We start from the raw sequence: 60,948 nt of genomic DNA, 5'->3' as shown, positions 1-60,948 counted from the left end.
TTCAGTGGGTCTGCTTTCAGGAGGACCAACTTTAGATACATGTCTGTCTTTCTTTCTGGGTTATACCCAATGCTAGTCTAGTTTAAGCCCCATTCATCTCAGTGGATTTACTCTCACTTGGACTAGCAATGGATGCCTGCCTGCCTGCCTGCCTGCCTGCCTGCCTGCCTGCCTGCCTGCCTTTCTTTCTACATCCAATACCAATCCAATTTAAGTTCCATTCATTTCAGTGGGTCTACGCTCAATAGACCTAACACTGGATGCATTTCTTTCTCCCACCGACCTCCGCAAGGGTTTGGGCAGGAGGGGGGCGGAACTGCCGAGGGAGGCGGTTATTCGAGAGCAAAACCCGCTCCCGCAGCAGCGCGGGTGGGGAAGGGGCGGAGTTTGGGGTGGGAACGAGGCCCGAGACGGCACTGCGCGGCCAGGGTCGCCGGGGGCGGGGCCGTTTTCGCGGAGCGCCTCCCGCGAGGAGGGCGTGGGCCGCTGGAGGACCGGAAGTGTCGGCGCTAACAGCCCACGATGGCGAACGCCTCAGCGGCGGCGGGGATACGGCCGTTGCGAGAGCAGGATAACGTGAGTCGCGACGGCGGAGCTCTCGCGCGCGCAGCGCCGTGGCCAGCCCGGCGCCGCAGCCCTTGGGCGCGGGCGGCTCTGCAGCGCCGTGCAGTGGGTGGCCCAGGCGGGAAACGCGCGTGGCTTATTTTGCTCCCGGGGCCCGCGGTGCTCCTCTTCGGAGCGCCGTTTGCGGCGAGGACGCGCAGCAGCGATGGGGCGGGTGGAAAGCGTGCCCTGATCATGTGATGCGGGGAATCGTAGACTGTCTCCTCTGGAAATGGAGAGGCACGTGATTTTTTTTAGGTTTAGATCACAGGGCGGCCTTGCCCAATATGAGGCTGTCCAGCTGTGTTGGGCTGCAACTCCTGCCATTCCCAGCCAGCGTGACTGAGAGGCATGTAATATTTTTTTAAGATCATAGCACAGCCTTGCCCACTCTGAGGCCCTCCAGATGTGCTGGACTACAACTCCCATCATCTGGCTGGGGATGATGGGAGTTGCGGACAGCACATCTGGAGGGCGCCAAGTTGGGCGGGGCTGTCATAAGGTGAGCTTTGAAGTCTGCCAGTTCTTCTCATTGTACGCATTGGCCTGAATCATGTGGCACTGGTTAAATTCCCCAAGGGGGTTCAGGTTTTCCTGCAGACGCGCCTCGCTTCCTGCTAATAGTTGCATGGGGACTAGTTATGGTTGTTCCAGTGATGAGGAAAAAGGACTTGCTTGATCACACTTGTCTAATATTGCTTGAACCTGGTGTAGGGGGTAGCAACATGAGCCTCTATTATTGGCAGCAGCAGCATCTAGTTAAAATTAATTGTGGTTGAGTACTGTTGGGAAACAGTGGGACTAGTCACGACTAACTCTTGCTTTTTGTTTTGACTGAGGTATAGGCACAACTGACTTAAGCAGGGTGGCATGGGGGGTGCATATATTTCATGGCTGACCTGTGGCACTGAAAATAAGCTCTGGGATGAAAAAGAGGTTCCCCTTTCTGTAGTCTTGAGGAGGAGGGTGTGTCTGGCAGTAGTGCTTTTCTGTGTGTTGCTAGCCTGTGTGCCTCTCACATTGGCCTTGCAACAGGCTTTATTTTTGCACTGAATAGCTACATCTGAAAAAAGTGTTCTATCTGATTCAAAAGTTTGATTTCAACAGTTTAAGGACTAGTTGGTCCAGCCACAGGTATAGATTTGCTCTGTTTTTTCTCATGTTCTGGGTGCTGAAACACTGGTTAGAACAAGAGGCATTAAGCTGCAGTACCTATGAATAAATTCCATTGAATGCAATAGGACTTACCGCTGAGTAGACATGTATAGGATTGCACTCCTAAAACTGACTTCTTGCTGTCTCCTGTCAATTTGGAAAAGCAGTGTTGGTACATCCTTTTATGGAGTCTATGAAATGCTTAAGCAACTTCTAGGCATGGTTCTCCCAAAGGATAACTAGCCCAGTTCTGGAATCCTTGCTATTGCTGCTCTGGAAAGATTTGATTTGGCAACTGTAATGGCAACGCAGAATACTATAGTTTTTGCTTAAACTTGTCAGCTCTATGAAAGCCTTGTCAGGTAAAGGCTATGGAAAAGGTAGATGTGGCTGCTATGGGAAACATAATAAAGTTGTGTCACTTACATGTTGACCCTAAGCACATAAGATGAAGGTAGTTCCATTGAAAACTATTGGACTTATGATCAGGTGAATATGTGTAGAATTTGGTTTTAAACTGAGAAATACTATAATTCCGATAGTCCTGTATTTCATGTTCTAATGCCCAATAGTTTGATATTCTCTAGTGCAGCCTTTCCCAAACTGATGCCCTCCAGATACTTTAGGCTACAACTCCCAGCATTCCTGACCATTTGGCCACGCTGGCTGATGTGATGGGAACTGAAGTCTAAAACATGCAGGTTGTGGCTTGCCTCCCATGTCCGATGCATATCAGACTAAATCCCATTGAACACAGTGGGTCTTGCTTCCAGGTAAACATACATAGGATTTTGCTGAAAGTACTTTAGGAATTTATTTATTGAAGGATCTTGATTCTGTAAGTAAATAAAACTTGCCTATGCATATGTAGCCACTTCAGCCTGTCTTTTCCTTCAAGTGTAAAAAGTTTGCTTGGCTTTCTGGTTACATGCCATGTTAAATCTATTTCAGGGGTCTCTGGAAATAACGCAGAGTATGGATGATGACCCTCTACTTGATGCACCCCTTCTTCCACCCCAGGCATTGTATTCCAGGTTCCATCCAAGCTTCCACACTATCCCTACGGTCTGCTTTGCAAATGTTTTGTTGCTTCTACATGTAAGTTGCAAGGATATGGCTTAGACCAAGGGGCAGAAGTGCAAAGGGCAGTTGTTGCCTTTAGCTGAGCAATCATACAGTGGCACCAGCCACTTCCTCTAGCACCACTTGCAATACCACTTGAGCAGCTCCCTCCCCAGCACAAAAGTGTGGCACAGAGCTATCCAAGCTTTGCTTCTTGACCAGTTAAAGGTGGTGCAGACACCCAGATGGGTCCCCTTTGAGCCCTTTCCAGTGCTGTGCTGTGTCATCTTGGTGGCATGCCACCTCTCCCAGCTCGTTTTAAGGCCAGGGGAGACCATATGCATAGCTGTGATAAGTCGTTGCAAGTGGGTAGACAGGCTTTGAAAAGCTGGAACAATGGACCTGAATGTTACGACTTCATTGACTCACACCTTGAAGTCTTGTACTGATTCAGTTAAATCATGTCATCATTATTAAAAACTAGGGAAATGCCGTGTGTCTGTAGCAAGTGATGGTAGGCAAGCAAGCAACAAGGATCCCAAAGGCAGAGCTTTACTTACCCCATGGAACTGAATGGCAGTAAGGCTGTGCATCCCTCTTCTATATAACTGACACCATCCACATTGCTCCTTTCCCCTGTTGACCCTAGCCAGTGAGGAGCAAGCTTGCACAATCCTTCGCTCTAACAACAAACTCTGTGGCTTTGTGCTGATCAGTAGGAAAATGAAAAGAGCCACCCAGAGACGAAGTAGGCATTTCTGTTTACTTGGGGACCCCCGCATCAGCAAAACAAATTTGCTTTGTTTGAAAAAGACCAGAAAAACCCTACATGAAACCCCTGTCTTGATGAGGGCTGTTCCTTCCATAGGAACTGTCATAACCCCTACCAGTGACAAAAGCAGAAGGGGATGGATACTGGCTTTATGGGGCTAATTCTCCTCCCTTTACCCCATTTTGACAATGGAGAAAAACTTTCCCAACAGCATAGGGAGTAATGAGATAACACTCACACCACCACCTGTTGTCCTATGCAAGTATCTCCCCCAAATGCTTAAGTACTCCAGTTCCTTTGCTGTATTGGACTGCTCAGGTTGGAGGCCATCCCCTGCTGTTTTCCTCTTACCTTTTACCAACTCCAGTGGTTCCTTTGGGGTGGAGGAATGAGGGAGTTGGAGCGCCTGGAGTTCTCACAGGCCCCTGACTTGTTATAAATCATCTCAAACAGTAGGCATAGCCCCACCCAAGCTACTTGACCATGCTGGAATGTGACAACGTTAGTGGGGTAGGGTGTTGGTATTTGGCTTATATTGCTGCTGCTTCCTAATGGGGAAACTTAAGCATTTCTTGTTGGAATGATAACATGATTCAGGTTTCAATGGGAATTCTTTTTAACAAAAGCCTCTTCATGGAAATAAATTAGTAAAATGGTGATGGTTCCATAAAATAGGTTAGATTACACGTGACAATATTGGCAGTATTTGGCTTTGGTGATATGCCAGTCCCCTAAAATGTTAATTATTTGATTTCTGTATTCCTTCTGTAGGTCACTTTTGTTGTTTTGGCTTTTGTAGCAGGCGTGTGTTGCTCTTACTCTGATTCAAGTGAAGATGTGTGTCCTGGAAATTACACATACCCACTTAAAGTGCAGACTGTTACCATCATTGCCAAGGTAATTCTCTGGATCCTGCACGTGTTGCTTGAACGGTATGTTCACTTCCACCACAGCAAGGTCAGAAGGAAAGGCTACCTCCTGATCTACAGGACCACAAGACATCTCAAAAGGCTTCCACTACTAATTCAGTCCACAGGTGAGCCTGAACTTGCTTGTTCATTCATATCAACCTTTTGTTAGTACTGGCTTCCAGTCCAGTACTGGCTTCCAGTCCATTACTGGGCTCACTTCAAAGTGCTGGTATTAAACTGCTTGGACCAGGTTACCTGAAGGGGTGTCTCCTCCCATATATATATATGGGATATATATATATATGGGAGGAGACACCCCTTCAGGTAACCTGGTCCAGGCAGTTTAATACCAGCACTTTGAAATGAGCCATATATATATATATATATATATATATACACGCGCGCGCGCACACACACACATGCGCACACACGCTTGGACTCTTAAGATCATCTTGAGAGGCCCTCTGAGTGCCCCCGCCAAATGAAGAGAGACGGGTTGCTACTAAAGAGAGGGCCTTTTCTGTTGTGGCACCCTGGTTGTGGAGTGCCTTCCCCAGAGAGGCTCACCTGGCACCTGCATTGTGGTCTTCTCTGTGCCAGGTGTAGCCTTTTTTTTTATTCTCCCAGGGATTTTAGTCCTTCATCTTTTGTTGGTTCTAAATGTGGTGGTCTATTTTGAGCTCTTTATGCTGCTGCTGGCTTGTACTTTGATTTTATACTGTAGTTCTGAACTTCTAAAAGTTTGATATTATGTCTTATTTTATGGCTTTAACTGTTGTGAACTCCCCAGAGAGCTTCTGCTATTGGGCCGCATAAAATGTAATAACATAAATAAATAGATTTGATTTCTTCTGCATGTGTTAAGCATGTCATGTGGTCATGGAAGCAGGGCACCTCCAGCCCCCTAGCCGTGGCTTTCTAATGTTTTATTTGGCTCAGGTAAGTTGGAGCCTTTAAAGTGAATCCCACCCCATTCTGGTAGGGCTATTCTATTTTAATATGCTTTTATCTTAAAAGCATATTAAAGCACACTTTCACACAGCTGCAGAACAGTGTTCACATGGGTAGGCTAACCCAAGAGACTTTTCTGTCATGGAAATTGGTATTGTGCTGTCCTAATAGTGTCCAGGGTATTCCTTGCCTCTATCTGTAGTTAGCTTTTGGGAAGCAATGGATCTACGTGTCAAGGAAACAGTAGGCATTTTAGCCTACAGAGGGATCCTATAGCTGCTAGACAGCGGCTAGACGGCCATAGGATATGTTGTTTTCTGGGAACGGGCCTTGGAGCACACACTCCGAGGTCAGTTCCTGGAGAACCGACCTCCCCCAACTTCCGCGCTGCCTCAGAGGCAGCAAGGAACAACCCAGTCCTCCACACTCGCAAGAGAAGCACGGAGCGGCCGAAAAGGGGCGTGGCTGGGGGTGTTCTGGGGCGGGGAGAGTGTAACTGCCTGTATGACACATCATATGTGTCGTGCAGCAGCCTCCTTCCCCGCTGTGCTCCCGTGGCTAGACAGTTGCAATCGGCTGTCTGGCCGAAAAAGCAGGGCAGGAGAAGCACGGAGGGAATGATCCCCTCTGCTTCTCCTGCCCTGCTTTGGATAGGCAGTCGCCTCCGAGTTCAGAGGCAGCCACCTATCTAGATAGGATTGCTCCCTTAAATACTTTATAGAATTTTCTTCTTTCTTGAGTGTACCAACATTTGGCGGTGCACTAGGGACATGACCCCTGAAGGAGAGAAAATTAAAAAGAGAGGCAGCGCCTCTAACTGATGTACAGGAAATAAACATTTGTTGTGGTATGTAATAGTTGTCATCTGCAGGGGTCAAACAATCTTTCCCAATCTTATTGCAACAATTCACTTAGAAGATAGACTATTTTTTTAAAGAAGCTTCAACCATATAACATGTTCACCTTCAAAAAGGTTCATATTTACATTTAGACAAAACCTAAAATAACAGAGAACCCTGTTCACATCAGAGATTCAGTCTGTTATTGATCCAGATTAGTCAAGTACATGGGAATTTACAAGTTCCAGTTGCATTTTGGCCAATGAAAGTAGCCACTCCTTGTAATTCACCTGCTATCTTTTGCAAGCCTACAGGATTTTTTTTGAAAGTTAGATCAATAGTCACAACCCTTTCACAGAGGGGTGGGCAACATGTAGGCCACCTACCGCCCCCAGTTAAAAAAAAAATACAGAAAAATTGGCATCTGTATACAAGCTAAATTTGGCCCTTTTGTTACTCTGTAGTCACTACAGTTTGCCCAAAGGGTTACATTTAGCTTGTAGTACTGTGTAATGCTACAGAGCATTTGCCTCCAGATTTTGGCAACAAGCTGGCAGTTTTTTAGAGTTGCTTTTATGGAGAGGGGTGTCTGATGGACTGCGCCGAGCCCTGTGTCGTGTAGCCCTCTGGGGAACAGAAATGGCCCCTGGACCTCACAAAGTGAACTCTAGGTTGTTGAAACCATGGGCTGTTATGTGTGAACCAGAACTGTGGGTTGTTCATGGGTTATTTCACCAGGCTATAGAGGTGGTAAAAAAGCGGTAAAAAAAAACAAAACCCAGCCACTCTAAATGCCGGTACTATAGCACCGCAAAGGCATTTAGAATACAGGGAGAGAGCAGGCGAAAGAGGAGAGAACAAACAACCCGGAGATTAAGAAAACAAACCACAGTTTATTTGATCACCTTCCGGAGAAATCCTGGGTAGAGCAGCAAACCATGGGTTAAGTAAACCATGGGTTAGTGTTATGTGCGAACCAGTCCACTTAGTCACTTGTTGGTCATTTAGTACTAGTCATTTAGTACTCATAAATGAATGTGCCAGACTTTGGAAAGAAGTCTGCTTTGGGTAGAATTGAACAATTCTGTTATCTGTTAACTGAACAGCTCCAGCATTGATAGGGAGAAAAAACGTACAAGCGTCCAACATTTCAAACTCCCATTATTTTTGTAACAACGAAAGTGAGAATCCATGTCTCATCTGTGGTCTTAACAACTTTCACTTTTCAAGTTTGCCACATTATAGGTGCGCTATTAAGATGTTGCCACTAGGTAGAGCTCTGGGGATAAAGATAAGATGTTGGTTTAGAACAGCCTTCCCTGACCTGGTACTCTACAGATGTTTTGGACTAGAACTCCCATGATCCCTGACCATTTTTCCCCCTGGCTGGGGCTGATGGGAGATGTAGTTCAAAACATCTGGATGGTGGCAGGTTGGCAAAAGCTGGTTTAGATACCTTTGCTACTGCTAGATAAATTTGATACAGGAGATAATGGATTTACTTTCAAATTCAAAGTAATACTTGCTGCTTGAATTGTGAGGTGCAGTTGACAAATCACCCAACACATCTGTGAAGAGACTAGCCAGCACTGGGCTTTTAAGTAATTTTACCACTTAATCCTATCAAGAATAGTCTAAGTCGCAACTTGCCAAAAATTAAGTGAATCTAGCTTCAAACTTTAGCCTTTTACCAGCATAGTATTCTGACTAGCACATCCTCTCTCTAAACAGCCATGATGTGTATGGGATTATTTGTATACTTTCCTCAAGGATGCCGTAGACTTTTGCTGTTCTTGGAAGACTTTGATTTGACTTAGATTTTGAAGATAAAATAAGGTTAAAAAAGTAAGGTTTAATGACTCCCGTCATTTGTCTTCGTGTCTCTCAGATTATAGGTATGTCAGGGAAAGGAGCTGGAGAAAATGGTCTAATAATTTGTATAATTTAATGCATTCTAGACATAACTAGCACTTCAGTTTGAGTTAATGTGCATATTCTTAAGTATATACTATAGGAACCCTAATAAAGTTGTGTCACTTCGATGTTGACCCTAAGCACATAAGATGAAGGTAGTTCCATTGAAACCTATTGGATTTACATTTGAGTCATGCGTTCTGCCAGACATTTATTTTAAACATAAATGCTGATTCTTTGTATATGCGTGTGAATACACCCTCTTGTTGATGACTGTGGGGAATTTTCTCCCAGTACTGAAAGCAGTTGTAGAAGGAGGCCTCATCCTGCACTTGGGTATTCCACCACTAATGCCCACTACCTGTGGGGAAAACAATCCCACCTATAGGGTTTCTTATTTTTAACAATGTTTATATTTCAGGGCCTTAGGAACTCCCTGTCACTATATTTTAGAGTTACACAAACTAAAGCTTTTCTGCTGCCATCAGTCTCTTAGAAAACTATAATACTTTGTTTTCTTAGAATACTTTAACGTCAGCAGAAAGGTAGCATGTCTGGTGGAAATCCAGCTGAAATAAACAGAAGGGCCCCACTGCGACGAGAAAGGTGTGCGGCCTTGAGGTGGTTCCCACTCCCAAAAATCTTGATCTGGCACCCTCACTCAAACTACTAGTGATAAAAGTACATTGTTCAAGGCAGGCAGGATTAAATCCAGAGCCTGGGTAGATGCTATTACTGGCCATCTTAGTGAGGCTAAGCATAGTTTTTTAGTGGTCTTGGGAGCAAAGTGAACAGTGCCTATTTTCAGTCTATTCTTCTAGTGGGGTTTGTCTATTAGTTCAAAGTTAATGCTGTTCTGTGTGTAGTTCTGTGGGGATAATATTGAGCCACTTTGGGAAATCTGAGACGGCATGGTTTCTTACATTCACATCTGCTTTTTAATAGGCAATGCTGCGTTATTGGTGATATTGACAGTACAACATTCCTTTCCTGAGCACAATAAAATGTATCTCTGCTTCATTCTCGGAATCTTGAGTGTGGAACTAATATGTTCATTGATATGCCTGGTTGTCTACACAGGTAAGAATTGCAGCATTGCCTTGCTTAGTGTAGGCTGCTTGTTTTCTATAACAATTAGGGATGCAACCCTATTGAGATAGACAGTCAGCTCCATCCTCCTCTGAAGTCAGAGCCGACCACCTAGCCAATGCAAGGCGGAAGCAGCATGGAGGAGAGGATTCCTTCCGTGCTCTGGCTTCCCTGCAGTTTCCCTTAGATGCCTGATTTGGGGTGTCTAAGCACGGCTTCAGGGAGGGGGTGGGATCAGAGCTAGAGACCGCATGGGAAGCTGTCTAGAACAGCTTCCGCAGTCTCCTTCCCTCCCCGCCCCCGGGAATGCTCCCTTTTCGCCCTGTCCATCCTCCGTGTTATAAACACGGACAGGCACGGGGGCAGCCGCCGTGGTTCTCTCCGCCCCAACTGGGAGGGGGCGGGGAGCACTGTTTCCTGGCAGTGAGCTCATAGCACTGTCTACGAGCTCAGAGCTGGGAATCCGGAAAATCCTATCTCCCCCAGACGCTGTCTAGGGGACATAGGATTGCCCTTCAGGTCACATTATTCCTTTTGTTTGTTTGTTTTTTGCGATGCATAATTAAGATTGGCCTGACCTAAGGTTGGTGGTAAGTATTAGAAAGCTGACAGCCTGTAGTTAAATGGCATGTGGTATTGTGATAACAGCCAATTTCACATTGTTCTGTTCTGCATTGACTAAAAATGTGTATTTCAAATGCTTGAAAAGCCCTTTGACAACAGAATAAACCAAAGTCACCGAAGTTTACTCAAGCATTTCTAACTTTGTACCATTTCAGTAATTCTTATGAATGCTCATATGAGGAGCCCCAAAAACAATTGTCTGCATGACATTAAAATGTTGTTTCACTGTCTGCGCTGCCCTATCCCAAGGGCTTGGGGCAGTTTACAGCACAAAAATAGAGCACACAAAATGCAGCTGTTGATAGAGAAAATTCCTCACTTGGCAGTGAGAGCCATCTTTTGTGGTGGAGCAGCTGTTTCGAGGGGTTTCTTGCCTGGCACTGATACGCAGCTCCATCTCTGCCCACATAGTGCAAGGCTCTTCATTTTTGTACACATGGTAGCTGAGGAAGGAGGCAAGATGCTTCTGGCGAGAGGCACCTGGACAATATACAGAACCGTCTCCTTCCGCTGGCTGGCAAAGACATTTCTGTTCGGGCAGGCCTTTGGCATATAAGCTCATTTGTTGCTGAAGGCTTTTTCTGTTTTGTTCTTTTGTTGTGTTTTTAATGTATTTGTTTTTGTTAGGTTTTAATTAAGATTTTGTTTTTGATCTGTGTTTTATTGTTAGCCATGTTGAGTGCCATTTCTGGGAGAAAGGTGGATATAAAGGCAAGGAGTTCCTTTCTGTGGAACTCCCTGCCTTTGGAGGCCAGGAGGCACCAATGTTGTGTTGCTTTCAGCACCCCCGAAAGACCTTGTTATTGTGAGAGGCCTTCCTTGAGTGACCAGCTGCGGTTTCTTAAGTTCAGAATTTGTTTCTTTAAGAATGTTTTAATTGTTTTAATATGGTGTTCTGTTCTTTTATCTTTGTTCACCACTCTGAAATCTTTTGATGTGGAACGGTATATAAATTTTGTAAATAAATAAAGTACATGAATAATCTAATAAAGCTCAAGTTCAACAGGATGCTGGCGATAGAGCAGGGGTGCAGAACCTCAGGCCTGGGGGCCAAATCTAGCCCTCCAAGGGTCCCAATCCGGCCCTCTCGCGTTCCCCGGAAGGCCACACTTCTTTCCCCTGACTGTTGACCATTTGGTGGTTTCCCAGGTTTGTGCAGTTTTTTCCCCATTCTGAAAGGTTGAAATGCCTCTCCTATCGCTTAGTGAGTGGCAGGAAGAGCTTTCATTAAGCTAAAATATGTTGGTATTTATGGTTGCTTCACCTTGGCCTTTTGGCACCATCCAACACTGGGATGTGGCCCCTGAGAGCTTCTCTGAAATGGAATTTGGCCCTTGGGCTGAAAGAGCTTCTGTGCCATTGGTGCTGGATAACAAAGTTCTTGATTCACTTAGGAAAAAGAAACTAAGATTGTCCAACGAGACAGTATTGACAGTGAGGCGAGAAAGGACTTTGATGCAATGTTGCAGAGAAGGAGCCAGGGGGCAAGCATGTTGTAGTGGTGCTGATTTTAAAGCCAGGCCAGAGAGACTGCATTGACTTTCAGTGGTGTCAGCAGACCAGCCCTGTGTGTGAATAATTCATCTGTAAGCTCCTGCATTAGAGGAGCTGCCTCTTACGTTCTTAAGATAGAAGAGTTAACGCAACGGTTCTTTCGGTCTTTGTGTGCTTTGATCTTCTCCGTGGCTCAGCGCAGTTGGGGTCCTCCCCCTGTGTGCGCACTGTGCCTTAGAAGCACTCAAAGCACGTCCAGAGGTCAGCATGATGTCGCAAGCGACACACGAGCACAAACTTTGGCCAGCTCCCAAAGCCACCCTTTACATGTGACAAGAGCAGGTAGTACCTCGAATGAATTACGTATGTGGGTCTAGCTAGCAGCCAGCGAGAGCACTGCCTTTGTTTCCCTATTGGAAGAATAGAAATGACGTGGTTTTTCTAAAGACACCTATCTTTGCCATTTTCCTTTGCCATTGCCTTTGCCATTTTCCCATTTTGTTCTTATGCAAGAGTGCTGGAAACCTCCATTGGGGGTGGGTGAAGGGGACGGCTTCATTCTAGAATGGGCTTTGTAGTGCAGAAGGATAGGTCTGTGTACATCTGTTGGTCTGGTTTGGATGTAATGAACCAACGGTTTATGAGCAGCATGTTCATGCACACTGTGCGATTGCTCCTGCTGCAAGTGGAAGTGGGTAAACAAAGCATAGACCTTCCACTTGTGGTTTGTGTATCATTACGTGTGAACTGGGAACTGTGCCTTGTCTCTCCCCCCAAACAAGCTGCAGTCATCAGCTGTGGCTTGCTGTCGCCGTATGACTCTGGCTTGTTGGGGGAGAGACAAATCAGAGCTCCTGGTTCACACGTAATGAAGAACCATGGCTGGAAGGTCCATGGTTTAGCTCCTCCCACTTGCAGCAGAAGCGATCAGGCAGTGTGCATGAATATATTACATCCAAAGTGGGCCATTGACTTGTTGACCCCAGAACTGAAACTCATTACGTACATTGTTTAACTTTTGTATGGTATCTCTGTGGTTTTTAATATTCCACGTTTAGTCTTGCCTTGCAAAAGTTTTTCCCTGACACTTCCCTTCTCTGTGTATGTATCCTCCTCCACGGTCTATTTCATGCTTCAGATACCGATCTGGATCATAACCATGTCTTTCAGGTTTTGCTGTTAGTCTTACAGCATTTGGGATAAAGTATTTTGCTTTACTCAGGTATCATCTTCCTTATCTCATTATGATCATTATCAGTCATTAACTTGCCCATCTTATTTTTTTAATGATCTTTTTATATCACCCACCTTCCAGTATGTATCCAAAATTGTCCATATGAATCCTTTGGAATACTTGTTGCTTTGCATTTGTCTTAACTGTCCTGGCATGCATGTGCTGCCAGAATCTGATCCAGTCTTGGAAAGCTGAATTCTGAAGTGGTTTGAGAGCTAAACTCATCTGATTACTTTGCAGCTTGCTGACACATCTGCCTTAGTTATTCCTCTGATCAGTCATGCAACCTGCTTGTACACAGCAGGTGGTCTTGCAAAGCAATCCTAGGAGACAGAGGTCCTTTTCACAAGGAGGTGCTGACTGAATAGACGAGAATAAAGCAGTGTGTTGATATGGGAACGTACAAAAAAATAACTTGCTCCCCGCCGATATGTTCACTTGCCACCATCTTTTACTAAAGAGAAGAGCTGAGTTCAAAATCATTAACTTCATTTCTGTCTACGTTCTGTTACTGTATGATGTATTAAGTTGTGTTTGTAATGACTGTTAGTCAAACACAATAAAATGTCTGACTGAATTCAAACACACACTCTAAATACATATTTAAAGATTCGAAGTGGGGATGAAAGACATGATAGTCTATAAGCTCAGCCTGCCTACACATTTGTTGTCCTGACCCAAAGTGGTGTAGGAACATGTTAGCATGCTTTCCTCTAATCTATGTCATTCTGCGCTCTCTGTTTCTCATAGAATGAAGGGGATAAATTTCTCTTTGGTGCTTACACCACCTCCTTCCTTTTTTTGGTATTTAAACAGATTAAAAAGGCATTGGGGTCGGACTCCAATACTGGAAAACATAGCTCTCAGGGTACCATGCAGACAATGTCCCCATGTTTCCTGGCAGAACATACGATCACAAAAGCAGACCCATCAGCAAGGGCTGCTTTTCGGTTAGCTGAGGGTAATAAGTCAGTCTGTAGCTAAACCTAAGCATTGATCTCTGATTTGGATTCCTGCATTGAGCAGGGGGTTGGACTCGATGGCCTTATAGGCCCCTTCCAACCCTACCATTCTATGATTCTATGTATAAGTGAAAGAATTGCATTTTGCCTCCCTGTTTGGCTGTCTCCACTTCTCTGCCATTCCTCTGTCTTCAGTGTCAAATTCTAGATGGTAAGCTCCTTGGGGCAGGGACTTGCCCTCCATAAAGGGCCTTGTGCACTGATGGTGCTACATAAATAAGGCAAATAATAACAGTGTTGCTTGTAGCTAACCCAAAAGTAATACAGGCCACCTGACACCCACTCATTTGAATGGGGTGAGGTCAAGATCTAGAAGAGCATGGCTTTCGTGTTCACCCCACGGTTGCCGCCACCCCAGTTACTACATGTTTTAACTTAAGTCAGCTGTACCTGGTGTACAGAACAGAACCAGAAGAAAAGTCTGATTGTAACAAACTATCTTCAATTTACCATTTCTCCTATGACAAAGGTTCTGGAGGTGCTGGTTATTACCTGTAAAGGGAAAAAGTAAAGAAACGAAAGATGCTGAGAATATTTCCTTCTTCCATTTTTAATGGAGGCACAATGCATTTCAGATGATACTTCCTCATGGACATGTTTGTACAATGATACAAGGGACACTGCAGTGAATCATTGTAGAATATGTGCCCCTGAAGAAGGATCTTCCAAAACTGGGCCTACGTTTAAAAAACCCACAATTCTCATGATCTAGAGTTTCCTTCCTCCTTTTATTCCTGTTTGTCGTGCTGTCCCATTCTTGTTGGTTTTATTACCTTTAAAGCCCTAAAGAGCTTGAGATTTGGCTGCTTGAAGGACCATCTCCTCCCATGTGAATCTGCCCGTCCTTTCAGATGAGCTGTTGTGCCTCTTATGTGCGTTACTGCCTTCTGAGGCATAGTTGGTGGCAACATGCAAGGGGCCCTCTCTGTGGTAGCACATTGTATATCAAGCTTCTTGCGCCAGAAGTTAGGTTATCTTCCTCTCAGTTTCTGTTCTAGCAATTGAACACATTCCTTTTTAAGCAAGATCTTGATTCTGTTGCTTTAACTTATTCATTGGTTTGGCTGATGCTGATCAAAGACTGGTAGTCTCATTTTAATGTTGGATTATATTTATTTTGATATCTGTTTTGGAATACTTTGTTAGCTACTTTGAGCAAATCCTTTTTGAATGGGAAAAGCAGGAAACACATTTTTGTATAAATAAAAACCTTATTTAAAAATCTTAAGAAACTTCAGTATATTATACCAATATCAGAATGTGCCTTAAGAAAGCTATTTTTCTTTTCTAATCACAGTGAAGGTAAACAATTTTAACCGGGCAAAACCAAGACCCGATGTAATAGAAGAAGAGAAGATATATGCGTATCCTAATCACGTTACCTCAGAAATTGGATTCAGGTAACCCCTGCTGTTGTTATTTCTGTGTACCAGTTAACAAATGACATTTATTGGAAACATAATACCTGAAGCAACTAGAAACTCTGACTTCTTGATGGATGTCAACAGTTCTTGTACTGGTGTTTCATGGTGTAGCAATAGATCCAACTGGTACCTGTGTAATTTGATACTGTTCTGGTTAATGGTTCATGTTGGACTACAGTTGACAATCGAATGTGGCTTATCTGTATAAAACTGTTTGGGCACAGCTGTATCGTTGACACAGACTCTTGTGTCTTTCCAGCCCTGATAGTTTCATGTTGGATTAGATCTCATGATTCTTGATAGTAGAGAAAGTAGGGTTGGGGGAGCAGGAGTGTGATGAAAACCAGTAGGGGAAGAGCTGTTGTATAGCTCAGTGGGAGGGGCTGTAGCTCAGTGGGAGAGCACATGCTTTGCATGTGGAAGGTCTGAGGTTCAATTCCCGGCATCTCCAGGTAGGGCTAGGAAGGAATCCTGCCTGTAACTCTGAAGAACCTCTGCCAGTCAGTGTCAACAATATTGGGCTATATGGTCCGATGATCTGACTCGGCGTAAAGCAGTTGCCTGTGTTGCTATCCCTACTTCCAGCTGAGTAAGGCAGCAATGATGCTGTAAGCATGACTTGGTATGCATTTTCTGCATTTCAGGGACACCTCAAGCTTGGAAGAAATAGTTGAAAAACAAGGCGATGTGATTGAATACCTTCAACGGCACAATGCCCTGCTTAGCAAGAGATTGTTGGCATTAACATCCCAGGAGGGCAGAGGCTAGTGGTGGACAGAAAACAGTGGGCTGAACGACAGACTAAAATGCTGGAACAACCTAAATCTTGACTCATCCTCTGAAAGAAAATGCATCTCACACAAGTTGAACTGCAAACCTCCAGTCCAAGTTCTGAACAGCTCTCTGACCTCTCCTGGCTTGGTGCTAAAATGTCTTCGTTTTTAAAGGACATTTATTTTAAAAGAGTGTTTTCTAAAATTCCTGCAGTACAGGAAAATGACATCAGTCAGGGAAAACCTCTCTTCCTCAGTCAGTTATTGATGGTTCTTGAACTTCTCTAATTGAAACTATTGCAGATTGCCAAAAATCTTCATAGTGATTTGGTATTCAGTCCTTTCCTACAGCTGATATGGAGTAAACATCCTCCCTTCTGAAGTATCAAAATATTAATATCCTGTGCATTTGTATTGTAATCAGTAGAGCCATCATGTAAATGTCTAGCTAAAGAATCAAAGGTTATTAGTGTCTGTACTGCAGCTGTGGTGGGTGAAGCTACCATGACAGTTCCATAGGATGGGTTGCTGGGAAGCTGACCAGTGTCCTAAAGGGACTGTGACCACTGAAAGCTTGTTGAATCCAGTGTAAATGCATTGAAGACGATGTAGCATTGTAAATTCAGCAGCCGATCCAAAGAGGAGTGGAGGCAACACCCCACACCAGCCTTCCCCAATGTGGTGCCTTCCAGATGTTTTGGACTACAACTCCCAGGATTCTTGGCCATTGGCCATGCTGGCTGGGGCTGATGGGAGTTCAAGTCCAAATTATCTGGACAGCGCTAGGTTGGTGAAGGCTGCCCATACAAGTGGGAAAGAAGATGGAGAGTAGTGAAGGATTCAGTGGCTAGTCAAAGACATTTGTGTAGATATAACACATTGAGCATCAGTTAGAGTAGTGTGTAACTCAAGTTTACAAAGACGAGGCTGACAACCTGACTGAGTTCTTCTGGCTTGTCCACAGTGCCGGCATCCCATGGTCAGGAAATTGTGGCATACTGAAGCTATCAACACTAGTTTCTCACTGCCTCCAGCTTTTTTTTTTTTTTTATGAACTGCTTATGCATTTCTGCATATTGTGCTAGCAGGAGATAAATGAGCATAATTAAGGAAAGTGCACGTGTATATATTTAAGAATATGCACATTAACAAACTTCAGGGAAAGTATTTGCATCCTAAGTGGTTGTGCTTTCATTAGGAGATTTCCGTGAGCTGCTGCTTATACTGTGAACAAACCATTAGTGTCTGTCCTGCTTAAATAGCCTTCTCCAGAAAAGCTACTTCTGATATACCTATTAAAATCATGCATATGGGTTGCATACAAACATGGAAGAAACAGAAATCTTGTTTGAAGCAGTTTCCACATCCTGAACTTTGGAAACGGATTAAAGTAAACTTTAAAAGAAAAGCCTTTTTCTTCCCCCAGTTTGAACCTGCCACAATGATTGCTGCAAATGCTTTATGTATATTGGGTAGAATCTGATTCCATTCTACTGACAGTGGCTTCTGTTAGTGGAACTGGGAGGGATTGTTTGCCTCCCCCCGCACACACACAACGAGACCCTCCAGAGCAGGTTTTTGAGGGGAGAAGAGAAAGCCCCATTGTGCTAGCTGACATTTGCTCCTTTGACATTCGATTTCGCCCTTTGGTGACTGATCTTTGAAAGTGTCAAGAGTTCCCCCTCCCACCCACCCCCCAAAAGTCAAATGGCTAGCTCAACCTTCACATCGTTTATAGGTTCAAGTCTGCTTTGACTGCGTGGTCGCTAGGTTCTGTTGAACTCTATAGATGATAGCGGTTGGGAAGTGTTCTGCTTTTAAGTTCCCCATCCAGTACGAACAGTTGTCAGTTGTCTGCTTATACCTCTTTGCTGCCAACAAAGGCTGTTCTTTGGTGTGAATTTTCTAGTCATTATTTTGGCAAAAGGATAAGCATTTAAACAAGTGGGGGTTCTCTGAATGTGTGCTGTGATCATGTTTAGGAAGAACAGAAGCAACACACTGTTATGCTGGATGTGAATGGACTTAATCCACTTCTCAGTGAAATATGTATATAGTATTGTGTAAGGGACAGTATAAAAATACTGCAACTGGCCACATCTGACACTAATAGGTTATTTTCTTTTTAGCTGTGCCTTAAACACAGCTAGGATTTTATATGGAAGCTGAGGAAGGAGTATGTGTAACTTTCCTTTTAAAGGACACTCAGGTTTTGATGTGATTTGTATGTAACTCGTCCTATATTTTTGTACTAAATGTGGTGAAATAATAAAATGCAACAAACCCCAGTCATTAATCTATCACTAATTAAAGATAAAGCTGCTTTTGTCTTTGTATCGAGGTGGGACACAAGAGAATGGATGCCTTCATCGGTAGTAAATATCTGTTCTTATATTGATCTTGCTGCTTAGCAGGGTAAGCTGCAATTAAGTGCCTGGTACCATTAGAAAATCAACATCGACTTGAAAGTTTGTTTCTAGAATATGGAATGTTGGTCACTTCTGCAAGAATTTGCACATCATGTAGGGCCCTAGTCTGTTAAATTGAACTCTTTACATATGGCCACCCCACAGAGCTTAATCTGCCCTCCAGATGCTTTTTTTAAGCCCTTTCAGTTGCAATGAACCCCATTTCTTACTCGACTTAGAAGGATGAGACCAACTGCTTTGCTCCAACTGCAGAGCCATCATCCACTGCAGCTGTTACAACAGAGCCTTTATTTACCACAAGAGTATTGAACCTCAAGCCTGCGGGCCAAATTCATTCTCTCTCTCATACATACACACACACACACACACAGGTCCCAATTCAGTTCTCCAGGGTTCCCCAGGTGACTGTGCCTCCTTCCCTAGGCTGTACTTCCTTTCCCCAGGTCAGTAATTGTTTGGTGGCTTTCTAGCTTTTGTGCCGTTTCTTTCCCATTCTAAAAGGTCTGAATGGCTCTCCTAAGGCTTAGTTATTGGCATTAAGAGCTTCAGGCTAAAATATGCTAGTATTTTGGGCCTGCCTCTCTTGCCTTCGGTGCTGTGCATCACTGGAATGTGCCTACCGAGAGCTGCTCTGAAATGGAATTTGGCCCTCAGGCTGAAGGAGGTTCAACACCTCCGATTTACCATATTTGTATATATTTTTCACAAAGGGCCGCAGTGGCTTAGTGGTTAAGATGCTGAACTACAGACTGGAAGGTTGGCAGGACAGCAGTTCGAGACCTGAGTGCTGTGTGACGGAGTGAGCTCCCGTCTTCAGTCCCATCTTCTGCCAACCTAGCAGTTCGAAAGCAAGAAATTGCAAGTAGATAAATAGGTACCGCCTCGGCAGGAAAGGTAACAGCGTTCCGTGCACCTCGGTGTTCAGTCACGCCGGCCACATGACCACGGAAGCGTCTTCGGACAGCGCTGGCTCTTCAGCTTAGAAACGGGGATGAGCACCGCACCCTAGAGTCGGACACGACTGGTTGGGGACACCTTTACCTTTTATATATTTTTCACAGGTCCACCAGGAAGGTCAGGGTGCCATCCTTGGGTTTCCCCAGTTAATTCTTTCTCAATGCCCTGAGGTAGCTTAGAAGGACTGCAAGATGCATGAGTTGGGTCCTCCTCGAATCCCTTTAATCACCCTCAGTAGGGGGCTTGGATCTTACCCACGCAATGGTCTTTTTTCTGGTGGAACTCTGTGGCCAGGAGAAAAATAGCTGGAAGTGTGTTGGGATGGACAGAGGTTCCAGGTAAGGGCTCAGCGCCCCCTACTGCAGTTTAAATTGTGCCTCACTTCATATTACTTTGTAATGGAGCTCATAATCTTTTTGGTCCTGATAACAGCAACTGGCTCAAGGGTCATAACTGAGTAGGGATTTGTGCCTATGTCTCCCTAGTTCCAGTCATGCATTACAAAATACTTTCAACTTGCTAATAAGGCAGTGAAAGTGCTCAGGACAGCCTAAAGGGTCTTCTGTATTTAAAATGCAGGGCACCATTTCCCAAAGCTTTCAATGAACTTCCACTAGCTTGATATTCTCATGCAACACCAATAATCTGCTTCACAGATGAAGTTAGGGATTATCATGTCCAGTTGCATGCTGCCTGTGAGGATCTGTGGTTTGGGATACTAATCTAAAACTGGCATTGGAGGAATAGAACAGCACATCCTAGGTCCCTCTGTGGTTTCTGTGGGTGGAAGGGATGAATCATTAGAACAAAGCTGCAGCAATTCCTCCTGAGCTTGCTTCTTCCCAAAACAGGTGTAGATAAAGGGGCACATGGGGTGGGATGTGGATAAGTGGGAATCGGGGGGGGGGGCGCTATTTGAATCTCTTAGGTATTCTGTAAGATGGCCAAGTCTGAAAGGAAGGAAATGTGTTGTGACTGAAGAGGCAGTGGGTGTGAGATGGCTCTCAAGCCACTGCTTTTCCTGGAAGGTAACTTGCCAACTTTAGGTGTGAGAAATCTGTCTCTTACCTAAATTTATAGATAACTGGGACCTAAAAATGTAACGCAAAAGTGGTTTCTCCCATCTCAGGGGCTTCCTTGTGTCTCTCAACTACAGCAAGGAAAAGCTGGATAGAGGAACAAAAGAAGGGAAGTTGTTCATATGGGCACCACAGTTGTGTGGCACTCTTAACACACGTTAAGAGACATGCTGGTATCTCAGTGTATAAATGTGTGCACAAGAATGCAAAAACAATGTATAAAGGTAAGTACAAGAATGTGAATGAATGAATGAATGAATGAATGAAAGAAAGAAAGAAAGAAAGAAAGAAATGCTTGAAGCTCCACTAAGTCAACTCAGATCTTGAGCCCGCAGAGGTAATATGCTTAGGTACAGCCATGAACAGGGGACGAAGAAGTGTCTGCCATACAAAATGTTTACATATGTTTTATTCCCAGAACAAAGTTGGAAGGATTTAAACTAATGTAGATAATGTATGTCATTAGTTCTCGTTTTTTCATGTCTCTATGAATGTGAACTCTAATGGGTCAGCATGATGCACTATGAAATTCCTATCTTGACATTGTCTGGAAATGTGACTCCCTGACTTGTGGTGGTGGCGGTGGTGGGGAAATCATTATATGTATTTAGAAATTCCAGGAGTTGAGAAACAAAACTGAGGCTCAACTAGCTTTTCTTAGCCTTATTGCCATTTTTCCAATGTTTATATTCATGTGGGCTAGAAGCATTAATTTAAAGCTAGAATACTGTAGATGCAACTTATTGTTGGTGCATACATATTGATGGTATATTACCCATTCCTACATTGCTGGAGTTAAAGCACAAAGCAAAACTGAATTCTTATATACTTGACTCCAAGGTATAAGAACTTAAATAGTGGTTGTGCCCCATAGGTAAGTCATGTAGAAATAACATTTAGCAATGGGGATTGTTGCTTCCACATGGAAGGGTTTGTATGGTTAAATGTTGGGTTGGCTTAATCTTCTCTAAGAAAAAATAGGAAAACATCCAAAGGTACCATTAAAAGTTATTTTTAAAAAATTACCTAATGAATTTTGATCTCCCTGCTCTTTATCAAAGTTTGTAATTCCTTTAATAAAAGACAAGTTGAAGAGCTGAAAGCTTGAAATGCAGTAGGTAAATGTCAAAATACACGTAATTTTTCCATGGCACCCTTGGATGTTTGCTTTCTGATTTTTTCTTTCTATGAACTTGTGCTGTTCTTGATTAACTTTCCATAAAACACTTATGCCCATTTCTTTGTAGGCCTTAAATGTGAATGCAGTCTGCTCAAGAACTGTCTATAGAGCTTGGGGCAAACATCTTCATTTCTCTTCAGTGAAGGGTAATTAAAGGGAAAAGCAATCTGGCTGGATAAGGCTATCAATAGCCTAATCCTGAGATAACCCAACAGACATAAAAGCAGTGTCACTGTGGGAACCAGTTAAGTGCCTCAGATGCATTACAATGTGTTTGGAGGCAGAACTGGCTCCCTGTGTGTAAATATTAGACTCTGGGAAATGCTTGTTCAGTATACAGATGGGAATGGATATCAACTGGTTTTCCATTTGCTTGAGAAAAATATTTGAGGTCTTCCTTCCCAAGTCTGTCTGACAACTGCGATCGGGACTACATCCCAAGGGGAATTGTCCTTTTGACCCCTATTCTTCAAACACCTGTACATTAGTCACGTTCAAATAGGTCACTACATTACATAGCAAATACTGGTGGACGAGATGCCTAGAAAAACACCAAAAGCTGACCCTGTGTATGAACACTATTCTTCTTATTATAAAAAACTAGGGCTGCATCTTTTGTAGGTGCAATGCATCTTTTGCTCAGGGAGATGCTGTTTTATGTCATGTGCTGAAGCGATGCATGAGAAGTTTGAAATCAAATGCAAAGCTTTATTGCAGAAGGGCGAGAGCTGCTCTGGAGCTTTCTTATTTTTAGCAATGAGCAAACAGCTCCACAACAATTGTGGGCAGCACCGGCAGTTACTTTAGTTCCAGCACCAATAATCTTGGAAACCCTTGGTGCACCTCGTTTCCCAGCAGAATTGCTGTGATTTCCAGGTTGGTGGGGAAACAACAGTAGGGACCAGGGGTGCACAACTGGCCGTGGCAGGCTGCATGTGGTTCATGGGCCATGTGTTGCCCACCCTTGGTTTAGCGCTTTAAAGGCAAAGACCAGCACTTTAATTTGGGCCTGGAAACAAATAAGCAGCCAATGGAACTGGGACAGAATTGAGATAATATGACTGAGTTAAGTTGCATTGGTTTGAATGGGTCTAGACTAGGTATGACATAATCTGGATCGAGCCCAATATTTTTACTGTGAGTGATGTGCATGAAATATAGTGTGCTGGCATACAAAAAACAATATTTTTAATTTCCGTATGTATCTCGAAAAGGGGTGGTGGTGGTTACACTTGACTTGTGCCTATCTAGATCCAAGTGAAATAAGAACACTTAAAAAAAATAGTGTGGCTTTAACTGCCTAAATCCTATAAACTTTGTGACTTAAAATAAAATCAAAGAAATAGCGAGATTTAAGCTATATTTTATTTAGCTATACAGATTATTCAAGTTTACACTGATCCCTTATGAAATTTATAAACAGATTAGGCAAATATTTTATTTGTCTTTGGAGGTGGGTCATTCCCATGTGTTTACAGAATACAAAAATTAAAAAAAATTGTACAAAGATTTAATATGACAATGCTATTTGAAGTACAATTTTTACAACATATACAGTTACAAACATGCTCTGAAGAAATAATTGAATCTCACCATATGTTCTACAGTGGCTGTAAACATGTTAAAATTAGTACAAAGACAACCAAGAATATTTTAAGGAAGACTGATCTGCTAAGACCCTGATCCTGCACAGGTTTATCAGCATAGCTTTACTTGGTATATTTCTACTGGTATGAGCAGAGCTCCAAAGTAAAGTTCAGACATACTTGTTAAGTCTTTCCAGTTAAGGTTAATTAGTATTTAAGAATTTTCCACCTGAAAACAAGAATGCACCAGCAATGTCAATAGATACCATCTCCGACTTGAGATAATGAGAAAGTTGCTTGAATAACTGTGGCTTTCAACATCGAATACACATTTTTAATATAAATATTAACCAATCATATTTACGAAACAATTGCTTAATTTTTGCATATTCTTAGCTATGGTATTAAAGATATAGAGACATGTGAATGGTTAAGTAATAAACAATACACCAATAGTTCTTTAAATGACACCATAACTGTTCTAATATTGTAAAATTTCCTTCCTGGCTACTAGAGTGCTGTGTTGACATGTAGAGAAGAATGCCTATCATATTGCACGGATGGTTCTCCAAAGCTCCCAGATAGGATCACTTTGTTCTTCGTTGTTTTCCCCCTGTTTAGAGAAACCCTAAACCCCTGTGAAGCTTGTTCCAACAGGCTTATAATAAGGTTGTTGAATGTTTCCTGATGATGGCTTATGGGACACCTGCATAGATTATAACAGTGCTGCTATCAAATGTTGTCATTTGGATTTCTCCACTTCATTCCTCTTCCCAGCAGTTGGTAGGAACTGTATTTGGGGGAGAGTAAACCAGACTGGATTTAAAATTATTGTACTGAGATAGTCAACTTTTTTTACAAAAAAAATACCACTCCTCTCTGCTACTGAACTCGGGTGGTGAGCGCTGACAAAGCCAAGCAGAGGCAGAAAGAAACAAAAGGGAAGTATTAGCATGCTCAGGGAAAACCCAAGGTTTGCAGAAGTACCCCCCCCCCCAAATCTTCAAACCATCAAATGGGGCAAAACTACACACACACACACCTCAATGAGGATTGAGCAAGCTCAGTAGCTAGAGAATGTTGAGTGTCGAGGTGGGGGGGGGGAGCCAACAAGTATACAGAGAGAATGGAATGGAGTTTCCTGAAGGAGGACATAACTGACTGGCACCATGAGTAGACATATTCTTGTTAGGACGTGAGGATACACTGCAACATTTTGTTGCAGGTTTTACTGGTAGATGTATAGCGCTCAACTTTTAAAAGTGGTAGGGTGAAGAACTGATGTTTGGGAACAGTTGAGCTTCACACAATTAATTAGTAGAAGTTGACTTTCTAGTGGCCAGGGAAAAGCCACAATTGCCATTCACAATCATTACTGCATCATGAAGAAAATTGCATCTGTTGTGTGATTGCAAGGAACCATAATGTATGAAAGGGCAAATATTCCTCACTTGTTATCAAAGGAGACTAAGTGCATTTATCTTGTTCAACTCCTCTTTTCATGTATAGCCCTGTATCATGCAGCATGTGTAGCTTTTAAAAGAACTGTTAAGGAAAGTAAATTTGGAGTCATTCATTTATACTCTCTTCCGGTGGGCTGTTTTCAGCGGCACTCAGGAGGTTTTAAGTGCAGGAGTCACTGGTTTGCTTGCACCAGTAGATCTGGATCAGATAAACAGGATACATTTGTCCAATCCTCTCTCACTTTGTTTAGAAACCAGTTAAATAGGTACGTTATTCAAACAGTAATTGGTGCTTGCCGATGCTTAGAGGAGTCTTCAAGTCTGACGGTGTTCAGTTGAGACCCTTGGAAGGATAATACTTGAGCAAACATGCAAATTGCTGCATGTCCAGAAGACTTGGCTTGTGAGACAGGTAGAAAACTTGCAATGAATATGGGGTTGGGATGTATTTAGAGCTCCTGCCAAGCTTTCTGTTGAACAAGCTTTCTGTTGAACATTTGATAGCATCATGCCCAATACTCTGAACCTCAGTTTCCTGTCTGTAAAAAGAAGTAATGCATGCTTAGGTAGAAAATTCTTTGCAAGGGATATCATTTTTATATATGGTCATCTAGTCATCTATACTCTGTATTATAAACAATAGGAAAGGTTCCTCCTGTGCAAGCACCGGGTCATTACTGACCCCTAGAAGGACGCTGCTTGTGCTGGCGTTTTCATGGCAGACTATAGTGGGGTGGTTTGCCATTGCCTTCCCAGTCATGGCTATCTTTCCGCCAGCAAGCTGGGTACTCATTTTACCGACCTCGGAAGGATGGAGGGCTGAGTTAACCTGAGCCGGCTATCCGAGACCCGGCTTCCTCTGGGATCGAACTCAGGTCATGGGGAGACTTTCAGTTGCAATACTGCCACCCACCACTCTGCTCCACACGAGGCTCATTATTATAAACGGGAAAGAAATCCACATGCAAGATAGAATCATAGGGTTGGTAGGAACTCAGAAATCATCTAGTCCATGATGCGTTAAATATTACATTTAGAACAGTAGCCTTCAGCCTTTTCAAACCCAGGACCCACTTTTAAAGTCAACCTGAAACAAACAGTACCCAATTGTATTTATTGTTAATGTATATGCCCTTTCCCTGGATGGAACTACACTGCAGACAATACTGGTTTAATCATCATTCTACCGCCCTAAGGAATCTTGGGAATCGTAATCATGCAGTGGGGGCAGGTAGGTTGTGGAGCTCTCCACCACAATTCCTACCACCTGTAGTAATCTACAATTTCCAGAACTTTCTGATTGGGGTTGGGGAGAACTATGACAGTTAAACTAGTATGGAACCAGTATCAATTTGCAGTGCAGACCTACAATCTCTCCCCTCCCCCCGCCCCCTATTTCTACTACTACTTTAACTGTAGAAAGCATCAGGTGTTATAAAAGTTCGGACTAAATGTTGGGATGCTCTACCCCAGGCATGCATAAGCCTTTTCAGGTCAGGGGCTACATTGTAAAATCCATACAGTCTCCTAATTATTCTATGGATTTTACAACTGCTAGGATTGCAAGTGACTTTTCCATCTATTGAATGGACATTCCTTTTGACATTTCATCAACTTGGACATAAATGGCATGAACATATGTCATTTTTCTTCTTTAAGCAAATCTTGTGATGCCATTGGTGTGACCTACCTGTGTGGTTCCCAGCCTTTGAAGACCAGCAGTTATATGGAAGTATGAGTGAGCCTCTTACATCTGTACATTAAACTGTTGCTCCAGGTGATCTTGCACCGTAACCACTAAAGATCATACCAGCTTTGGGTCCATTATATGATGAGAACTTTGTTTTAAAATATGGCGTGGGGCAGTTTTATAGGGTCTGCAGAATTTTGATGACAGTGTATTTAACACTGTAAGCTCCTTGTGAGTGGGGACTTGACTAGATTGTGTGTATATAACTGTCAGGTGCCATGTACAGTGTACACTGTACACTGATCATGACATGGTATCAATATTATTAATCTTTCTGTTCCCTGTTAAATTCAGTGGAGCCTATTTGCACTTGAGCGCCATAACATGGCTTTGACCTTTTGATGCCTCTAATCTTGTCTGCAGGCAATTCTTCCTCACCCTCCAGGAGCAGGCCAGGATTTAGAAAGACATTATGAATCTGCTGTCACAGTAAAAGAAGTCTGGCAGGGAAATATTTGCTTATTTTAAATCTTAGAATTAGGCCAGTGCAATGACTGATTAGAGAGCTCAGCTGATTTTTTTTTCCTTTAGGAGGTTTAAGTATTTCCCCTCCAAAGTAGAATGTGAAAGTGCCCAAACAGCATTCTTCATTATTGGGCTAGTTTAACTTATATTTCAACTTTCAATAAAACATATATTAATATGTAATTCCTCCCTCCTCCAAGATTGACAATTGTGTGGGAATTGACATTACTCTTATTTCCAAGTAGTTAGCTACAAGTATGGTCCTGAGCCTCATGAGCTATCAGCGAAACTGGAATAATGAGTGATGAAGGCACCTTAGCAGCCTTTAATAATCAAGCTCATGTAGGGAAGTATCTAGGAGGAGCCTTCTTGTTTGGCACGGCTGCATTTTATCCTAAGGTGCTACTGCCTGTAAAACAGGCAGTATGAGCTCAAATACCTATTACTCGGGTGAGTCAAGTTGTAAGGGGCAGTAGCAGTGCCCTATCAGCCAATTCAGAACCATAGATAGATTCTGCACATGCTTAATGTTTAAGAAAATTAGTATTCCTGTGAGTGGTCAGCTTGGAAAATGTATGAGTTCTATACTAACCCATGCACAGCAAAGGAACATAGGGTTGTATCCGATGTTAGTTCTACTTAGTTCTACCCACTGAAATGAATGACATCGCAGTTAAGCTAACATTGGATACAACCCATAAAAAAAGCTATGCTGGATCAGACCAAAGGCCTATCTAGCTGGGCATCCTGTTTCCCACAATGGCTAACCAGATGCCTGTGGAAAGCTTACAAACAGGGCACAAGTGCAAAAATACCTCCTGCTTGTGTTTGCCAGGAACTGGCATATATAGGCACATTGCCTCTGATACTGGAAGTAATATATAACCTTAATGACTGGTAGCCATTGATAGCCTTATCCTCCATGAATCTGTCCACTCCCCTTTTAAAGCCATCCAAGCTGGCGGCAATTACCACATCTTGTGGCAGCAAATTCCATAGTTTAACAATGTGCTGTGTGAAGAAGTGCTCCCTTTTAACTGCCCTAAACGTGCCACCAATCAGCTTCATGGCATGACCCTGGGTTCGAGTATTAAGAGAAAGGAAGAAAAACTTTTCCTCATCCACTTTCTCCACACCATGCATTGTTTTGCACACCTCTATCATGTCTTCTTATACTTGCCTTTGTTCTTAGTTAAACAGCTCCAAACATTGTAACCTTTCCTCATAGGGGAGATATTCCAGCCCCTTGATCATTTTGTTGCCCTTTTCTGAACCTTTACCAGCTCTGCAAGATCCTTTTTGAGAGGCAGAGACCAGAACCGTATTCCAAGTGTGGTCACGCCATAGATATGTTTCAAGGCAGAATGATATTGGCAGTTTATTTTCAATCCCTTTTCTAACAATGCCCAACATGGAATTTCCCTTTTCCACAGCAGCAGCAAGTTGCCAGATCCATATCAGTGTAGACAATACACCACGACACTTTCACAGGAAAATCTGAACTGCTGAACCCCATCCAATCCTTCCCTTGCGTGACACACCAACCATTTCAGCTGTTCAAAATCGTATCTCCAGACCAGGTTATGTTTGGTTAAGAAAGAGCTGGTGTTCCTGCTCAATGCTGGTTGGTGTTACAAGCAAGCAGCTCCCTCACCGGAACTAGCTACAAAATAGCTTTTAGTCTTGCAAATAAATATTCTGTAAGAGGGGGAAGGGGGAATCCACCTAAGTGCATATTTATCACCCAGGCTCTGCAATATTAACTCAAATGCATTAAATTTCAAATCACATTAGAGACTGTCCACACAGTCATGAAATGCTGGAAGTGGGGAGAAGAAGTGAATTACTTTTGCAGCAGTGGCTCAATGAGACGTCCTCTAAATTCCATCCTGCTCCTAAATTTCTATGTGCTGAGTGACCTGATGTGATTGCTTTGGCTAGGCATTCTTTTGCTGACACAACTGAGAGCTCTCAATCTGCTGTCTGTTGAAATCGACACACAGGTGGGCCTTGGCAATAAAACCTTGTTTGATCATCTGTCTAAATAACATGCATATAATAAACTCCTTAAAAACCTAACAGTGATGTAACTAGTTTGGATCTTAGAAAAGTCATTATGATGGTAGCTGTGGTTGTGAGGATTTTAAATACATTTGTTACTTAAAGCATAGCACATAAGTAAAGATTATAGTTAACATGGATGGATTTTTTTGTTTTGTTTACTATGGTTACCGGAGGCTTACAAGCATCAGGTGTTTTCTGGTGTGTGGGGTTCCCAGAGGTATCTCCGTGCAAGCCACTTTGTCCTTTGCTTCAGACTTTGAAGCTTTGGGAAGGAAACTCAAGAACTTTGGGGCCCAGATAGTTTTCTCATCCATCCTTCCAGTAGTTAGAAGAGGGATAGAAAGGGAACGAAAAATACTCCGGGTGAATGACTGGCTACGAAGGTGGTGCCGACGAGAGAGATTTGGATTCTGGGACCACGGGCTATACTTCCTGGAAGATGGGCTGTTGGCTAGGGATGGGTTGCACCTCACAAAGGCTGGGAAGAATGTGTTTGGCCACAGCATGAAGAACTTCATCAGGAGGGCTTTAAACTGAATCCTACGGGGAAGGGAGATGTAATGTTGGGGGTAACAATGGACGTAGGCGCATGCACTGCAATGGAGAGAACAGCGCTGATAGCGCCCAATAATAGTCTTCAGACACATGTAGGAAGAAAGCCAGACTATGAAGCACATGGTCTTCAATGTCTATATACTAATGCCCAGAGTATGGGAAACAAACAGAACGAACTTGAACTCTTAATACAGGAGGGAAATTATGACTTGATAGGTATAACTGAGACTTGGTGGGATGACTCTCATGACTGGAATACAGCAGTTGAAGGATATAACTTGTTCAAAAAGAACAGGAGGAACAGAAAGGGAGGCGGGGTTGCACTGTATGTGAAAAATACATATCTCTGCACAGAAATACAGGAGGAGGAGCTTGGTAGCCCCATCGAAAGCATCTGGGTTGAAATAAATGGAGCAAAGAATAAAAGGAACCTGGTGGTCGGAGTCTACTACCGGCCACCCAATCAAGGAGAAGCCAAGGATGAAACTTTTGAAAAGCAAATAGCCAATGTTTTAAGGAAGCATGATGTAGTAGTAATGGGGGACTTCAATTTCCCCGATATTTGTTGGGAGACAAATTCTGCAAAACATGGCCCCTCCAGGAAATTCCTGACTTGTGTGGCGGATAACTTCCTCCTACAGAAAGTAGAGGAAGGAACTAGAGGATCGGCTATCCTTGACTTGATCCTAACCAACAGAGATGACTTAGTGGATAAAGTAGCAGTTACAGGAACTCTGGGGGAAAGCGACCATGTTGTACTTGAGTTCTTGGTTCTAAGGGAAGCAAAAGCCGAGTGTACTCAAACGCGTACCCTGAATTTTAGGAAAGCTGATTTTAATAAACTCAGAACAATGATCAGTAAGGTCCCATGGCAAACAATGCTAGCGAGAAAAGGAGTCCAAGATGGGTGGGAACTTTTAAAAAAGGAAATTCTCAAGGCACAATCACAAACAATTCCAACAAGAAGAAAAGGTGGAAGACAACAGAAGAAGCCAATGTGGCTTCACAAAAAGCTTAGGGATGACCTGAAAACAAAAAAGGACACATATAGGAAGTGGAAAGAAGGCCAAGTAACAAAGGAAGAGTACAGGCAGGTAGCACAGAATTGCAGGGATGGCGTCAGGAAGGCTAAAGCGGAGAACGAGGTGAGGTTAGCGAGGGATGCTAAAAACAACAAAAAGGCTTTCTTCAGCTACGTGCATAGTAAAAGGCAGAGGAAAGAAATGGTTGTTCAGCTATTAAATAAGGATGGCAAAATGATAACAGATGACAAAGAAAAGGCAGAGGTGCTCAATTCCTACTTTGGCTCAGTCTTCTCCCAAAAGAGGGTCTATGACCCCCCTGGCAAAGGCGAAGTACAGGCTGAAGGGGCAGGATTGCAGCTTGAGATCGACAGGCATATGGTCAAGGAACACCTCATTACTTTGAATGAGTTCAAATCTCCAGGGCCAGATGAACTGCATCCTAGAGTCATAAAGGAACTGGCAGAAGAGCTCTCAGAACCGCTGTCTATTCTCTTTGAGAAATCATGGAGGACCGGGGAAGTGCCAGATGACTGGAGGAGGGCTAACGTTGTCCCTATCTTCAAAAAGGGTAAAAAGGAGGAACCTGGGAACTACAGACCAGTCAGTCTGACATCAATCCCTGGGAAAATTCTGGAGCAGATCATAAAGCAATCCATCTGGAAGCACCTTGACAACAATGCAGTGATTACTCGAAGCCAACATGGATTTGTCAAAAACAAGTCCTGCCAGACAAATCTGATCTCATTTTTTGATCAAGTCACCTCCCTTGTAGACCGTGGGAATGCTGTAGACATCATATACCTCGACTTCAGCAAAGCTTTCGACAAAGTGCCCCATGATATCCTGATGAGCAAACTAGCTCGAAGTGGGCTAGATGAAACAACGATCCAGTGGATCCACAGTTGGCTACAGAATCGGACTCAAAGAGTGCTTATCAATGGGACCTTCTCAAGCTGGGGAGAGGTAACGAGTGGGGTACCGCAGGGCTCAGTCCTGGGCCCAGTGCTCTTCAATATTTTTATTAATGACTTGGAGGAGGAGGTGCAGGGAATGCTGATCAAATTTGCAGATGACACAAAATTGGGCGGGATAGCTAATACCTTGGAAGACAGAAACAAAATTCAAAGTGATCTGGATAGACTGGAGTGCTGGGCAGAAAACAACAGAATGGCATTTAATAGGGACAAATGCCAAGTTCTGCACCTAGGAAAAAGAAACCAAATGCACAGTTACAAGATGGGGGATACGTGGCTCAACCACACTACGAGCGAGAAGGATCTTGGAATTGTCGTCGATCACAAGCTGAATATGAGCCAACAATGTGATGTGGCTGCAAAAAAGGCAAATGCTATTTTGGGCTGCATTCATAGAAGCATCGCTTCCAAATCCCGGGAAGTACTAGTTCCCCTCTACTCAGCACTGGTTAGGCCTCATCTGGAGTACTGTGTCCAGTTCTGGGCACCACACTTTAAGAAGGATGCAGACAAGCTGGAGAGGGTTCAAAGGAGGGCAACAAAGATGATCAGGGGACTGGAAACAAAGCCCTATGAAGAGAGACTGAAAGAACTGGGCATGTTTAGCCTTGAGAAGAGAAGACTGAGGGGAGATATGATAGCGCTCTTCAAGTACTTGAAAGGTTGTCACAGAGAAGAAGGCCAGGATCTCTTCTTGATCATCCCAGAGTGCAGGACACGGAATAATGGGCTCAAGTTACAGGAAGCCAGATTCCGACTGAACATCAGGAAAAACTTCCTGAGTGTCAGAGCAATACGGCAATGGAACCAATTACCTGGGGAGGTGGTGGGCTCTCCCACACTGGAGGCCTTCAAGACGAGGCTGGACAGCCATTTGTCAGGGATGCTCTGACTTGGATTCCTGCATTGAGCAGGGGGTTGGACTCGATGGCCTTGTAGGCCCCTTCCAACCCTACTATTCTATGATTCTATGATTCTATGATTCTAAATCACTTATTGAATTCCTGCATCAGTTTCCTGTCTACTACTGTAATTTAGCTTAAGTATGTATAGCTGAAATAACACCCATTCTTTCCCAGTTTTCCCCTGCCTTCACTTCCCTCCCCCTTCCTCTACTGCAAGAGTGGACAACCTGTGGCCCTCCAGATGTTGTTGGTCAATAACTTCCATCACCTTTCACCATAGGCTATGCTGTTTTAGGATGATGGGAGTTGCAGTCCAACAATATCTGGAAGGCCACAAGTTGGCCACCCCTGTTCTCTTGTCTCCCTTGTGTAGAATTATAGATTGTCAGCACTTTTATACCCTGTAGCATACCACACACATTGATAATGCTGAATAAATAATACGCAAACCATAATGGCTGCTGTGTGGTGACAGAAGTATTTTGGTAGGGCCATAGCAGAGCATGTCTGCTTGTTGCAAAATCCTATTTCCCCCTGCCTCCCAGCTTCTTCATAGACAGAATTCATAAAAATTATGGCACTGGCAGAAACTCCATGCTCAGTTTCTAACATAAGAGTCGCTCTGAATCAGACCAAAGGTCCATCTAGTCCAGCATTCTGTTCAGGGCAGCCAACTTTTGGAAAGTCCACAAGCAGGACACAAGTGCAGCAGCATCCTCCCACTTGTGTTCCCCAGCAACTGGTATGAGAGGCATGCTGCCTCAGATACTGGAGGGAATACATACCTGTCATATCCCTATCCACTTTCTCCACACCATGCATAATTCTGTACACATCTATCACATCTCCCCATATCCACCGCTTTTCTAAGCTAAACAGTCCCAGCCATTTTCTTTGAATCTACATGCGTGGCAAAGGTGAACTGTCCAGGTGAACTTAAAGGTCCTCACTCTTGATTAGTCTTACTAGTTCCAAGGAGCTAACTTTTAAGAGAATGGATGCTGGGTTATCGCCTCTGTCATGTTTTATTTATTACAGCCAAAGTACCTACGGCCATGCCATTATCCATACATAAGAAGAGATGTTGCCAGACGCAAAGCTATCAACAGCATGTTTTATTCATCTGTAAATGGTGTGCTTCCCTGAAAAGAAACTTGGCAGGCTTTTGATCCTTAGTGTGGTATATTTACATGTTTTATCTGTATAGTTCTGGAGGGGCTAAGGATTGGCACTGAGATGCTGCCATAGACTGCAGAGCCGGAGTAGGCGATGTGGTGCCCTCCAGATGTTTTGGACTACAACTAACATAAGCCCAGCACAGCATGGCTAGTGGTTAGGTTTTATGGGAGCTGTCGTCCAAAACATCTGGACGGCACCAGTTTGCCTACTCCTGCTATAGAGCATTGGTCCTTTGCACCTCCCATTATTTAAGGTGTAGGATCCCCATTTGGGTTAAAAAGTATGCTGTCAGCTCAGTACAGAGGAATGCAATCAAAAGCCAAAGAGCTTCCAGTTCTTCACAGCAGCCGCCTGCTACTGACTACTTTGAATAGAATGGCACCTGAGCTCTCGCCACAACAAACTTGTTAGTCTGTCCGCCTTCCCCAACCTGGTGCCTTCCACATGTGAGACTACAACTCCCATCATTCCCAGCCAGCATGGCTGGCTGGGGATTCTGGGAGTCATAGTTCAACATAGCTCCCCATACCAGGTTGGGGAAGGCTGATCTGTGTCTTCCTCGGCCTTTGTCTTTTTGGTGCTCTAGACTAACCTAGCTGCTCTTCTGGAACTCTTGTGAAAGGGCATTTGAGTTCCTCCATTATTACAAAAATCAGCCTAGTGGAATACATTTTAAATAAATGTTGCACTGTCCTGGATTGTGTTTTTAAAAAATCCATAGCTATTAAACACATTTCTCTGGTGCAACTACTCAGGTCCATGGCTGCAGCTACAACAGTAGTGAAATCAGTGTGGAATTGCCATGTTGAAAGGCTGCACATTCAGAAAAGCTTGATTGTTGTGGTGCTAAATGATAATAACCATCTTCTTTTTAATACACCCAGTTGCTGCCTATTTTAAGAGCAGCCTGGCATGAAGAAATTCACTAGGTGAAGCTTCTGGCATAGCATTATTGCCGTGCTAGGGATGCATTCCCTGCTACATTTCTGTGACCTGGTTTGCACGACACGGTAACCCATGGTGGGTTGTCACCCTTGTTTATTTCAGTGTGCCTTGTTGTGATGTCCAAACCTGGCATAGTTTCCTCAGCATGGTTTGTTAACCATGCACAGGCCACCCTAAGAACCCATGGCTTCTTGTTGGGTTGTTCAGGGTGGATTGTTTTCAGCTATGTGTCATACTATTGTTAAAGCACAGATGGAGATCAGTAAAAGACAAAAAACAGTGGCAATCTTAAGAAAAGATTACTGAACTCTTGACACAGTTTCATGTGAATCCTGCCATAGGTGGACTGCGGGGAAAATATATACTCATAAGGGCATGCAATGACATCGGGCTAAACACAACCTTCCCCAACCTGGTGCCCTCCAGATGTGTTGGATGACAACTCTGAATTGTCATCCAACACATCTGGAGAGTGCCAGGTTGGGGAAGATTGGACTAAAGCATTGCTATTTAGCAAGCTCACATGACCCTGTTTATTATCGGCTTTATCCATCTTATTTTTAAGTGATACATATATGGAAGGAATTCCATTGGAGGGATACATTGTTTAGGTTTTATTGTAATGAAATATTCATCATTTCATGGGCAAGGCAAGAGGAAACGTTTGCCTTTGGCTCATAGCAAACCACAGCAGGACAGCAGGGTGTCAAATGAGTCCCCTTCTCTGTGTAGCTTCACTCAGAGAGTGAAATAATTGACAGAGAGCCCAGTACTACTCACTCATTTGGAACCATGCCCTGGAGTTCACATAAAACAAGTACTTTTATTGTGCTGCTTCCCCCTTTAGTTCATTCCCACCCCCCGCCGTTCCCTCCTCCTTGCTCTATTTTCAGAACAAATAAAATCACAAAGAATGGAGCCCAAAGGAAATTGTTTGTGGTTTGGGGTTAGCAAAATGCCCTCCTCCCCAAACTGTTTGGAAATGAAAGTATAATTTGTAAATGGGTATATGCTGGAGAACCTATTCAATTATCCACACAGTGTTCCTAAGCAAAGCTACAGGGGCAGGCTTGGACAATCGTAATCCTGCTGGCGCCTGATTTTATTACCACACACTTATGAATGGCCCACGCCAAAATTTAGCCCGAGAGCTGTAGAATTTGCGATACCTCATGGGAAGGGCACTCTGGAATGCAGGGGCATGCATCTCCGGTGGGAACAGTGATGTCTGTGCAGTTTTCGTCTTGCCAAGTTAGCTGGAAGACAGGAGAAAATTGAAAGAGTAAGAGTTCAAAAAATTAACAATAGGTAAGCAGGAAAGGTTACTACCTGATGTCCGAAGTACTTTTGGAAGGGGCATAAAGCATGTCCACTTGCAGCAAGATGCCATTTTTCTGCCAGCTTCTGCATGGACAGGATTCCTATTACGATAATGTCATTTTCTTGCTAAGCACAAAGTCATATATGGGTTTCCAGTAACAAAGCTGCCTTCATTCAGAAGAAGCCATTCCAGCACATCCCCGAAATTGCTCCACATAATAGCCATTTGCTAGACTCATGTAAACTACAGAAACTTTAGCTGTCCATGGGCATGATCCACTCAAACTCAAGTACTCCAATAGTGCAAACCTATGCATGCTAATGTAGAAGTGAATCCCATTATATTCAATGGGGCTTATTCCCAGGTAAGTGTGTACAGGACTGCAGCCTTACACAAACTTACTATAGTATAAGCCCCAGTGAACACAACTGGACTTACTTCTGAGTAAACCCTGCACAACCCATTGAATTTTATTAAGTGTTTATGCTTGGCTGGTTTGTGTTCTTTGGTTTTAGCACATGGAAGAAAATGTTCGTATAGAAGAGCTCTTAAAACCTTTCAGAAAATGCTCATGGTTTAAGCATTTTAAATCCTGTATGTCACCTAGAGAGTATTTTATATGGGAAAAGGTGTTTGGAAAATAGAATAAATAATGATAGGAGGCACCTGATAAATATTAATACAATGCTTGAAAACAGGAAAGAACTGCCACTAGAAATAGCAGTGGCTAATGAAAACATAATAAGAGCCCTGATGGATCAGACCAAGGGTCCCTCTAGTCCAGCATTCTGTTCACACAGTGGCCAACCAGCTGTCGACCAGGAAACCAGAAGTAGGACACAAGTGCAACAGCACCCTCCTGCCCATGTTCCCCAGCAACTGGTGTACATAGGCATACTATCTCTGGTATTGGAGGTAGCACACAGCCATCAGGACTAGAAGCCATTGATAGCCTTCTCTTCCAGGAATTTGTCTAACCCCCTTTTAAGGCCATCCATGTTGGTGGCCATCACTACATCTTGTGGTAGCAAATTCCATAGTTTAACTACGCGCTGTGTGAAGATGTATTTTTTATCTGTCCTGAATCTCCCACCAATCAGCTTCATGGGATGACCCAGAGCTCTAGTATTTTGAGTAAGGGAGAAAAATGCCTTCCTATCCACATTCTCCACACCATTCATAATTTTGTACCACCTCTATCATGTCTCCTTTGCCCTCCTTTTTTCCAAGCTAACAATATATTGGTGGAGTTCCCTGGAAAAGATAAGCCACATTCATGGACAACAGAAATTGTTGTTGTTGTTCAGTCGTGTCCGACTCTTCGTGACCCCATGGACCATAGCACGCCAGGCCTTCCTGTCCTGCGCTCTCTCCCGGAGCGTGCTCAAGTTCATATTCATTGCATCCGTGATGCTATCTAGCCATCTCATCCTCTGCCGTCCCCTTCTCCTTTTGCCTTCAGTCTTTCCCAGCATCAGGGTCTTTTCCAGGGAGTTTTCTCTTCGCATTAGGTGGCCAAAATATTGGAGCTTCAGCTTCATTATCTGTCCTTCCAATGAGCACTCAGAGTTGATTTCCTTTAGGATGGACTGATTTGACCTCCTTGCAGTCCAGGGGACTCGTAAGAGTCTTCTCCAGCACCACAGTTCGAAAGCATCAATTCTTCGGCGCTCAGCCTTCCTTATAGTCCAGCTCTCACAGCCATACATTACTACTGGGAAAACCATAGCTTTGATTAGACGGACCTTTGTCGGCAAGGTGATGTCTCTGCTTCTTACTATGCTGTCTAGGTTTGCCATAGCTTTCCTCCCAAGGAGCAAGCGTCTTTTAATTTCATGGCTACAGTCACCGTCTGCGGTGATCTTGGAGCCCAAGAAAGTAAAATCTGTCACTGCTTCCATTTCTTCCCCTTCTATATGCCAGGAAGTGATAGGGCCAGATGACATGATCTTAGTTTTTTTAATGTTGAGTTTCAAACCAGCTTTTGCATTCTCCTCTTTCACCCTCAACAAGAGGCTCTTGAGATCCTCTTCGCTTTCTGCCATTAGGGTGGTATCGTCTGCATATCGGAGGTTGTTGATAATTCTCCCGGCAATCTTAATTCCGACCTGTGATTCATCCAACCCGGCATTTCTCATGATGTACTCTGCATATAAGTTAAATACAGTAACCCTAATCCTTCTCCCTGGGGGTCAAGGACATTACTTTAAATCTTTATCTAGCAACTGTATTTTTTATTTTTACTCTAGAGTAGATGCAGGGCCCCCAATCCAGATTTTAAAAGCCCCCACCCCCATGACAGAGTCCGGATTGGGCCCGCTGCAACTACTCTAGAGTAAAAAAATTTAAAAAGATGTAGCTGCTAGATTTAAACTAATGCCTGTTTTGGCCCTGGGGTTGTAACACTGGCCTACCTTACTGGGTTATCGTAAGGTAGTGTATGCAAAGCATGTTTGAGCACTTAGGAGAAAGTGCTGTATAAATACTAAGCACTATTGATGCATCACTGTACCTTGAGCTGCTGTAAAGAGAGGAGACAGAGAACGAACAGTGTTCATTTCACAGGGCAGTGTAATAGGTAAAGATCTGGGTTGGGATGTGGGAAATGCTCATTCAAAGCTCAGCTGATGCTCAGTGGGTGACCTCAGCAAGCTGCTGTCTCCCAAAAGTTGCAAATGTAGAATGCTTCTCTATTTTCCTAAAAAAATCAAAATGCAATTAATATTACAAAAGCCTCTGGACCCACTGTTGGGAATAGCAGGATGGATAGACAATTGACCCCGAGTGACTATTCTGTATTTTTATAGGCCTAAAAAGCTTTAAGCAGACCTAGGTATATCCCAGGGAAAACTGCATTGTATTTTACCCCAGCATCCTCCCAGGTACTGGCAGAGCTGCCCCCAAGGTGTGTGTGTGGGTGGGTGGGTGTTAACAGGGGAAATGTGTCCTAGGCCCCTGCAGATCAGGAGACCCCCTGCCTCACCTCCTGTGCATGTTATTGTCCTCTGTCCCAGCCCCATCACATTGTTCACCAGAGACCCCTACACACACACACACACACAGGTCCTAATGGCAGAGCCAATGTCACACTTACTCCAGGTCCCATTAAACCCTCTGCAAGGTCCTGGATGCTTGAGAAATTGTCTAGAAAAGTGTTTTCAGCAGGTCCTCTTCTCCCTACTACCCAATAAAGAGAACTGCTTTGCAGATTGCAACCCCAAATGACTTCTGGATAACTCAGTCCTTTGGTATGTTTTCTCAATTCCCCATAGAAACAAAAAAAAATGTCTTCAGCGCCATGGTGTCATTTCATTAATGCATGAAAGGACAGGTTGGAATTGTGGTGGAATAGTTTTTTCTTATCTTCCTGTCCTGTCCCTGCTTCACTTTGAACTTTTTTGCTATCAGCCAAATTGGACTGGAAAAGTATGTTAACCACCAGCTGGTGCTCAGGTAATGCTCATTTTTGCCCAAGGCTGCAATCCACTTCAAGCTATTTGCTCTAGAGTTATAGCTAATGAGACTACACTGCAGGGTTAGTGGTTTGAGGATGTCCACTTTAATCAGAAAAATGAATCTCCCCACTAAAAAGTCTGCTGGAGGGTGAGGATGGCAATTATGCAAGTATTTACTATCCTAGAGAATTTTTTTTATTTATTTATTCATTCATTCATTTCATTTCTATACTGCCCAATAGCCGAACCTCTCTGTACATGTGTACATTAGAACTGATTTGTTCTTTCAAATCTTGGCTAAAATTTGTTGAGTGCTGTAGGAACGTGGGACAGTGTATTTCTGGGTCAGCAAAGGAAAAAGGCTTAGGACTACCCACCCTCTCTCTCTGATATAGGCAATCAAAGAACTATCAAACCATCCTAGGACGCAATAAAGGAGCAGTCCAGGCAGATATTAGCGAAAGATTACAGATCAAGTTTAATGGAAAACGGTAAAGTGATTGCATTGCACATACACATGCACAGAACAGCCATTTATAAATATTTGCATCAGCACAACCTGCACGACTCAAGCTTTGTTCCTTAAACGTTCTAATTTAGTCATGTTACGGCTGCAGTGCTTGACGGATCTAAAAATTGACGTATCTAAATATAAATAAACCTATCGTTTACACTTTCATTCCATTTATTACGGTAAAACAGCAATTTGAGCCTAGACGAATGTAGCATTTCAAGAAAGCGTTTTAAGCTGCACCACACATGATTATCATTAATCATTGGCAGGATTATCATCAATGGTTAATTTGCCATCTTCTAACGAGCGGGCAAAAGAAATGGCTTTGCACTGGATCTGAAAAGGCGCATGTAGATGCAGCATCTATTCATTCAGCATTCGTTTGCGGTGCAATCCTGTATGTTGTCTACTCGGAAGTAAGTTCCATCGAGTAAGTATGCATAGGATTGCAGCGTTGGAGAGTTATGGCTTTAACAATACTATGGCTAAACAGCGAGAGCGAGGCTTCCAACATAGCTACCACAGCAATCCTACGCGCTGGATAGGGAAGTCCAACGAACGTGCAACCTCCTCAGAGAACAAGTCGTACCCACCTGGCCTCTGTCCGTCGATAAGGAGCACCCCAGTCAGGAGCAAAACCCAGGTCAAAAGGAGCCGTTGGAATCTCATGTTTGCAGGCGCGCCCACCCCACCACACCCTCGGCACGGATCCGGGAGTTCTAACACTTGCAGCAATTTAGATACCCTCCCGGAAACGTGTGCGCCTGTCTGCAGTAGCTCTCTGGCTGAGCTCACATTCTCCTGACAAGCTTTCGAGAAAGGAACCGCCAGCAGCAAGGTTAATGACCGCAGAAGACAAGGTTACTCTTTCTGCGCTGTGGTCAGTCAGCGCCTCCCCGGGTTTCCCTCTCTTCTTTCTTTTGTCACTCCCACTTGTTTTCCATAAGCAAACAACAGGAAGGAGAAGAGGGTGGTGGGAAGCCCGCGTGTAAACTGCAGTTTCTGTCAACGTCGGTGAAACAGGGAGCCCGCCCCCCTGCCCCGGGGAACAATGGTCCAACTTCCCTTTCGATTCATTCCAGGCAAGGAGAAATATGCAAAGCAAGCCAGGACAGCCCTTCCTCCTCCTCCCATTTGCAACTGTTTATGCTCTGCTGCGTTTGCCCACATGCAGAAACGCCATGGAAGGGGCAGGAAGCTGGACCTTTTGTCCCGCTCTGAAAGGGCATGCTTAAGAGCAGCACAAGCGATGTGGGGCCCCCTCTTCTTGCCTCATACCCCAAATCTTTATCCCTTCTCAACTAGCTGCAAAGTAGCATCTATTCAAAGTTGGGGTGGGGGAGAATATAAGCAGCTCAAGCTAATGTGCATCTTTTGTAGTGGCAAGTGTTTTCTAAGAAGCCAAAATATCTTAGTTTGGGTATATAGGACACTTGAGGTTGATGAAATGGGTATTGACTGGAGGACCATAAAGTCCATCATATTAAAGAGAAAAAAAAATAGCAGGCCCCCCCCCCAACCATAATTTTAATTCTCATGTAGAACCATCACCACTGCCAAAGTGAATCACTTACACTTCATGACACCCTTGCGGCCCATTGTAGTACTTGAGATGTATACACCACTGTTTATTAATGTAAGGAATGTCTCTTTTATTTGCATCATTTCTGCTCCCTGTGAAGTGAAATATTATTGCTAGGTAAGAGTTACTGACTCTGTAAAGAAAACTGCAGATTGGAGCATATAGCCAATGTTACGGTTGTGGAAAAGATCCAAGAGTTAGCAACTCTGTGGTTGCACAGCCATTATAAGAACTAGCACTAGTACAATCAACACCTAGTCTAATAAAATCATAATGAATTGTGCAACAGTTTGCAGAACTGCTTGAGCAATGCATTGCACATCAGCTTGTGTAACACATTGTACAATAGCAAGTACAAGCAGAATCAAAGTATTGGATTTGACACTTGTGCAGAGAAAAAAACGGGGTTTCCATAAGCAGTAGAAGCTTTGCACTAGTGTAATGACACCATCGGATACAACCCTGGGCATTTTTTCCCATCCTTAGGGGTTCTTCAACCTGAAGAACAAAGAATCAAGCTTTGGGAGCATCCTGTGTGGGCTTCGTATATTTTGAGATGGTGGTAACCAAGACATGGAGAAAATAACTGGAACACAGGGACAGCAGAGTGAGGAGATAGAGTAGGAAAGGCAAAAAGAAATACTGCAGCCTTCCCCATGGCTCTGCTGACTGTGGATGATGGATATTGTAGTTTAGAGAGAACCAGGTTGGGGAAGACTGGGATAGTGGGACAGGAAGAGTGCAGGAGTCAAAGGAAAGCAAAGCATGGAGTTCAATGCATCAACGATCTGTGCTAGAGAAGCAAAAGGTGCATACAGATAGATCTAGAAGCAGGAACAGGCACATCTTTTTTCCTCCAGTGGGCAAGCTCAGCTTCCCCTTGTGTTCATGCTGCTATCAACACAAGACCATAAGAAGAGCCATACTGGATCAGACCAAGGATCCACATCTAATCCAGCATTCTGTTCACACAGAGGCCAACCAGCTATCGACCAGGAACCCACAAGCAGGACACGAGTGCAACAGCACCCTCCCACCCATGTTCCCCAGCAACTGGTGTACATAAGCATACGGCCGCTGATACTGGAAGTAACAGATGTGCTTACCTCAACTACCAACACTCAGCTGTTGGCTTATCCCTCCCGCACCTCCCCATGCTTTAGGTGGGCTGTCCATCCCCCCCCCATATTAATTTGTTAAAATGCTGCTTGGAGGTTTATATGATTAAAAATTCACATGACACTTAAAGAAAAACACCATTCAGTCATTTTCCCCCCATTATAATACTGCTCCTGAGAGATGGATTTGTGACATCAAAAAACCACCTGCCAATCACCTGGCTTCTGTTCCAACTTGCAGAACCAGTTTCCCCTGATCTTGACCTTGGGATGGAATAGGTATGTCTGAGTGACGACAATCCTATTCATACAGTTCTACAATACAGCAGCCCTTGCTTTTAGGTTCATCTGTATTGCACCCAAACAAATGATTGCATCGCATTTTTTACAAATGATTTCTCCCTTCCCTTTCATTCCCTCTTCTACCCATGCTCTTCCCTTGATAAAAGAAACAAAGATTGAATGACCCCTGTGCTACAAGTATTTTGCTAGCTGCTACAACAATTTCAAGGATAACAGTTTTATTTCAAACAGAGACAAGGCCATATACTAGTTCTCTGAAGGAAGCCAGTGATGCCCCCATATAAAGCCCCACAACAGAACATTTTGTAAAATAGAGAATATCTAACAACCCTACGGGAAACGTCTTTGTCATTTTTTTTAAAAGTTACTCAAATGCATTTACTGGGCATTTTACTTTCCTATTTCAGTAGGTCAGTTTTTCCAAGACTGGGCTATTCTCATCCCCAGCCTTACCTAAATCTCTTAGGGCGCAATCCTTACTAGACAGGTGGACGCCTCCGAACTCGAAGGTGACCACCTATCTTAAGCAAGGCAGGAGAGGCATGGGGGCAGGGATTTTTCCCTCCGTGCCTTTCCTGCCTTGCTCTTTTTCGCTAGACAGCTGTTTTCAGCTGTCTAGCGGTGGCGGGCCCAACCAGGAGAGGAAGCTGCCGTACGACACATAGAATGTGTTGTACGTGCAGCTCCGCTCTCCCTGCCTCTCCCTGCCCCCCAGCCCTTTTCAGTTGCTCCGCACTCTTCTTCCAAGCATGGAGGATGGGGCATCTCTGCGCTGCCATTGAGGCAGCGTGGACAAGGAGGGAGGTCAGATTTCCGGGAACGGACCTCGGAGTGCGGGCTCTGAGGTTGGTTGCTGGAGAGGAGTCTAGTGTCTAGTGGCCATAGGATTGCTCCCGTAGACTCAAAGGTAGGCAAACTGCTGCCCTCCTGATGTTTTGGTCTACAATTTCCATCAAGCCCAGCCAGCAGTAAGGGATTATGGGAGTTGTTGTCTAAAACACCTACCAGGTTGCCTGCCTCTGTCTTAGAGCATCTGTCATGAAGTGAGGGAAAGGGAAAGAGGTCTGTTAAATGTCTGAAGGAAGTTTAGTGCTCAACGCAGTGCTGGGTGGTCAATCATATATTCCATATTTGTTAGCCATGAAGTAGCACACGCGCTGTCACATTAGCCCAGACATTCCATTGCTCTGATTCTGGTGAGTATTGGAGGTTGTGGTCCACCCCCACCTCACCCCCCAAGTGTGTGTGTTCACTGAACACAAATATAATCAATTCTCCAAACAGAAATTGTGGAGATCATTTTCCAGGTTGTTTGCAGAAAACAAGGAACACTTTAATGCATCACAAGTTCAAGTTAAATTAGCAGCATTAGTGATGTCTGGTGGTAGCCTTTGCCTCTTAAATGGAGAATACTTACCAGTTACTTATGTTGCTCTGACAAAAGATAGGGTGATAGTGCATGTCTAATTGAGTGTTCACCTCAACAAACTATTGTTTTCACTCACTCAGGGTGCAGTCCTATGCATCTTTAGGCAGAAAAAAGACCTACAACTCCCAGCACTCCCCAGCCAGCCATGCTGGCTGGGGAATGCTGGGGGGTTGTAGGCCTTTTTTTTTTTGCGCATAAACATGCATAGGATTGTGCCCTGAGTTTGTGAAATTACTGATTCAGACTTCTCAAACAGCCAAGAGTGGTCTCCAATATTTAGAACATACTAATACTTAGGTCTAGTGGGGATTTGGGAGTGGTAGCAGATTTGGGAGAAGCAATGTCACTACAAAGTTGGCAAGGGCTGTAGGGGGAAAAACAGCCATTCAAAACTGTCTCAGCTAGAACCAGAGATAAGACAGTAAAGGTAATCCATTATTTGTACTTGTATTTGCTAAAAGTTCACCGTCTTTATATAGTAATGTTTCTCCAAAATTTTAGAGGGGCTGTGGAGGCATGGTAACATATTTTCAGATGTGATGGGAATGTAATGTCTCCAATGGTTTCTGGAGGCATGTTTTTGATAAAATCAATAAATCAATAACGTTTACCTACAGCTCAATTGGCTATACCAATTATTTTTGGACAGGAACTTCAGGATGCTGTGCACAATATTCTTTCTAATAACAATACCCTTGCTTGAGATCCAGCGTGGTGTAGTGATTATAGTATTGGACTGGTACTTGGGAAACCTGGGTTCTAGTCCCCCACTCAACCATGAAGCTTACTGGGTGACTTTTGGCCAGTCACTGACTCTCAGCCTAATCTACTTCGCAGGGTTGTTGTGGGGATAAAATGGAGAAGTCCATGTGAAGCACCTTGGATTCCTTGCGAGAGGAAAAAATGCAGGACATAAATGAAATAAATAAATAATGTTCAAAGTGCTTCATGTGTATTATTTATTTATTTTGCTTTGTTTATTTAATTGTTACATTTATATTCTGCCTTTTCCTCCAAGGAACCAAGGTGGCATACATGATCCTCCTCCTCTTCATTTTATCTTCACAACAACCGGGTGAAGAAGATTAGGTTGAAAGGAAGTGACTGGCTCAAAGTCACCCAGTAAGCTTCATGCCAAGTGGGGGGACTAGAACCCAGGTCTCCTGAGGCCCAGTCCAACACTCTAACCACTCACTACACCTTGTCTTGTAGTAATCCTAACAACAACAACCTGTAAGGTAGGACAGTATTATTATCCCCCGTATTGCAGATGGGAGGAATGAGGCTGAGAGAGAGCAGCTTGCCTAAGGCCACCTGGCGACTTCATGGCAAAGGCAAGATTCAAACCAGGGACTTCCTGAACTGCAGATTAGTCTCTTAGAGCTTCTCCTTTTTATCCCGTGATTTTATTGGGCCTTCTGCATCCATATTCTTTCCGGGATTAACCTCAGCCCTTTACATACGTTTCCCTTCCCCCTTTTCCTCCCTTTATCTGTGAGTTTGATATATTTCATTATATAGCCACTAGATGGTGCTATTGTTATAGCACCACTTCCTTTACATGGACAAATTCAACCCAATTCAAAGTGCTTCTTTTTATTAGCTCATTATTTCCATTTCAAATTAAGTCGCAGAAATGATTGGAAACCACGGGAGAGGCAACGTCATGTAAAGGACCTGCAAACGTCCGTGAGTAACCAATCTCAGTCACTGGATAAAAGCCCCATGTGGAGAAGCCCTTCGTCACTATGCTGCACCAGCACAGACAGTTGTCATTCTCTTTTCTAGGAAGACCAGAAACAGCATGCCATTGGAAGGACCAGGATTCCCCTACAACAGTAAAACAACAGTATAGTCAGATAGTGTAGACAAACTTTAGTGGATAAATGAGCAAAACCAAATTCATGCCTGTAAAAAGTGAGGTGATTTAGACTCCTTTATGGATGATGGCTATTAATGAGCCATTGGTTAAACGTTTTCTTGAGAAGCCTATGCTATTGTGGTCAGATATCCTTATGGTGTAAGACTGTAAGTAACTTAATTACCATTATAAAGATATGCTTGACTCTGTGTCTTTCTTACCATGTTCGATGTGTTATATTTTTGTACAGCGTTGTTTATCTTCCCTAAAACAAATGTATGAAATTGGCTTCCTTTTAAAGAAAAATATAGTTTTAAAAGGGCTGGGGGGGTCGGGGGGAGAGAAATTGCCTTGATAGTTCAGGCAGACCAAATGTCATTTTAGTCCCATATACTGTTTCCAACAGTGGGCAGTAAGAAAGCTTCTGAAAGTTCCCTGGCAAAGGATGAAAATGTTGATTGTCCCCAACATCATGTAACCAGAGGTATACAAGTGGGCTCTGCATCAAAACACTGCAGTGTGAAGTGTTCCTTTTCAGTGTTCTAGCCAGCCAGCCCCTCTTCCAGAATACTGCATTCCATCCCCCTCTTCCTAACAGCCAGTCACATGCTCAGTCCTCATTGGGCTGCTTTTGCCCCCACCTCCCTTTAAAGTTTTTTTTCCCCTAAAGTTGTTTTGTACTTCTGCAGTCCTCGAGGTTTCCTCCAAAACCTGCCCTCTTGTTCATAACTAGTACCATACTGACTACACAGGATCCACACTCAGAGACTGGCAAGAGGAAAAATGGTGGGATATAAATGTAATAAATAAAAAGATAAAATAAACTGAGTTCAAAGGAGTGCTTTTGTGTTTTGGGTCTCAGACTCCACCTCTATTACGTATTCAGGTTCTTGGGCAAATTACCTGTCTTTTAGCCTCACCATCTTGCCCTTCTGTGAGATGGGTGTTTAGTGAATAGCCACACCAATCGCAACAGCCATTTTGTGAATGCCCCCATGGCAACAATGTTGTGATGGCATCCAGACACTTTCTCAAAATTCCAGATGTGCCCACTGACCCGAAAAGTTTGGAGACCCCTACTTTAGAATGGCATTGAAATGAGTGGGCATGCATCAGAGGGGGAGCTTGTTGCTTTGATGCCACCTTCTTGCATCTTTATTCCAACCAGAATTGCATCTGAAAAGGGTTTCTGTTTCACGTGATCCTGACAGCAATGCAGCAAGGGACATTGATATGATTCCCACTGTACTGATGGGAACTGAGTCTGAAGCAAAGAGGTAAGCAAGCATAAGCCCATTGATTTTTTGTGCTGGATATCTGTAGCCACTGGCTGTGAGATTTCCCAATGGTTGCACGAACAAAATACAATAAATCATACCAATGCTATAGGATGCAGGTCTTGTGCCTTGCCAAATTGTACTCTCTTTTAGAATTAAAACTAAACTGATGAAATTAAAACTATTAATTAAAACTACATTATGGAATATAAACTAAACTCCCTTTTGGAATTTAATCTAAACCTGCTAAAGTTATAGATGGGATCGTATGCACCTCCTCTACTGCAGTATTGAGGCCAGTGTTCTCAGGATCTGTTCATGGGCCACATCAATATAAAATTAGCTGACTGTTGCTAGAAATCTGCAAGCTGAAAATACAAGAAGAGCCAAGCGGAAAAACAATGGCTGACTGCCAAATTAAACTGCAGGTTTTTCTTTGAAGTGTTGCAATATGTCTAAGAATTGTTTTGCTGAAGCAACCTATCTTGCAGCAAAACATAATATAATCAGCAAATGTTCCCTTTTTGAGGTGCTGTGTTTCTAACAGATTTATGCCAGGCAGATATTAGACAGCTTCAGTGAGCTTTTCCATCCCTGCATTGCCAGTTTGGGACAAGTTGCACGTGCTGAGCCTTATGTCCCATTACAGGCAAGTGGAGGGAAGAGTTGCTGGTGGTTCTCTTCCCTGTCATGCACACACACTCTCCTATGCCTGACCTCCCTCTTTTTAAAGGATTATTCACTTCTTTAGTTTTTCACTAGCACATCTTAGGGCAGCCTTCCCAGCCTTGTGCCATCAGATGTTTTGGACTACAGCTCCCATCATTCCTGACCATTGGCCATTTTTTTATTTATTAAATTTCTTAATTGCCCATCTGGCCGGTCACCCGGCCACTCTGGGCGATGTACAATAATACAACAGTTTAAAACAATAAAATTCCACATTAAAATATCGTATTTCTAAAAATACCCTAACCCACCCCAAATGCCTGCCTGAACAACCATGTTTTTAATGCATGGCGGAAGCTCATTAAAGAGAGGTCATGGCGGAGTTCCCTAGGGAGGGAGTTCCACAGAGTGGGGGCCACCACAGAAAAGCTCTCTCCCTCGTCCTCACCAGCCTAGCTGTCCTGGCTGATAGGACAGAGAAAAGGCCATCCAAGGCTGATCTTGTTAAGCAGCCTGTCTGGTGTTGCTGGAGGCGCTTCTTAAGATAGGCTGGCCTGGAACCCTGTAGGGTTTTAAAGGTCAAAACCAACACGTTGAATTTGGCCCAGAAAACAACTGGTAACCAGTGCAACTCCTTCAGCACCGGACTGATGTGATAACGCCGGCGGCTGCCTTTAATTAGGCGAGCCGCTGCATTCTGCACCAGCTGCAGCTTCCGAACCATCTTCAAGGGTAACCCCATGTAGAGCGCATTACAGTAGTCTAGAGGAGATGAGACCAGGGCATGTACTACCAATGGGAGCAGATGGTTGGGAAGGTAGTGGCACAGCCGCCATATCAGATGGAGTTGGTACAGCGCTGTCTGGCTCACAGCTGACACCTGAGCCTCCATGGACAGCTGGGAGTCTAAAATGACCCCCAGTCTGCGGACCTTGTCTTTCAAGGGTAACCATACCCCATTCAACACCAGGTAACCATCCCCCAACCTCCTCTTGTCTCCTACCAAAAGTACCTCGGTCTTGTCAGGGTTCACCTTCAGCTTATTCCTCCTCATCCAGCCATTCACCATCTCCAGATATTTGGACAGGGATTGTACGGCCAACCTTGGTGAAGATTTGAACGAGAGGTAGAGCTGCGTGTCATCCGCATATTGATGACACCGCACCCCAAACCTCCTGATAGCCCCCTGCGGCTTCACATAGATGTTAAATAGTGTCGGGCAGAGATGGAACCCAGTGGCACCCCACAAATGAGTGGCCACGGGTCCGAAACCGCCTCTCCCACGGCTATCCTCTGGTACCTGCCAGAGATGAAGGACCGGAACCACTGTAACACGGTATCTCCAATGCCCAACCCTTCCAGGAGGTCCAAAAGTCACTGAGAGGTCGAGGAGAACAAGGAAGGAGGATTCAGCCCTACCCAAAGCCCTCCTCGGCTCATATCATCCACCAAGGCATCCAAGGCTGTTTCTGTCCTATGCCCAGGCCTAAAGCTTGATTGAACTGGTTGATGCTGATGAGAGTTGAAGTCCAAAACATTTGGAGTGCACCAAGTACGGCAGCCATCCCCACCCTGTTCCCCTCCAGAGGGGTGGGATTACAACTCCCATAATCCCCAGTTAGCTCTTCTGGCTGGGGGATTATGGAACTTGTAGTCCCACCCCTCTGGAGGGCACTTGGTTGGGGATGGCTGAAGTAGGGGATGGCTGCCTCAGGGACTACCTAGGAGGGAAACGGAATGTGGGCTACCTGCTGCCTTAACCATCTTCCTGGTAACTCCACAGCCATTGCACTATAAGGGCCAAATTAGACATTACTTTAAATCTGTATCTAGTGCCTTCTCTGCCCGCCCCTCCCATTTTTAATCTAAAGTAGGTGCAGGGGGATTCATCCAGACTGGGCTCCTAGTGTGGGGCTAGGGGGCCTTTAAGATCTGGACTGCGCCCACTGCAGCTGCTCTAGAATAAAAATGAAAAAAGACAGAGGTCTGGGTCTGGATTTAAAGTAATGTCTCTTTGGGCCCTAATGCAACTGAGAGGCAATTCCAGGCACTGATACATGGATTGGCCTGGTTCACATGTACTGTTAAAATGTGTAGGAGCCTTAGGCTGGTGTGCACCCTTGCTTCCCCTCTCCTTCTCCAGTGTGGTACAAGGAGATCAGAAGCTTTTGCTTCCATTTTCAACTAACTGCACCTACTTGTTATGCCTGAACTGGGAACTGTGCTTACTGTTAACTAATGAACGTCCCCCATCCTTAACTAGTTTACACCCTCTCCCCCCGGATTTAGTAAAACAAGGCAAGTTCATTAAGCGTGGTTTGAAGTTGGTTTTTTTACATGTTTTTATTTTTATTACCTAAACTTAAAATATAAAATAAAGAAATGGCAACCACAAACTAAAACAAAATGAAAATAAACATGGGGAAATGACTGTACAACAGGAAAAGGAAATACATGGTCAAATATTGTCTTGATATGAACTCCTTTCAGAAGATTGCAAGCAAAGTGCACCTTTCAATAAATGTATTTGTCTCTGGTCCAGGAGTTGATCTTTTGTAGTTTTGGCAAAATTGCAGTATTCCACGTTCTACCATATATTGATTTATTAGATTTCTATACCGCCCATTAGCCGAAGCTGTCCGGGCAGTTCACAAGGCAAACTTAAAACCATAAAATACAATAACATAGTAAACCCCAATATAAAAAAACAGAGGTTTAAAACACAATTAAAGCAAAGCAAAAACTAAAATAAGAGCCAGCAGCAGTGCAAAGATATAAAAGTGTACTACTACAATCTTTAAAACAGAAGGGCTAGAAAGCTGTGCCATTCAGAAACCGATGGAGCAACTGTCTTCATCCAATTGGCTGCTATGCAAATTTTGGCTGCTGTAAGGTTACAACAATTTCAAGGTCAGTGTCATAACCAAGTACTTAAGATAACACAATAATACTGTCTTAGGATTTTGTGATATTAGAGTAGGCAGTCATTTCATTCATCAAATTCAAAATATTAGTCCAAAAAAGACTGTTTTACAGGACAACTGAGCAAGCAAACCAATAAATAACGCAGGAAATCTGTGTGATCAAACCTATATCATGAACAAGGCTTCCATGCCAAGTTATAAATATGATTTCACTTATAAGGACTTACATACCATTGATATTAAACCCTTAAAAACGTTATTTCAGAGCAGCTCACGCTCCTTTAGTCAAGGTATTCCACCACACCCAGTTCCATTCCTTCACTTGGAGCTCTTGTCCCAAATCCTTCATCCACATTTTCATATAAGTACAAGACATCACACTCAGTACTAATAATAAAGCATACAACTGCATATAATGCCTCTAGTTTTGTTAGTGCCAATCAATATTTTACAATAATTTTTCTTCTTCAATCCACCGGGTTGAATCCATTACATTTTCTGCATTGAGACATTGCCGTATGTCTTGCTTGAAAATATTGGAACCTGGGAGGTCCCAAGGACCCCCACCCCAGCTTTTCATATGTTAAAAAGTTTGACATTTACATTGTAAATTTTACACGGTTTTCCAATCTGTCCAAGGCTGCAATCCCATACTTACCTTCTGAGCAGACAAATACAGGATTGCACTGTTATTTATAATCTTTCAGCAATGAGACATCACCTGTCACACCCAGTATATAGGTATAATATAGGTTAATTGCTTTTTAAAAAACAACAAGTACATGCTGACGGTGCAGAAGTTATTTTTCACTAAAAGTTAGTTAATACTAACCATAATTTGTCCCAGTTCAGATGTAATGAGTAACGGTGGTTAGCTGAAGTCAGAATGAGAGTTTCCAGTCTTTTTGCAGCTGTGCTGGAGGAGGAGAGGTGGGGGGGGAGGGGGAGTTCTGGATCCTGAGGCTCACGCACATAATGCTAACTGTGGTTTAATGTTCTATGGAAACACAGCAAGTGGAAGATCGAAATCAGGCCCAGAATCTGTCTATGTGGTTTTGCTATAGTCTGATTTTTGCAATGACTCAGGAAGAATTAAGCCTGGGGAGAGGCCATAGCTCAGGGCGTAGAGCACATGCTTGGCATGCAGAAGGTCCCAGGTTCAATCCCCCGCATCTCCAGGTAGGGCTAGGAAAGGATCCAGCCTGAAACCCTGGAGAGCCGCTGCTGCCAGTCAACGTCGACAATACTGGGCTAGATGGACCCAGCGTCAGACTCAGTGTAAGGCAGCTTCCTATGTTCCTAAGCATGCATGTATACTGAGAGACAGCATGATAGAAATAGTGCAAGCCACCTTGCACACTTCTGCTATGTGCCAGCTCTGGTCACTTGAGTACAACAGAGAAAATGGTCTTTCCCCTTCCCTTCCTATTAGTTCTTTAGCACACTTACCTAGGCTCACAACGAGCACATTGACAGACACTCCGCCCCCACACCAGATTTTATCGCTTCCATTTCTAGCAACTGGCCAAGAGGATAAAAGTCTTGGCAGACTTCTAAAATTTGGTCCATTAACTTTAGAAGAACATGGGCCAGATCCTTTAACCAAAGATAAGATTTACAAGGAGGAATAGGGTAACATTTCCCCACTCTCTCCTCCACTCTTGGCTGCAACGTAAAATATCATCTACTTTACCGTGGGATGTTCATGCGTACACAAGTGTTCCTGATTACTTCAACTCTTTGTTTTCCATCTAAAAAGGAAGATAAATGGGTTTTGCAAAGGTAATTTAACAATTTGTGTATTGCTCCACATTATTATAAAGCAACACTGTTATCCAGAAATCAAGTTGGCATGTAGAGCCAGATTTAATGATTGCCTATTAAAGCCTGGTCAAAAATATCTACATCTGTAAAAGTCTAGGTCTATCAGTCTTAAGCATCATCTTTTTCTAAATTCGAAAAACAATTACCACCCTTGCCTCAAGGTGTCAAATACATTTTACATATGAATCTTCCCTTCAGCTTTTATTGGAAGTACCATGATAGCTTCCTCTTTCGAGTTCGCCTTCTATAGAAAGTAAAAAGCCATTCCAATGCATGGCTGGCTCCTGTCTTCTTAGACCTGCTGCTGAGACTCTCTGACGGATTTGTTTCTTTGTCCACTCTGGGTAAAAAACATCTGCTAATACCACTGTCACAAGTGGGGGGGGGGAGGCAAGGCAGTAAGGGTCATAAAACTTTTGTCCTCTGCTAAAACCTGTACCTGTGAAACCTCTGAAGGGGAATTATTCATTTGATGTGACCACGGAGAGCCTGAGTCACTCCTTTCTCAACCTTCTGAAAACACTATGTAATATACCACTACTTGGCATTCATAAAAGGAAGTACTTCTTCACTCAGCGCATGGTTCAGCTATGGAATTTGCTACCACAAAATGTAGTGATGGCTACTGACTTGGATGGCTTTAAAAGGAGGTTAGACAAATTCATGGAGCATAAGGCTGTCAGTGGCTACTATATGCTACATCCAGTATCAGAGGCAGTATGCCTCTGTATACCAGTTGCAGGGGAACATGAGCGGGAGGGTGCTATTGCACTCATGTCCTACTTGTGGACTTCCCACAGGCAGCTGGTTGGCCACTGTGTGAACAGCATGTTGGGCTAGATGGATCCTTGGTCTGATTGAGCATGGCTCTTCTTATGTCCTTATATAGCACTAAGTATATAAAGCATGCATTCACATGCATTCTCTCGTTGTAGTCTTTATAACAAGCCCTGTAAAGCAGGTCTGTATTATTATCACCATAGTTCAGGTGGGGAGCTGAAGCAGAGAGAGCATGTTGGGGAAGACTGATCTGGTTTGTAGATATTGCCCCCTCCTTTGAAATGCATGTAGAGGTCAAGCTGGGGTTTGTAATTGCGATGCAGAATCGTGTTCTGAACATACACACCCATTTTCATTCTGATACCTCCATCTTCAAGGGAAATACGTATCCCACTGCATTGTTTTCCACATCTTTCCTATCACCCTTGTAAACAGACATGGGGTTTCATGTTTACCATGAAAGCATAGCTAACTTTCATCCTGATGTCTCAGGGTTCAAGAGGAAGACTGCATTGCATTGCATTCTACATTTTCCTCTCTGCCATTTGGAAAGGGGTGCACAGGCTGAGCTGGTGTTAGAACTTGAAATGTATTATGGTTTATTCATTTCATTTTTATCCTGCCCTTCCTCTGAGGAGCTGATGCTTTGCCTTACCATGGGCCCAGACCTAGCAAGGCGTCTGCCGGTAAGTCCTGAAGGCGATCTGGACTTTTCATTGCCTGACCACCATCTAGGTGAATTGAGGGGGCCATGAAATGCTCCTGCCCATCACTGCTGGCTGGTAGCCGATGAGCATGAACTTGCATGGGTCAAGGGCAGCTCCCAACCAACCACACCCTCAAGCCAGGCGTCAATGAGAGGTAGACTGAGTCAGCATCACCTAACCCTCCAGGTGCCTCAGGGTGTTCACCACGGTAGTGTCTCTCACCTCCCTTGGTACCTGAACCATCTGCCAGTTGTGATCAAGAACACAGCCATTTAGCCAAATCCTAAAACCAGCTGGTCACACTCTCAGTGTTAGGGCCCATCAACAAATTCCTACCAACCCCCCCAAAAGGGCAACTAGCTAATCTCACACTAAACAATGAGTGGGAGAGAGGGTAGCTGCATGGATAAAGAGGCCATTGATTGGGCAGCACTGCCTTATAAAGCCACACGGACACAAGTCCTGCCCCCCCCCCCATGTGCCCATGTGGGTTACAATCATAACAGGCCCTCATTTCTGCTCTACTTGATGGGCAGGGCAAATCCATCCCCAGTGGAAGTGGCATTCACACCATTATTGGGCTGGATTTACTAATAACTCTGTACTGATTCCCATACTCAGTTTGCTTTTAAGGATCAATAGCATCTTCAAGGCAACACATATTGCAGAAGTCTCCGAATAATGATGAAAAGAGGGGACAAACAAAAAAATGTCCAAGAGCAAAAAAGAATCACTGCATAGATGATTTTGGTCTCTGTTTACAATCCACACCTAAAGGATTTGTAAGATGGCCCAGTCTGCCAGTGTAGACGCAATTCACAAAAACAGATGGGGCTGGGCATGAGGCGAGAGTGAAGTGGAAACAACCAGGGATTTCTGGAATTCAAAACCAATTGTATAAAGGCCTTTGTGTTATGGCCTGTTGTGGAACTATATATTTTGGCCTTGTTTGTTTAGCTGAAGTAGCTCTTGAGTCTTTCCATCTGGCATGTATGCCTAGTACTACCTAAGACAATGATCTTGGTGCAATGTGAGCTGAGAAAAGAGTATAAATGCTTAGGCCCACTTCAAAACCTTCATTTCTTAAATGTTTTTTTTCCCACAACATGACCAAAGATAGGAATTTGTGGTTTTCAAGTGGGAGGAACATGGCAAGTGGTTACTTGAGGAAACACAACCTTCCTCCACAGTCCATTTTTATTTCCTCGTTCGTACGTGCAAGCAGCCTCTTGGAAACCAACCGCATGGAGGCTGTTTCCCATGGCAAGTCATTTGCGTGAGCCGATTCCCACACAGTTCAGCAAGGGAAACCAGTTTTTACTATGCAAATGCAAACAGGAAAAAGAAAGAAGGGATTTACAGTGGGTAACCCATATTGGGAGCCTCTTCTTATGCCATGGGGAGCACTCTCCATACAGTTGTGCTTTAAGCAGCCACTCACTTGGGTGATTCCATGTATGTACATTTTGAATGGATCAGGAGACAGCGTGCTAGTAGGCCCCCTTTTTTGCAACCTGGTAGGCAATTTCCAGGGGCGGGGGGCAATCTCTCTCCAGAACGCCCCCCCTCATGGGGCCATCCCCCCATCATTGAAATTGCTGCTGCTGGCACTGAATTTGCCATGGTGGCAGTTCTCCCTGGTTCTAGTCCAACATTCTATCCAATAACTACACTGGATTGGACCTCAGTTTATTACAAATATATTTTTCTGCTACCCACATACAGTGACTTTCCTTTATCATGGAGTTTTTAAAAATATGAATATAACACAAAGTGAGTACAGATGACCATTTAGCAAGTTGTAAGTCAGAATATAACAAAGGAAAGAAGGTTGGCGGTAACATCCACCCTGCCTGGTGAGGAGTTTTTCTGCACATTCTGCACTGACTTGATTCCGGGAAACAGGAGAGTGGTAGAAAATGCCACTCCACAGTGATGGTTGCTATGAATGAGCACTGGCTCCCTTGTGACTGAATGGTAAATTTAGATTACTACTTTGGGTCCATGAACTTCCATATTCACTCTGAGTTGGCCATGCTGGCTGAGGGTGATGAGAGTTTTACTCCAACCCATCTCGGGGACACCAGACTGGGGAAGGCTAAGTGATACTGCATTATAGGCCTTTGTCTTCTGGCTGCAAACAAACGCCGCCCCACCAACTCATTGCTGTCGAAGTTGCAACACAGCAAATCCAACCTTGCTTTGGAGTTACTGCTGCTGTAGAACAATGAAAGGTTTAAGGCAAGATAAGTAATTTATTGCTCCAAGGCAGCTGTATGCTTCATCATCCATCCATATAATCCAAATCGTCTCTCACTTCCTCCCCCACTTAACTGTCCTCCAGAAATATATAAAACACAAATACACTGATGTTATTTCTCCCCTCCCTCCCCAATTATTTATCTTGTTTTGGCTTCTGTTCAAACTTTGGTTGTGGTCTGTTGAAATATCTAGATAAATCAAAGCTGTCAAACTATCACGTGTGCCATCAAGTTGCATTACAGATAGGTATAATGATGTTTTTATGTTAAGATATCTCTTCGGGATGCTGCACACATGATATCCACATAAACCATTTGCAACCAGATGGTTGCAGTCTGATTGCAGCAAATGACTACAGTCAGATACTCAAATAAGCCTACAAACCACTAGATAGAACTATTGACTGAACATTGCCATCAGAAAAGTGTTGACATCTGCCATGTTATTAAGTTGTAATTTACATGCTATGTGGTGCAAGGGTGCAAACTGTACTGCACTTCCAAAATATGATAAAGTTAAGCAGACAAAGGAGAAAATCCCATTGTGTATATCAGAGGTGGGCAACTTGTGGCCCTCCAGATGTTTTGGCCTAAAATCTCATGATCCCTCACCACTGGCTATGCTGGCTAGGTCTGATGGGAGTTGTAGGCCAAAACATCTGGAGGGTCACAAGTTGCCACCCCTGGTATGTATGATTTAGGTTGCATTGCTCAAATTGCAGAGGACCATCCCCCACCTGCAACCCACTACCTTATATGGTTAGCTACTCCCTCCTTTCAATCCTACTACACTCCAAGGGTCCCAGCTGCCAACATCCCTCTAGGATCTAGTATTATGACGTACTATAATCCACCTTCTTCACAACAACATGCCTGTTTTTATACACATCATTCATGCCACCCCTTGCTCATCTTTTTTCTAAGCTAACAAGCCCCAAATGTTGTAACCCCGATCATGTTGGTTGACCCTTTTTGCCCCTTTTCCTGCTCTGCAATATCCTCTTTGACATGTGGTAGCCAGAACTGTACACAGTATTCCAAGTGTGGTTGCCCCATAGATTTGTATAAAGGCATTATGATATTGGCAGTTTTATTTTCAATTCCTTTCCCAATGAGCCCCAACTTAACATTTGCCTTTTTCACAGTAGCTGCACATTGGCTTGACATTTTCATCTATCCACTGTAACCCCAAGATCCCTTTCTTGGTCAGTCGCCACCAGCTGAGTCCAACTCAAATATCCATCAGACAACAACTCAAAGCAGGATTGGATTCCATCTACTTGGGTTGGAAGCCCTGTTACAGTGCTCAAATTACAGAGTGGTGGGCAGAGGGAACCTGTACCCCATACATTTTCCATCAGCCTCCTTAGGTTTTTAGAAGGCTACAAGGAGGTCATGACTGGCTAACATTCTGGTGGGCCTCGTAGATCTCCTTATGAGTTCCCTATCTCCTCTACCCCCTCCCCAATTCACGCACTGCTAGGCTGCATAGTTTTCCAGATAGTACCCATTATGTTTACCCTACTGAATGTTATTTGTTATGTGTTGGAGTTAGACAGGGTCCAGAAACGAGGTGGGACAATGTAATGAGGACGGTCATCACCTTGTTGTTCTGCCAATTAATCCAGCCAAGGTGGAAGCTTATGTATTCCAGTTTGAAAATTGTCCTTGGAGTGACAACACAATCTTTAATTAATCAAACTGTCCTTGGCTTTATTGTTAAATAGCATCATATATTAATATATGCAAATATATGTGATACGTTCCTCCTTCAGAATTTTTAAAGGCCCGCTGATATAAAATGAGTATTTGCATTTCGAATTCATGTGCAATATTCATATTTATTTTACTAAACCCTCTTTGATTTTAAAATAATTAAAGCTCAGGGAGATCTTGGGTGTTTTTTTTTCTTTTCTTTTGATATCCCAAACATTGTACACTCTGACCTGGTTCACATGATCATTTAGACCCACAGTGGCTTAAATAAGCCACTATGGTTTGCAGCACATGCTGGGCACCCATGGCTGCCCATTCCATAATTGAACCCACAGTTGTAGGTTGTCATGTTGTCTGAACACAGCCAGGCTGGGTTGTTTCCATGGTTAACAAACCACCGAGAACCTATGGGCTGTGGGTGGTTTATTAACTACACCAACAACCTACTCTCGCTGGATTCGGATGACACAACAACCTACGAGCAGAGGTTGGGTTATGGAATGGGTACCTGCGGGCACCCAGCACATGTCACAAACCACAGTGGCCTCACACAAACTGGGCCATTCTTTTGCTGGTTTTGTGACTCCAAAGCATTTAGCTGAAGTTATTCGAGCTGTTGATAGCTGACTGGAAAATAGTGGTTATACATTAACCAATACTGTGCTAACAGCTGTATAAGCATTCAGCAACTGAACTGAATGGTGCTGATGTCATAATAACTTACCACTGCATAGTGCAGAATTTCCCATTCTGTGTTAGAGGCAGTGAGTAAATAGTAGCTTTTTGAAATCACTGTTATGCCCTTTTAAAAGCCAACATAGGTTGCTTCCAGATGGAGAGCTTCTAGTGCTACCAATTAGAAGGCACCGTGCAGCTATTCCATCTTTTTCTCCTTAATGGATTCATGCCCTAAAAAAAAAATACAGAAGCAGCAGCAGTAGGAAAACACAGAGGAGTTGTGAGCGGAAGACAGTGAAGACATCTTGGGGATGAGGCAAAGCACCCATATCTGGAAGCACGAGATTTGTGCCTCATGTTAGCCTTTGACTCTATTTATGTAACATGATTGGCTACTCTAAGGGCAGCTTCAGATGTGACAGTGATGGGGAGGAACCCTTGCCTGACAGCACAATCCTATACTTATTTACTCAGAATTAAGTCCCTCTGTGTTCAGTGGGGCTTACTCTCAGGTAATATGTGTAGGGTTGCAGCCTGAATGTTGTACATGAACCTGATAGGATGCATGATGATAATGAAACTGGGATTATAACACGCACACATAATAAAGTTGCCTTTATTATACCAGCTGCTCATAAAAAAAGACCTTGGTACTTTCAGACATTATAAATGCATGGTTTTTACATTCTCATCATAGCTTCTCCAGTTGTATTCACATAATTTAGATTGGCAGATGCTACTGCATTGCAGTAGCTAGTGAGTTTGTATGTTAAATTGTAGTCCGCATAAAGAAGGAAAGGAATAACAATGTGGTGTTATAACAATCCATGTGGTGTTAGAGAACTGCTTGCTGAAATGGCCTCCTTAGAGTGTCTAATTTTGTGGGCTGGGAAGCAGGAAAGCTGTCTTCAGCATATCCCGCAGGAATGTTTTGAGAGGGCAATGGGTTTGCTGAAAGTAGGGGATGTCAAAACTTGATGCTCAGTTCCCGGCATCTATGGCCACCCATGCGCTATACAAACGGGGGGGGGGAGTAAATGGCTGGATGGCAAAGTCTGGATGGTGCAGAAGACCTCTTTGCTGGCTGTTAGCTACTAAAATATTGGACCAAGAATGATTCTCTAAAAACCAAATTGCTGACATGCAGCTTAATCAACAGATAACCACGGTACATACATGAAAATAATGGTACCCACCCCAAGGCCCTTTCAGGCTTTCTCTCATTTCTGCAGTCTTCCTTGTGGGAAGGGGAACATTATTGTAGTCTCTGGCACAGGGTTGGTTTGTGTGACACGGCCAGCTCATCATGGGTTATTTAACCCACAATGAGCTGTGGTGTGCTGGGTGTGTGTGGCTGCCATTTTGATAGCACAGCCCTTGATTGGGCTGGTTGGGGGTTGTGCTGTGTTGTCCAAACCCAGTCATCATGGATTTTTCAAGGGTTAAAAACCCTTGCTTAACTCCTACTGCAAAATTTGGGTTAAGCAAGGGTTGTTTAACCCTCAGATAACCCACAATGACTGCATTCGGATGACATGGCACAATACCTGATCATCTCCATTGCGGGGGTTCTGCAATCAAAACGGCCATGGTGTATGTCGGGGCTAATCATGGGTTAAATAACGCATGATGAACCAGCCCTGTCGTGAGAACCAGGTCACAATGTAAATGTATGTTTTTACCAAGAATGAATTAATTTTGATTGATTTGCTGCCTTTGCTGAAAGTAAAACAGAGGTATCAAATTGGGTTAGGGTGGAGGGACAGATGACCCCTTTCTGAGCCCTCCACAGCCTAGATGATGTCAGGGGATGTAGGTCACAAAGAAGAGAAATGGGTTCTCAGGTTGCAAAATTGATTTTATTGTAAGAGGTCCAATGCATTTCGGCCTTTTTTCTTATTTTTAGGCCTTCTTCATGGGGCAAAGAAAAAAGTCTGCAGAATTTTTTCAGCAAAAGATTGACTCCCGTGTCAATATATTGGCGATGCAAAGTTTTGGTCAGGAACTGGCTTTGCTGCACACAGACTTTCCACAACTGACAGAGGGGCCAGCTGGAATCAGCCACCTGATTTCACCTGCCCTATACTTTTCCTCATCTGGGAGGAT

At 43.7% G+C, this 60,948-nt stretch overlaps 2 protein-coding genes across 5 annotated transcripts; one reads left to right on the top strand and one right to left on the bottom strand.

The window, feature by feature from the left end:
• Positions 1–489: 489 nt before the first annotated feature.
• On the top strand, positions 490–18,176 carry TMEM192 (transmembrane protein 192). 3 transcript variants are annotated; one of them, XM_084856388.1, is made up of 6 exons: positions 490–576; positions 2,710–2,856; positions 4,364–4,628; positions 9,153–9,287; positions 14,968–15,070; positions 15,739–18,176. In XM_084856388.1, exons 1-6 carry the CDS (start codon positions 523–525, stop codon positions 15,860–15,862), a joined length of 828 nt encoding a protein of 275 aa, XP_084712514.1. In that variant the 5' UTR covers positions 490–522; the 3' UTR covers positions 15,863–18,176. The 3 variants fall into 3 exon arrangements, with proteins under 3 accessions (XP_084712514.1, XP_084712516.1, XP_084712515.1); XM_084856390.1 differs by lacking the exon at positions 2,710–2,856; XM_084856389.1 differs by lacking the exon at positions 9,153–9,287.
• A 4,680-nt stretch (positions 18,177–22,856) lies between these two features.
• Positions 22,857–40,548, bottom strand: APELA (apelin receptor early endogenous ligand). Of its 2 annotated transcripts, none has more exons than XM_084856387.1 (3): positions 40,307–40,548; positions 35,593–35,679; positions 22,857–25,100 (listed from the first exon to the last, which is right to left on the bottom strand). In XM_084856387.1, the coding sequence occupies exons 1-2, from the start codon at positions 40,380–40,382 to the stop codon at positions 35,594–35,596; spliced, it is 162 nt and encodes a 53-aa protein (XP_084712513.1). In that variant the 5' UTR covers positions 40,383–40,548; the 3' UTR covers positions 22,857–25,100; position 35,593. The 2 variants fall into 2 exon arrangements, with proteins under 2 accessions (XP_084712513.1, XP_084712512.1); XM_084856386.1 differs by having other exon boundaries at positions 22,857–23,888.
• Between the last annotated feature and the right edge of the window lie 20,400 nt (positions 40,549–60,948).

The sequence above is a fragment of the Heloderma suspectum genome, chromosome 5, assembly GCF_057233095.1.
Source record: "Heloderma suspectum isolate Gila_16-S chromosome 5, 16-S_ref, whole genome shotgun sequence".
NCBI classification, from domain to species: domain Eukaryota; kingdom Metazoa; phylum Chordata; class Lepidosauria; order Squamata; family Helodermatidae; genus Heloderma; species Heloderma suspectum.
The sequence above is the reverse complement of the archived record's forward strand: the minus strand, read 5'-3'. Positions and strand labels throughout refer to the sequence as shown.

Bases quoted from the DNA above. Each gene is read 5' to 3' on its own strand.
- APELA (XM_084856387.1), bottom strand. From the start codon at position 40,382: ATGAGATTCCAACGGCTCCTTTTGACCTGGGTTTTGCTCCTGACTGGG. The intron at 35,680-40,306 runs GTGGGTACGACT...CCTGTCTTCCAG, and splicing joins TATCGACGGACAGAGGCCAG to CTAACTTGGCAAGACGAAAA.
- TMEM192 (XM_084856388.1), top strand. From the start codon at position 523: ATGGCGAACGCCTCAGCGGCGGCGGGGATACGGCCGTTGCGAGAGCAG. The intron at 577-2,709 runs GTGAGTCGCGAC...AATCTATTTCAG, and splicing joins CGTTGCGAGAGCAGGATAAC to GGGTCTCTGGAAATAACGCA. The intron at 4,629-9,152 runs GTGAGCCTGAAC...GCTTTTTAATAG, and splicing joins ACTACTAATTCAGTCCACAG to GCAATGCTGCGTTATTGGTG.